This window comes from Abrus precatorius, unplaced genomic scaffold, assembly GCF_003935025.1.
Source record: "Abrus precatorius isolate BTA unplaced genomic scaffold, Abrus_2018 Scaffold3, whole genome shotgun sequence".
NCBI classification, from domain to species: Eukaryota; Viridiplantae; Streptophyta; class Magnoliopsida; order Fabales; family Fabaceae; genus Abrus; species Abrus precatorius.
In genome coordinates, this window is record NW_020874373.1 from 9,289,530 (window position 1) to 9,359,542 (window position 70,013).

General features: G+C 31.2%; 11 protein-coding genes and 1 non-coding gene across 17 annotated transcripts in view; 7 read left to right on the plus strand and 5 right to left on the minus strand.

Annotated features, from left to right (window-relative positions):
• LOC113862657 (elongation factor Tu, mitochondrial) overlaps window positions 1-852 on the minus strand; it is a 4,081-nt gene extending 3,229 nt beyond the window's left edge. The window contains exons 1-4 of the mRNA XM_027495762.1: window positions 594-852; window positions 421-496; window positions 230-322; window positions 70-144 (exon numbers count right to left, since the gene is read on the minus strand). Of these exons, the coding sequence (XP_027351563.1) occupies window positions 70-144; window positions 230-322; window positions 421-496; window positions 594-772 (423 nt within the window). The 5' untranslated portion in view covers window positions 773-852. The remainder of the gene's footprint in view (window positions 1-69; window positions 145-229; window positions 323-420; window positions 497-593) is intronic.
• Window positions 853-7,980: 7,128 nt separating this feature from the next.
• LOC113863658 lies at window positions 7,981-8,896 on the plus strand. Its single transcript, XM_027497306.1, has one exon. The coding sequence runs from the start codon at window positions 8,037-8,039 to the stop codon at window positions 8,739-8,741; it is 705 nt and encodes a 234-aa protein (XP_027353107.1). The 5' UTR covers window positions 7,981-8,036; the 3' UTR covers window positions 8,742-8,896.
• Window positions 8,897-22,734: 13,838 nt separating this feature from the next.
• On the plus strand, window positions 22,735-28,847 carry LOC113862968 (RNA demethylase ALKBH10B-like). Of its 3 annotated transcripts, XM_027496303.1 has the most exons (9): window positions 22,835-23,290; window positions 23,369-23,450; window positions 25,692-25,822; window positions 25,974-26,091; window positions 26,529-26,630; window positions 26,757-26,872; window positions 27,007-27,161; window positions 27,874-28,055; window positions 28,134-28,647. In XM_027496303.1, exons 1-9 carry the CDS (start codon window positions 23,000-23,002, stop codon window positions 28,349-28,351), a joined length of 1,395 nt encoding a protein of 464 aa, XP_027352104.1. In that variant the 5' UTR covers window positions 22,835-22,999; the 3' UTR covers window positions 28,352-28,647. The 3 variants fall into 3 exon arrangements, with proteins under 3 accessions (XP_027352103.1, XP_027352104.1, XP_027352105.1); XM_027496302.1 differs by having other exon boundaries at window positions 22,735-23,450; window positions 27,874-28,847; XM_027496304.1 differs by having other exon boundaries at window positions 22,836-23,450; window positions 24,779-25,822; window positions 25,971-26,091; window positions 27,874-28,730.
• Window positions 28,848-29,459: 612 nt separating this feature from the next.
• LOC113863311 (BSD domain-containing protein C22A12.14c-like) lies at window positions 29,460-30,863 on the minus strand. The gene has a single exon (XM_027496847.1). It carries the CDS (start codon window positions 30,861-30,863, stop codon window positions 29,460-29,462), a length of 1,404 nt encoding a protein of 467 aa, XP_027352648.1.
• Window positions 30,864-31,986: 1,123 nt separating this feature from the next.
• Window positions 31,987-35,144, plus strand: LOC113863265 (exosome complex component RRP4 homolog). The gene is made up of 6 exons (XM_027496789.1): window positions 31,987-32,275; window positions 32,353-32,398; window positions 32,492-32,581; window positions 33,687-33,752; window positions 33,837-33,902; window positions 34,236-35,144. The coding sequence occupies exons 1-6, from the start codon at window positions 32,019-32,021 to the stop codon at window positions 34,692-34,694; spliced, it is 984 nt and encodes a 327-aa protein (XP_027352590.1). The 5' UTR covers window positions 31,987-32,018; the 3' UTR covers window positions 34,695-35,144.
• Window positions 35,145-35,257: 113 nt separating this feature from the next.
• Window positions 35,258-37,294, minus strand: LOC113862802 (protein RESISTANCE TO PHYTOPHTHORA 1, chloroplastic). 2 transcript variants are annotated; one of them, XM_027496010.1, is made up of 4 exons: window positions 36,854-37,294; window positions 36,493-36,703; window positions 35,871-36,040; window positions 35,258-35,796 (listed from the first exon to the last, which is right to left on the minus strand). In XM_027496010.1, the coding sequence occupies exons 1-4, from the start codon at window positions 37,130-37,132 to the stop codon at window positions 35,770-35,772; spliced, it is 687 nt and encodes a 228-aa protein (XP_027351811.1). In that variant the 5' UTR covers window positions 37,133-37,294; the 3' UTR covers window positions 35,258-35,769. The 2 variants fall into 2 exon arrangements, with proteins under 2 accessions (XP_027351811.1, XP_027351810.1); XM_027496009.1 differs by having other exon boundaries at window positions 35,286-35,796; window positions 35,884-36,040; window positions 36,854-37,269.
• Window positions 37,295-38,199: 905 nt separating this feature from the next.
• TRNAS-UGA lies at window positions 38,200-38,281 on the plus strand. Its single transcript has one exon. It is a non-coding gene; the product is annotated as a tRNA-Ser (tRNA).
• A 2,799-nt stretch (window positions 38,282-41,080) lies between these two features.
• On the plus strand, window positions 41,081-43,727 carry LOC113863258. Of its 2 annotated transcripts, XM_027496777.1 has the most exons (5): window positions 41,081-41,907; window positions 42,740-42,777; window positions 42,883-42,947; window positions 43,179-43,308; window positions 43,425-43,727. In XM_027496777.1, exons 1-5 carry the CDS (start codon window positions 41,174-41,176, stop codon window positions 43,697-43,699), a joined length of 1,242 nt encoding a protein of 413 aa, XP_027352578.1. In that variant the 5' UTR covers window positions 41,081-41,173; the 3' UTR covers window positions 43,700-43,727. The 2 variants fall into 2 exon arrangements, with proteins under 2 accessions (XP_027352578.1, XP_027352577.1); XM_027496776.1 differs by having other exon boundaries at window positions 42,740-42,947.
• A 2,225-nt stretch (window positions 43,728-45,952) lies between these two features.
• On the plus strand, window positions 45,953-48,005 carry LOC113862131 (probable indole-3-acetic acid-amido synthetase GH3.6). Its single transcript, XM_027495265.1, has 3 exons — window positions 45,953-46,307; window positions 46,455-46,568; window positions 46,670-48,005. Exons 1-3 carry the CDS (start codon window positions 46,030-46,032, stop codon window positions 48,003-48,005), a joined length of 1,728 nt encoding a protein of 575 aa, XP_027351066.1. The 5' UTR covers window positions 45,953-46,029.
• A 523-nt stretch (window positions 48,006-48,528) lies between these two features.
• On the minus strand, window positions 48,529-53,006 carry LOC113863913 (sugar transporter ERD6-like 7). Of its 2 annotated transcripts, none has more exons than XM_027497696.1 (18): window positions 52,671-53,005; window positions 52,408-52,470; window positions 52,123-52,212; window positions 51,954-52,013; window positions 51,796-51,861; window positions 51,619-51,684; window positions 51,388-51,463; window positions 51,198-51,262; window positions 51,008-51,100; window positions 50,813-50,893; window positions 50,391-50,475; window positions 50,140-50,183; window positions 49,989-50,051; window positions 49,824-49,883; window positions 49,689-49,742; window positions 49,517-49,576; window positions 49,050-49,164; window positions 48,529-48,896 (listed from the first exon to the last, which is right to left on the minus strand). In XM_027497696.1, exons 1-18 carry the CDS (start codon window positions 52,812-52,814, stop codon window positions 48,781-48,783), a joined length of 1,401 nt encoding a protein of 466 aa, XP_027353497.1. In that variant the 5' UTR covers window positions 52,815-53,005; the 3' UTR covers window positions 48,529-48,780. The 2 variants fall into 2 exon arrangements, with proteins under 2 accessions (XP_027353497.1, XP_027353496.1); XM_027497695.1 differs by having other exon boundaries at window positions 48,547-48,896; window positions 49,968-50,051; window positions 52,671-53,006.
• A 5,089-nt stretch (window positions 53,007-58,095) lies between these two features.
• Window positions 58,096-58,524, plus strand: LOC113862132. The gene has a single exon (XM_027495266.1). It carries the CDS (start codon window positions 58,096-58,098, stop codon window positions 58,522-58,524), a length of 429 nt encoding a protein of 142 aa, XP_027351067.1.
• Window positions 58,525-67,716: 9,192 nt separating this feature from the next.
• On the minus strand, window positions 67,717-69,387 carry LOC113862133 (probable LRR receptor-like serine/threonine-protein kinase RKF3). The gene has a single exon (XM_027495267.1). The coding sequence runs from the start codon at window positions 69,385-69,387 to the stop codon at window positions 67,717-67,719; it is 1,671 nt and encodes a 556-aa protein (XP_027351068.1).
• Between the last annotated feature and the right edge of the window lie 626 nt (window positions 69,388-70,013).

Below are 70,013 nucleotides of genomic sequence, written 5' to 3' on the forward strand. Positions count from 1 at the left end.
AAAATAGTAACCAGTAATTCTGATCGACAACGCTTTTCTTGGAGAGATTTGACCAAAATTGAAACTCACCTTAACATAATCCGCATGTCCAGGGCAGTCAACATGCGCATAATGTCGTTTTGCGGTCTCATACTCAACATGTGCCTGAAAATAGAAGCATTGATCAAGCATATATCACAACAAAAAACAGCTTAATCAATTCCAAAATATAATCAACACAAGTCCGAACCGTTGCAATCGTGATTCCTCTCTTCTTCTCTTCAGGAGCCTTATCAATTTCATCAAACGCCACCGCCTTCGCTTTCCCTTCATCGGCAAGCACCTGATCAAAGCCAATTGAGTAAAAACAAACAAAGCCTCTTCGTGCCTCAACACACATTCCAACAAACATTGAAAAACGAAGAATAAGTAAGATAAAACCTTAGTTATTGCCGCAGTGAGAGTGGTCTTCCCGTGATCAACGTGTCCAATAGTTCCGACATTAACGTGAGGTTTTCTGCCAGCCAATAAATAAATAATCAAACAAGTGTAAAATGTAAATACATATAATTTTTTTGTGCGTGAGAGAGAAATAGAGAGCGAGAGAGAGTTACGTTCTGGTGAAAGTGGCCATGGATCTCCACCAGGGATTGGAATTGGAAGAAGAAGAGGTGTCATTGGGAAAAGCAGGGGCAGAGAGAGGGGAACGAGAGAAGGAAGAGTGGATTTGAGAGGTGAAGGGAAAGAGGCGTTTGCAAGTGGAAGAGGAATTTCTGAGAGCGAGAGTGGCCATTGAAGTGAAGAGTGAAAAGCCCTAAGCTAAGAGGAAGAGAAGAAGATGAAGATGAAGAGGCGAGGGTTTTAGCTGAGAACCAGAAACAAGGCAAGTCAGTGAGCGAGGGTTTTAGAATGGGCACCCGACACCGACCCGTAAGATTCGTTGCGGCCCAATTCTTGCAACCCTCACTTCATTTCTGACCACACCACCACAAAAACAAAACCATAGTCAACTATATTTCTTTTTTCTGTTAAAATTTTAGTTCTTCACCACCAAAAAAACAAATTATCTAAATTCAAAATTTTATTTATTTTTAATTTTTTTGAGAAAATTTAATGTAATTTGAAAAATGGGAATTATTATATTTTGAGTTTAGTTGTGGCTGTTCTAAGTACGTGCGTCTTAGAAATTTTTGGGGTGATAGATTTATCTTTGTTGTCTTGGATCCTCGAGAGAATAGGCTACTTTATATTCACAAAGATAATATTTTTCAAATTTCCTGCTTAATGATATCACTTTTTATTTTTCACTGTGACATGATATTATATAAGGCTTTTTTTTAATTGGTACGACGGTTCTTTTATTCTCTCCCTGTAATTTATTATTAAGAGTCTGTAAAAACACTTGTCTTTACTTAGATAAAATATTGAGGTAAGAAATTCTTATTATTTTCATTATGAGGAATATATTTTTAAATATGATCATTTGTGTAAAAGATATATACAAGCTTAATTGCCTTAATTATTTTGGACAATTTTAAAATTTTAAGCTTATTTTTACATTAAAAGGATCAGTCATTTTCTTTATGATGTAAGACTTGGGTTGGATCCATTCAAAATGTTCTACACGATATCAGGGCCCAAATAGTCTAATTACTCGTTAATGATCTGGTGAAAGACTTGAGACCTAACTTGAAGTCCAATAAAAATGGGGAAGAAATTTGACTTTTTTTTTTTCCTAAAGAGGATAACGGGATCAAGGAATAATTAATTGATTATTTATTTATTTATTTTTATCATTTCTTCATGTTAGATTAATTTCGTTTCAGCTTAATATTTAATCTTAAATTTGAATTTCAGTAAATTCAGCCGATTTAAATATTTGGAGAAATTTTTTTATCGCCTATAATAATTTTATTCGACTAAAACATGATTATTCTAGTAGTAGGTATCTCTAATAAAAAAGATTAATTTTTTTATTGATATTTTTACTTTTTATTAATATTATAGCTTCATGTTAGATTTATTTATTTATTTTTAATATAATGATAGTAATGAGATTTAAATATATGAATTTATATATACAACCTATTATCTTCACGATATTGTAGTTATTATTGACCAAAATAGAATTAATTTAATTTAGGATTACCTTTTGTTTTATTTTGCTATGGTATGTTTTATCATTTAAGACTATAATGCCATGCTAAATCATAGTGATTTTTTTTATCCTAGCCAAATGAACAAATACTGATAATTGCATATCACCTTTATTGTGTAAAATTAAACAAATGGTAATAAAGAGCATTTCAAGTCAAAATTTGATTGTTTGGTCTAAAGTTTCAAAGCTGTCTAGTAGGACCAGGGCGAGCAGAAAACTTTGCATAGTCAAAATTCTTTCTTAAGATATAAAACCTCTCCCCCAAAGATGGTTTTCAGCGCAATAATCAAGTCTAGAACTCTAGTCGTTTGAATTTGACTCAAATTAACTGGTTATAGAATTGCATACAGGGTTGGAATATAAATATTTTCTTTTCTAAAAGATGCTACTAAATATGGTTGTTCAGCCGTGGAAGAGTATATAGTTAGTAAAACAAGGAATCTTTACAATGGGAGAAAACTAAGACATTTGATCACATTCATAGCACTGCTTTGGCCAACGCAATTGTAGATTTGTCATATCATATTAGAGCAACCCCAAATTCTAGATGAGAATCCTTCCTTTTAAAATAGGTTCATTTGATGAAGGTAAACCAAGCTTTTAAAGTTGTCAAAAAGTTCAAGTAAACTCAATTAGATTATTAGATTTTTTATAGAATTCATTTAGATTATTAAATTAAGGATGGTAGTTATGAGAAATAATTAACAAACACTTGAGACAAAAAAAAAAAAAAAAACCAGAATTTTCAGAGACTCTCCACTTCCTTTTTTATATATATGCAAACAAGAATTAGGAATCGGGTTGGTATTTTCGCACTGCATTCTACAAGCAAAAGTAAAATTCTTCCAATATGTTACAACGTTGATTCTTTTTCTTTTTGGATATATAGTACAAGCCACTTACTTTCTGGGTGTAATTTTCAAGTTCAATAATTGCGAGTTGTTTTCCACCGAAAAGACATGAACATTACCTTCCCATACGGGTAGTGGAACCACGTATGCTTCCAACATGGATGCTCGCATGAAGTGATTCTTGCAAGCTGCAACTAAGCTTTGTTTATTTCTCCAATTTTGACAAAGACCTTTTGGAATCCGATACTATCTAGCTGCTCCTTAGAAAACTCTCATGTCCGTTTGTTTTTTCCTTAATGACTAAGCCGTTAAATTTGGCTATATGACATACAAGCCTTGATGTAAAAGCACTTCTAGAAATGAATTGGTTCCTACAGGGATCACAATTCAAAACGTGTTTTTATTTTAACTATTTTTTTAAAATTCTAATATGTTCATCTTTCCAAATAGACCCCGGATAAACACTATAAAACAAGCTTATGCACCCCTTTCAAGTTGCACTCAACCCATAACCTTCTTACCTTAACCAAGTTTGAGAACCATATACTTTACTCAAATTCTCCATCTTGCAAAAGAACATTTCTATCAAAACCAAACTCCTGCCTGCATCCATGGGAAATAGAAACTCATCATCAAATTCAAAGGTTCGCGGCCAAGCAAAGGTTGCTTCAGCTGAATCTGGGTATGGGAAGCCCGTGGGTCCATTCAGAAATGAACACATAATCAAACCCAAGGTGGAGCTCCCGAACACTTCGAAGGGACAGCATGGAACTGTGTATTCAGAGGAACAACGTAAGACCCCACTTGATAATGATGAAACTTTCAGCGATTTCATCAAACGTTCTAAGTATAAAATCAGAACCGTGTCCCACATTGAGGAGGAGCAGAGGAACGTTGCACCTGTGGCACCACCACCAGATGAAGCAAACGGTAGCAACAGTAAGGAAAACCAAAATGACCAGTTTTCAAGTTTTATTCAGCGTGCTAAGAAGAAGTTGAGGACTACATCAAGCATTAGAAAGAATGATTCCTTCAAGAGTGGCTAAAGGCAATGACCATTATGAACCAGGCAGACTCAAAGAACGTGGATTAGTATTATGTTGAACTTATTTGTTGAGTATAGACAGTGCATGGAAACAAAGCCCTACTAGGCTAGGGTGCAAATGTCCCTTATTTTTCTTTTTTTCTTTTTCTATTTGAAGCATAATATGAAATGTTTAGTTTATGGGAATAATTTGGATCGGTGATGCATATTTGTATAATATGTATCGATTGAGGTCTTAACATGGATTTATATTTCCGCTTATATCACCCTATTTCGATCTTTCTTTCATTTACATTTGTCGAAATCGGCCTTTGTTTTCAGTAGAAGGTGTAAATGAATCAATTAAGTTTGTAACATTTGACATGAAAACTTAAAATTGAATTTTATTTTTATTTTACAAAATTAAATTTATTTTCAGTCAAATCCCTTCCACCCCTCGAAAATTTTTTTTGAGCAAAACCAAAACAAAACATGTCAATCCGTAAACTATTTTGGAATATTTGTTCCCTTCATGACTTACGTTCCTATATGCACAATGTTTTTCTTTAAACAATTTCATTTTGTACGATCACCTAAACTTAGTTGTTTCGAGCCTAGAGTAGATCGTTATCTATTTAGTTTCACATAATCACATCACAATCCAAACTCACTGAGGTTTAAGCTCTAATGTCGTTGTCGGGTGTGGAATATGGGATCTTGCATAACTCTTTCTTCACATTTACCCAATACATTGTCCTCTTTGCGGGCGACAGATCGAGTAGGTAGTACTTTCCGTCATTGAGCATTAAGCATACGTGGAATCTCGAATCGTACCATAATCCAACATTTTTAATGATGATCCTATGATTATAATGATTATTGATTTCTTCGCTACCTTACTGGCTTGCCAACAAGCATTTTTAAAAGAAAGACCCATAACATGATTCATGTGTGTGTTACTACTAATATATATATATATGGATGCTTTTGGCATCTCAAGTAGTGAATAGTTATTATTACAAAGGTTTCATGATATACCGTAATATGTCTATTTTAAATTGATGCTTTATACTTTTTATTGGGTGTCGCTGTACAGATTATAACTTAGTAACCCTTGAAGTTTTTTCTTTATCGCTGTACAGATTATCACTGTAATCTGATTAGTGTTTTAAAGGCATTATTTAAAATAGTAATATATTATAGATTTAAAAAAACACATTGAAATGCATTAGAAATTACATGAATAAGTATCTTTTTAACTTTTTTTTAATAAGAAATACTTTAAATTCCTTAACTAATACCCTTTAATATTTACTTTATAAAACAATAAAAAGATTATATTATAAATATGTAGAAAAACACAATAAAAATCTTTTTAAATGTGAGCTTTGTTAATGTAAATTGAGTTTAAACATTCAAAAGTATAAAAATTTTATAAAAAAATAATTATTATATTAAAATTATAAATATATAATAAATGCTTTTTTTTAATAAAATATCATTATATACTATTAAAAAGAGAATATTTTTAAAGAATATAAGTAAGTTTACAGTGATGTCATAATTAAATCTCATATTAGAGAGATTATAGTAGGAAATGTAATACCTAATATACTCAGTCGTCATTACGGAGATAATAATTAAGTGCAATATATAGAAGTTTAGACGAGCTTTACAATTAACAATCGTTTTAAACCAACATGTTGTTAATTTGTAGGCGAAATTATTTATAGAAAATAAAAAGAAATAGTTTTAATGGCAGTTTAATTGTTAGAATTTAAAATAAACTGATCTTAGGACTTAATAGAGATAAAAGGTTGAAAGATATATAGGAGGCATTTTAAGTAAAAAGAATTTATATTATTAAAGGTGAGAGACATTAATAATGATTATTAGATCAAATAATTAACAAAAAAATAATCATTATTAATATCTTTCACTTCTCCTAACAATAAATTTTTTTCATTATATATATAAACGAAAGCAAGCATCATATGAAAAGGGAAACGGAATTTTCAATCATATTGATTGGAAGTGCTATGTTTTCTAGAGCTACACGGAATGACATGCTCTTTTTCTGAGGTGATATGATAAATTGATATTATTTTCTTTTTAGCTTCCTTGAACCATACTAGAGCTAAAGCATATTCCCTTTGCTGGCAGTAATCCTAGCTTTTCAATATCGATAAGTAACTTAAAAATCTCGTAACTTAAACTTTTGGACAATTTGATTAACAGATTTAATTATGAGAAATGCGGATTGCTCACAAATTAATATTCAGTAATGAAATATTGGCCATTGATCGGCCACAAATATACCATTATTCATTTTGAGAAATTCAATTTAGATTAAGTGTGTGCTATGGTATCCATAAATTTTATTTATGGATACTGTACCTAAAAAATTTACACCAATAAAAAAAAATACATGACAAGTTAAAAAATATTATTATATATAATTTATTTAAAATTATATTATTTATTACAGAATTCTGTTATTGTATATATATTATATATTAAATTTTTTATTTTATTTTTTATTATTTTTTATAAATTTTTAGTTTTAAATAAAATATAATTTAGATTTAAGCAATTTTTATTTATTATAACATAATATATTAATATAATAATTAAATAATTAAATATTAATAATAATAGAATTTAAATATAAAAAATATATTAATATAATATTATTATTTTATTTTTAAAATTTATTTTATTTAGTTTTAATTATATCATAATCATTCTTCAACTTATTTAAATATAATAATTTATTATTAAATAAATTTATTATTTAAATATGTATTTAAATATTATTTATTAGAAAATTTTATCTACGATACTCTGAAAATTTTTTAGGATACAAAAAAATTTTAGCTTTCAGATATTGTTAGGATTGCACCGTTAACTTTAGTAAAATTTATTTCGTGTTAAATAATATATAAGTAACTCTAAGAACTTTTGTTGTCGAATCGTCAAAAGATGTTGGCATTTCATATAGTTATTAATGTAATCAGTGGTTTTTTTTTAAAAAAAAAAATAATGTAACAACGATTGAGCATCGCTTAGAGCATCGCTTAGATCAATTTTACATGCACTTGATGAATTTTACACGTTTCGTGAAACTACTATAAAGTAATGATGGTATCCACTTTTACACGTTTACTATACCAAACTATAAACGTGACACTCATGAAAACTTTAGATTATAAACTAGCATATGAGTCGCTTTTTCAGGGCCTCGCCGCATTTTTTTATACAAACAGAAATTAAGATTTGGGTTGAGTTTTATTCACAACAATCCAAGAGCTTGCAAAACAAATCTAGCAATATTATATTAAGGATTCTGTCTTCTTTTTTTTTGTAAGGTGGGACACTCATTCTAGCCTTAATTTCAACAACTGTGAGTTGTTTTCCACCGGAAAGCCCATTTATTTCCATCGGATAACCAGTGGAATCACGTTAACTACGTATGAAACTCGCATAAATGTGATTCTGACATTGCAACTGAGCTTTGTTTATTTCTCCAATACTACAAGTCTTAGTTGAATCCGATACCGTCCAAGTACGTGCCACTTTGAAACCCCTGTGTGTGTTTGTTTTTCCTCTTTTCTTTTCCAGGGGTGATCAGCAAAATGTGGCAACAAGTGCTTCAGATACAAAAGCCATAACGTGACTTATTAGTTTCGAGTGTGTTAGGGGACAAGAAGGAATTGATCCCTTCCATCACATCCCATTGAAAATAAGGGGAAAAGAAAAGGCTCTATAATTATTCGCTGTAAAGTATCTTACCCATATGATTTCTTCAAATTCAATTGGTTCCACCTACAAATATCACAATTCAAAAAATGTTTTTGTTTCTTTTTAAGTTATCCTAGTTTTTTATACACCCCTCGATGTCACGCATGGATAAACTTTACTATAAAACAAGTTTCTAGCACCTCTGGCAAGTTGCACTTAACCAATAACAATTTCCAAGTTCAGAGTTTTAGCCAGTTTGAGTGTACCATATCCTTCACTTTCCATGGAAAAAAACACCACCTCAAGATCCTCTATATGCTGGAAAATCCGTCAAGCATTTGCAACCAGTCCTGTTTTCAGAGCCATTCATCGCATCAAACACTATTACCAAGAACCTAAACATGTTATCACTCATTCAAATTCTCCATCATTACCACCCTCCATACATCTCCCTCAAAACATGAAGGCTAATAACCAAGGAGGAGCAATCCCAATCATGTTTGATTACTCAATCCCTACATCCACTTCAATGGTCCATGGTCAGGTATCAAAAGTTGCTTCTCCTCAGGCTGGAATATCAGAAAAAACAGGCAAAGTTGGTGCCAAGGTTGAAGCTGAACTATGGAATGTTCAAGGATATAGAGCTGGTGTATTCAAAGGTGAGCATATTGTCAAAGATACTATATGCCCTTTGAAGGAACAACAAACTCTTAGGAAGCTGCACTCACAACAAGAAGGTAAGAAAACACTAGATATTAATGATACTTTTACTGAGTACATTCAACGTGCCAAGTACAGAATCAGGACCGTGTCAAACGTTGGTCATGGGAAAAACAACTCTGTGCCAGATGAGACTAATGGTAGTAATGGGAATAACAACAGGATGGAAAACCAAAAGGACCAGTTTTCAGATTTTATTCAGCGTGCTAAGAAGAAGATCAGAACTACATCCAATATTGGAAGGACTAGTTCATTGAAAAGAGGTTAAGAGTTAACACCGTGGACATCGAACCAGGGAGCACGGTAAAGAATGTTGATCGTTAATAATGTTGGTGAGTTGAAGTTGTTCGATGTGTTGGACATCTAATATTCGTTATTGGGTAGAGTGGATTGAAAAATAAGGCCCTGTTGGGGTTTGCAAGTAATCAGATTTTTTCTTTCAATAATCTTCTTCTATCTTGCCTATCTTTTGAAATGGGAGAGCATGATAGTGACTATAGTAAGGAGAATAATTAGGATTTAATGTTTTTAAAATATTGTATTGATTTATTTGCACGAAATATATGTTGAGGTCTTAACATTTATCTGTACTTCTGTTTTAATCCATCACCTCCTCCATTTTTACTAAAGTTTATTTTGCTACAATTTCATTCTGGGGTATGTTAGAATCTTTTTATGCTTTATTTTGGATGCGAGATGAAATAATATATGCATACATATATATATATATATATATATACACACACAAGAGGATGAGAAATAAAGTAGAAATAAGGTGGAAAAAAAATTGCTCTCTCTCCCTCCCTCCCTGCTCCCATCCAAACAGTAGAATTTTTTTATCTTCCTTTCTATTTCTCTCTCTCCCTCCTGTTTTCATAGCTTCCAATCATGCTGGTAGTGTTTCTTGTATTCCACAATTTAATAAAGGTGGCAAATAATTTAATTTAAGCAGAAGCAATTTTCTATTTCATTTGTTGGAATAGATTGGCCCAACCTAATTGTTAAAAGTAGGATTCTCCACCTGTAAGGCCATTTTAGTTGCGATAATCATTACCCATGTACCGAAGGTTGAAGACTTTCATGTCTCTCCGAAGTGTCTACGTTTTAAAAATATGAATTATTAGAGTGAAAGTAATATTGTGGCATTCAACCATGATAAGAATACTTTTTCAAGGTTACTTCAGGTAACATGTGTGTTCATTCTGTGCCTCGGGTCTTTATTTTGCTTTGATAATAACTTAAACATCCTAGTTTTTTTGCAAGTATTTCATCCTAACTCACTTCATCATCAAGCAGTCCTAAAACGATTCCTCTTAATAGAATATCAGAAATCTTCGTATAATATCACTCATATAGAAAGTCATGGTTCATTTTCTCTGTAAAGCTGGAATCTGTCATTTTATTACCTTTGCCTTTAAAATCAGATTTCCCACAGGGTTATGTGGATAGGACATAGCAATCTCGTAGAGAACTTTAATTACTTAGGCATTCAAAGAATTGGTTCAATTAATATGATATAATCTTAAAATATGATGAAGTTAAGTAAAAAATAATTATATTTTATTCTCTGTTCCTTTTAAAAGATTAAATGTAAATAATTAAAATTCGAAAGGCTAAAATCACACAAAGTTAAAGTATAAATACTAAAAATGCTATTAAGTCAAATAAAAACCATCTACTAATTTTTTTACCATTGTACCCAGGGTAAAGTTGATTGCTTAAAATGTGAAGGGCTATGGAATAAGATTTTCCAGTACTAAAGAGTAAGACATTTGCTATTGATCATAAGGATGACATTTCTCATACAATGCTATTTGCATTTCTCAAACAATAATACCATGAAAGTGTCAGCTAAATCATTACCCCTTTCCTTATCTGCAGGTCCATTCTGCATATGGTAAAGGCATTGTTGATCTTAACAAGTAACAACAATATTTACATTAAAGCGTCAGTGTTCATATTGGCACCTTTCAGACCCCCTCAACTAAATCTCAAGTGACTTGTTTTGATAATTCAGTTATAAACATGTAATCAACAAAAGTCCTTTGCATGGCACATCACACATATTCGCATCTTGGTCACAAGACAATGTATCGGATATATCCTTAGATGTTCCTTCAATGTTCTGACCTAATTATAGATACCAACCTACAACGTCAACACCAATCTTCCCAAACGAAAAGCAAAATAAAAATAAAAATGAGTAACTCCATATTGATTAAAATCAGTCGTCTTTTTATAAAAAAAATAAGTGATCCCATTATTCGTCTATCTTTTATAATTTATCAATGTCACAATTTCATGAGTGACCCTATTCACGTGAATTTCCTACAATCAAATCGAAGTTCATATAATTGTGTGTGTGTGAACGATCTCCATCTAATAATTGGATGATAACAATAATATTCACACACATGTATGGTATTGTTATCAGAATTTAATTGGAATTCCTTGATAATGTAAAAAAAAAAAAACTACCCTCTTGTCAAATCATAAATTCTCATATAAATGAAAATTATTAACTTTTATAATAATTAAATTAAAAATTATATCTATTATCTATAAATATTTCAATTATTGACTTTTAAACTTGTAGTTACCTCTCTTTTATCTTGCTGTTCTCTCAGATTATCTCGTTATTATATCATATTACTTATTACATCTTTCCTTTATCTTTTTTTTTTTCACTAGTTGTATACATAGAATGAGTGTATGAGGAGCATTTTCCATTGAATAATTAACTTTCTTTGAGGGCGAGATATCTTGATTTTTCAAACAAAGGACAAGAATTTTTAAAATAAACTTGTCTTTAAATAAAATAACTACAAATTTAAACAAAATAATTTTAAGTAAATTACAATTCCAATCGTGCATGCAGTATGCAAGATGATTAGAGTTTGAATCTAAAGTCTTGAAAAATATCTGTTTATTTTAGCAGTAAGTTAAAATTGAAAGCTTTTTATATAGGAAAATATTTTTTGATCCACAAGAAAATCTTATTTTGGGTCCAGAACTATGAGAAGCACAAGCAATCTGAAGATATACAGGGTCCATGGATTAATTGGAAACTTCAAGCCCAAGGAACAGGGTTTGGACAATTAGTCAAGGGGGAGCATGGGGGGGAGGTGCATTTTTCATTTCAATTTTAATTTCTTCTATTAGTATCTCCAAAAATTAATATTCCTAAAGTCGATCACAAGAGTGTGGGATGCGTCCTTAAGATCATGAATCTAGTTTGGAATAAAATTTTTGAGTAAATTATGTTGACTTTATGAAGGTTTTATAAAATGGCACTTCCCCTCCTTTTACACAGTAAAGTATGCTGCATCTCATTTTGAAGCAGAATTACGAAGCAATCTATTTATCTACTGCAATTGACCAAACATGTAGTGTGATGAAGTGTTCTGTTTCATCCTAACTAGAAACCGTGGTTCTTTTTTGATAGTTTTAAAGTTTTAATTTAAAACCAGTCTAAGCCTAATAATGAGATCGAACTCATTCATCAATCATCGTTGTCTTGTCCATGACTGTCTGCGAACATTCGCGTTTTTAAAATTAATTTTAAAAAATGTTCTTATTTAAGTTAATTTTTAAAAATATTATTATTTAAGAATAATGATTCATATTTTATATATAAAGATAAATTGATGTCATATTGATAAATTTTAAAATAAACGTAAAAAGAAATATATTTATTTTTTAATTAAACGTAGATATAGGTTAAAATTTACTCCACTAAAATTTAAAGATATATGTTTTTCTAATAAATGTATTGGAGCTTGTATAACATGATAGAATTGACATGCGCGAATGCGGGGAGGGGCAGGTGGTCATTGAGGCTAACTACTAATAGAGGACAAACGACCAGCCCAACAAAGACGTGAGATGTCGTTTTTGAGGGATGACAAGTCAAATCCAAATTTTCTATGTATACTATAGACGACACTTGTTGCAATCATTTTTAGCCAAGGAAGAAGAGGGGGGAATACTAGCATTAACATGTTTATCAACAATACGTTGTGAAATTCGGTTCAAACCAAAACTAATAATCGCTTTCAGATTATAAATGTATTTTGTCATACGTTTCATGAGGTTTTTATAATAATATTTTATTAATTTTTAAATTTTTGTACCACTTTTTACTTAATTTACTCTTCAGTGCAACATATTCCGTTAGTATTGAATTTTTGAAAAACTTTCAAATAAATCCAATGGGATCATTTTTAAATTATGAAACTCATAACACCATCTAAATTATTTTCAGCTCATTTGTGATGTGATTTTCGTATGTATATGCGATAAATTTTTATTGTTCCATATAAAAAAAGTATAGACACCGTTTAAATTAAATGGTATTAAAGCAAACACTTTTGTATTAAAAAAATTTTAAAACTTTTATGATGAATATGTAAGTGTTTTATTTCTTTAGAAAACTAGCAAAACTTTTAAAATGTTTTATTTTTTTTTTCATTAGTTAGAAAAATAAGTTCAACTAATAATAAACACGTATATATAAAGTAATGTTATTAATACACTCTTTAATATATATTTTGTTGATTAAAATTTATTTAAAATTATAAAAATAATAAATTTAAGAATAAAAAAGAGTATGAACTATATAATTTTAATTAATAGTAAAATATATATTAAAGATTATGTTACTAGTATTAATGATTTGTATAGTACTTCATAAAATAGGAGTATTAAATTAAGAAAGTTAGTTCGAATAGCGAGTAATTCGGTAACCTTTAAATAAAAATTTTAGTGAGAGTTTTTATGTATTAAGTATTGTAATAATTATAGTTTTTCAATTTACTTTTTAATTTCTTTTGACTTTTTGAGAACAGAAGAATTAGATATAAGTTGATAATGTATGATAATTGTTTTAATTTTAATTTTTAGTTTCAAAATTCTGAATACCCAAAAGTCATTTTAAACTTAAATATGGTTATTTTACTTAATCAAGGAACAAAATTCTTACAACGTCGAGTTTTTTTTTTTTTTTTTTTCATTTATAATATTCAACCAGAAACTTTGCTTAAAAAAGTGGAGTTTTTATTTTTTATTTATTGTATAAACTCATTATAATACTTTTCAAAACATGTAAAAAAAAAATTTATATAGATCACGATTTGAAATATCAATGACTAATTTGGAATTGGACTTAATTGAGACACAATATTTGATTTTGTTTTGAATATTTAAGAGGAGCAGAAGGGATTGAATTAAAGTCTGTGGATGGAGATGTTTCTTTCACAAGAAAGGTCAATGGCTGCTGATTGCCACCGTGAATGACTTGGACGAACCGCTTCCAGCTTCAAAATGTAGAAACTTTCTAGAAATGAGAACAAACTCAACTACATTGGATCCTTTTTTATTCTTTTTTTTTTTGGCTTTTTCTTTTTCAATAATTTATAATTTTGGTTGTTAAATTGTTTCTTTATTTGTAATTAAACTATTAATCATATAGAAGTTATTTTTTAATTCGTAAAAATCATATTTCCTTTGTCCTTTCACGTATGAGTCTCTAAAATTAACAAAATTACTAAGAATTTTGTAAATTTTAATTTTGTCTTATTCTTACAAATAATTTCAACATGAAAGGATAATTTAAATATTAATCTGCCTTTTTAAAAAACAAATATAGATAGCCAAGCAACACATGATTAGCACCTATAGGGGATGATGGAAATAAATTACATTAAAAGTATATGACGTAATTAACTCATATAAAAAAAATTATCTTGGATCAAAAGGTCATATTTTAAGTCATTTTAAAAAATTAAGCTTAACAAGTTGATTTAATTTAAGTAAATATAATTATATTATTAATAATGATACAATAATAATATCATTATGTAAGCTTATATTATTGTTGTTGTTATATTGAATTTTGATATAATATTTTTATAATATGTATTTTTTTTACCATTAAGTCTATTTTTAAATTTAATAAAAAATTTTAAAGTAAATATTATAATCACTTATAACAATATTATATTATATTAAATAAAATTTTAAAAATATATAAAAAGTTAAAATAATATTAATTAACAAAATAAATACACAATGTAATATTAATTCTTAAAATACTTTTCTTTTATATAGACAATAACTCTTCATTTAAGTATTTAACAGAAAATTATTATTAAGATTCAAATTAAAATTACGTATTACACTGAAAAAATTTAATCATTTATCTTACATATTCAATAATAAATACTTTCGTTTAATAACACTCACTAAAAATACTTTTATTTAAAAACATTTCTATAAATTCACTCGTTCAATAATTAGTATTTATAAATTATATATGTCAAAGTTGTTCAATCTATCTAGAGACAAATTTCTTAACTAATTTTAACAGCCTAATTATAAAATAGTTATAGGTTTGGAAAAAAAATTAAAATATATTAAGCTTTAAAAAATATATAATATTAATTAAATAAGTAAATTTAAGGTATAGATTTAAAGTTGTGTTTAAATGAGACATTTTGAAATTTTTGTAATTTATGTAGTTTGATAGGAAAAAAAATAATTTTAAAATACTACAAAATTTTATATAAAATAAACAAATAAATGACTTGTTTTAGAGAGAATTTAAATTTATCTCTATTATTTTTAATTTTTTATATTTATCATTCATAATATTTTTTACACTTAACTTCCACTCTAATATCTCTTATTATTGTTTTCATAATTTCTAAAATTTTAAAATTCCTCTTCTAAACGTAACCTAAAAGTTACATCAGGTTAAAAACTTGCAACTTGCATAGATGAATTTAACTTAAAACATATTTTTGCGACACTTGTCCACCGAACATATGAATAATTTATCTGTCACAAGTTATCGTATTACAAACTTAAATTATTATATATGTTTTTTTAAAAAATATATGCTTAGGATAAGTTCTAAAGTGTTTCACATTGATCAAAACATTTCATTCGAAAAAGATAAGATCATTTTCTAAATTTGTATATGGCAATTATCAACTTTATTCCGTTAAGTTGTTTTACAGATTTATTTCTTGGAGAAAAGAAATTAAATTAATTATTGAATATTTTTAGGTGAAAACTCATAACTGATTAGCAAAAAAGAGATACTATAATAGAGAGTACAATGAAAAGAAAGAAATAATGGTTGTATTCTGAATTTAGTTCTTACCTTTTGATGAACATTACCTTTATCTCTTATTTCTTCCTTCCTTTTTCTATTGGCAATGGCTACCATGTTGTTTAGGGGCAAATCTTTTAGAGGCACATTAAAGTATGCCACTTTATGCATGAATGGTTGTGACTAACTAACAAGGCATCTTTTCCGGGCACTTGCAATGCTCATGCCAAAAAGGGTGATCAATGGCCGCTTCTACCTATTTTGATGGTCCATATGGGATTTCGAACCAAATAGTGCTCCCATCTCAGAACAGTATCTTATCTATTGTCACTGTCACATTATTTAAATCATTTTTAAATATCTATATTATTAGTATGAATATATAAAAAATAATATTAAACTTGGTGCATGCTTGGTAAATGCTTTCTCGTTTACGTTCTTTGGTTTTGATATAAAGAAGATACCTCGAAATGTTTTGCTATGGTCAGGTGGGAGGTTTCTAATTTTATATTTCAACAATACCCAATTGACATGCACATTACTAGTAAGTCATTTTTCTTTTGAAGCCTGTGTACTGTGCACCTACTCCATTTGACTAGTCTCTATTTCATCATCGATTAATTTTTATCCCCCACATGCACGCGTACATTAAATATATTTTGACTCTTAATTTTCATCGTTGACTTTCTATTTGACTAATCTATTGCATCATCACTGCTAAGGAGGTCCAAACTATAGATATAATCAGTTAACTTTGGATTGAGTTGTTTTGCCCAGAAATTGAACATAATCCACAGTGAACACCCTACTGAAACTCACCTTCAAAATAGTAGTGAATTGCAAAGAACGTGTGAATATTTCTTAATATGTTAATTAACTGAAAAAGACACATGATTATTTTAATGTTATTTATTATAATTTTTAAAGATTATAAAAAATAGTGTTTAACTTATAGAAGTTAGAGTATTTTCAAAAAAAAATTTTAAAAAAAATACCTTTTAAAAATATTATGCAAAATTAAGGTAAAAAAATGATCAGATATCTACCCCACAGGTCCCGCTGTTAATTTTGTTTCCTTCAGGTGCACACATGAAGCTTAGGATCCGTTTGCTATTTGAAAATGTTTTCTATTTTTATGTTTAAATTTATTTTATTTTATATTTTCTAAGATTTATACACAAAACAATAAAAACATTATTTTTCAGTATTTTCTGTACACAATCCTAAAAATAACAAAAAATATTTCAGAAACTAAACAATTTATTACGCTCTAAAGTCTAATCTAGGAATGAAATATTTTCCCTATTGGTAGATCTGCAAATATATTTGCAAAAGATATTTGTATATTTATAAAATAACTGAAGATAAATATTATATTGTTTGTCTCGTGGTAAATGTATGCATATAAAATATATTGGGTATTAAATTTATTTAAATATTGTAATATTTTATACAAAATGGACTGTGTTTTATTTTATAGTATTATTTACAGTATATTAACTTATAACAATGTTATATAATGAATTTATATTATATAATATTAATATAATAAGATATCATAGAATATTATATGACATTTTTATTTTTTAAATGTGTTTAATATAAATATCTACAAATATCCGTCACAAACATATGGATATGAATACGGATAATTGCCCATTCTGCTCCATTTCTTTAACATCTCTTTCATTTTTATTTATATGAATATTTTTTTATTTTGGTTAGTATAATTAATAAATTTAAGTATATATTTTGTAAAAAAAATATCTAAACCATCAATATAATACATTATAACATGCGTTTGTTTGAGAAAGCGATATGTTTGACTTATTTAGTTATCGGTATTAAATTATGTAGTAGTTAATCTATCTTCAACTATTAATTAATTTACCTTCATTTATAAAGCAAAATATTTAGGATATTTTTATGAAATATATTAACTAATTTATAAAATTTAACTATAATGAAAACGGATAATGTATGTTTTTTGTCACATAATAAAATTCACATTTGAGTAAGAGTAAAAATAATTGAACAAGGTGTGATCCTTTCTGAGAGTCTGAGACTCAATTTAACCATTTTATTATTATATGATAATTTGAATAAATTTCTCAAAAAATATTTATAGGAATTAAACATTAAATAGTAAAAGAAATTAAACTTATTTTATAAATTAAAATTAAAATTTATTTATTTTCTTTAAATTTTAGGACTTTCTTTATAAATAAAAAACAATTTTGGTTTATCTTCTCCAAATTTTTAAGAAAATAAGTTATTTTTAATTTATGAGAAATTTTTTATTTTTTATATTAGTTTCTCTATCTTATAAAGATTTATGTAAAAAATTATCCAAATTAAACATTTATATCATACCTTTTATTATAAAATTTATTTAAATAAATCAAGATAAACTAATAAAAAATATGCTATTTTCATCAGTTTAAAATAAATTATAAAATTATTATAAACGCGTAGTAAACATTTCTAGATGGGTAAAAATATAATGTTAAATTAATGATCCCTGGCTAGTATGTTTGAGATTTAAAATGGATCAACAAGTATACAATTTGAAAATATTATAATAAATATTTAATGCATCATCGTTATTATGTTAACTATATTATTTAAATAAATCCAGCTATTAAGTTGATGAGACTTTTTAAGCAGTCTAAAGCTTGACTTTTTAACAAAAATTAATTTTAAAAGTAAAAATGTAAATAAAGTAAAATATTTATAAATTAATTAAATTTAACTTATTAAATACAATACTAAGGTTATTTATTTGGCTAATCAAATAAATATAAACTTAAAGTTATATTTTATTTTTAGAGAGTCAAACTTATGTGTCATAGATTTAACAATAATAACTCTTGTTCTTTCGCCCACACATATACATGTATGTTTCATTCAAATAATTATATTTTTATTTGGTATATTTACTTGAAAGATTAAATTTATTTTATTATCATCATATACTTACTACTTTTTTTTTTCCAGAAACCATCTTTTAAGTAAGTTACAACTTTTTAAAAAAAAAGTAATCCATCGTTATAATTTTTTAAGTTTTTGTCTCCAATCTCATTTTAAAAAATACAAAATTATATTTTATTATCAGTTTACTTTTTTTTAACATAAAAGTACATATTAAACACTAAAGTAATAAATAAAAATAGTTAAAAAAATGTCAATTAATGAAAGAAAAATAATTATCATAATTAAGTTAATAAATTGAGTTTAATTTTTTAAATCATGTTAAATTTAAAGTATTTAAATAAATTATTCAAATTAATGATATGTATATACAAGTTAAATTTAAACTTTAAGTATTGAACTTGGCTTGGCTTGTTTAATCACTCTTATAATCTAAATGAATATTTTGCATATGGAGAAGGAAAATAAACTATAAATACACTACTTGCTACCAGTGACACCATTGGTAATATTTACAATTAGATCATTATTGATCTTTTTATATTTCGTTTCACTAATTAATGGTTAAATCACACGTAGACAAAAATTGAAACAAGAAATGTTAAATTAGAGAATAAAATGCTTAATTTACATAAATTTGTTATCCAAATTTATGATAAACTTATTTTTACTTTTTTATAAATAAACTCTCATTTGTAGAAAATTTCAAATTATATATATTTTAAATCAATCTGAAAATTAACAAGTAGTAATTTTTAAAAATATAAAGAGTGAATCATAAATTTAGAAATTTAAGAAATATATGAAAAGCGAAATAAATTTACGATAACCTAAGATTCGATGAAATTATAAAGACGCAGAAAATAATTTGGACAACTTTATGTCCTTATCCATGAGCAATACAAAGGGAATAACGGGCAGCAAACCTTTTCCCACGAAAGAATAGAATCCCTTGAACGGGGAAAAGAAATGAAGAAATGAAAAATCACTTTTAGAATCTGAGCCAAGCCGAGCCGGTGGACTAAGCGTGGCTAATTGGGGCATTACGACGTCGCGGCCACCCACAAGGTCCACGGCACAGTGGCAACACAAACGTTAAGGAGTGGCTGACGGAGTGAGTCATAGTAACAATAATGCAAAGGGTTCCTTGTGAGTTACGACCATGCGCGAGGGGGACCCACCTCAGCCTACCTCGTCGTGGGAGTGCCACAACCAACGATAGAGGCTCTCAGTGGCCCCCAACAACAGCACCTCACAATACCCCTTCAACTTCAATGCTCTCAATTTATTATTCTACTTCCAATTGCCAAGGGGATGGGTCCCACACTGCTACCTTTTCATTTCTTTTGGGGCCTCCACAACTCGCTAATTACTATATTAACTGTTAATTTCCTATCAAATTACACCTTTGCCCTTCTCCACCCTCCTCTAATTCTCTGTCCTCGTCTTCGGAACTAAAGCTTATAACCAAGTACCAATTATTCAGCTGTGAGTATATCATTTTTTCGTAACATGCGTAATGCTGCATGTTATAATCATTTATATATAGAATTTTTTTATACAAATATTATATTTTAACTTTTAAATTAATTTAAATGATTATTAATAATAAAATTTTATTACAAGAAATAAACATGAATTATATTTTTATAACTTTAATATAAATAATACTTTCTAATAACTTTTTTTTTACTTTCAAATGATTAAACTTAATCTTACGAAATAAATTTAATATTTTTTTCACCTGTTTTAATTTAAATTTAACTTAAGTTATGCCCATGAATATAGTGAGTAAGTCTCTTACTTAAAATTTTTTTTAATCGTTTTACTCGAACTAACCTCTTTTAATAAATAAATTTAATGTTAAACTCTATTATTATTATCAATAACAATTCAAGATAATAATATTTTTAAATACTATTATTTTCAATAAAAAATACTACATATTAAAAACATTGTTGTATAAATAAAAAAATATTTCATATAAATTATTAATGAATTAGAAAAATTATTTATATAAAAATTAATTTTTATAGCATAAGTTATATTTAATTTTATTTTATTTAATAATTTTTATTAAATAATTTAATTATAAAATTAACGTATAGATTCAAAGTTTTAATAATATAAATTATATATATACTGTCAAATCAATCCAAAATCATTTAATATTTTATTCACATACATTAAAATTAATCTTATCTATTTATCTACCTATCTATAAAAAAAAATGATACTTGAATTATATTTTTATAATTGTTTAATTTTAACAAAATTTAACAATATAATCAATCTTATATTTAGTTATAATTTAAAAATTAGATTGACAAAAAAAATGTTTTATATAAATTATTAATAATGTAATATTAAGTACAATTTTTACTAATGTAATTTAATTATTTCTTATATATATATATATATATATATATATATATATAAACTTTTTATATATAACATTTTTTATTAAAAATTACAGTATGTAATACATTAATAATATTAGGTGTCGTAATTTTTCATAAAAAAATATTAATTCAAGATTGTTTTTAAATAATAAAAGTGAAATAAATAATATTTTTAATAAATAATAATTATTGTTAGATGCTACTCTTAAAAGTTAATGTGAATATATTTTTATTAATTTATTACTGTATATCTTTAAACATATATTAAAAAAATCAATCCTCTTATAGAAAATGTCTCTTACCACTATCGTGTATTTATTGCTATTCTTTATTTAGTTTTTTAATTTAAATATTATCATCATTAATTTTAATTAAAAAATATAATTTTAAAAAAATACGTTAAAAAGGACAATCAACATTTTAGATTAAAGGTATACTTGTTCCTTTTCATAATATTTATATAAAATATTTGTTATTAGAAGTTACAATATTTAATACATTGATAATGTTAAATTTTATATAAGAAAATTTATTATTTTTTTATCATGTGTCTTTGAATATATGTTCATATATTATTTTTTAATAAGTTTATTTTTATTCTGAATAAAATTTATATTTTATTACTTATGAATGAAAAATTATAAATATTAAGAGAAAGATAATTTAAAATTATTGTCAATTATCGGTCGTTGTAAAAATCTAAAACTAAAATGGTCTCAATTGCTTGTGATTTGTGAATAATGTTGAGACCTGAACGACGAGGGAGAAAAAGGTAGTAATAGTATACCGTTATTCCAGAAGAAAAACATTAACGCACACCAAATTAAGGAGTATAATTACTTTAATTTTTTAAAATACGTGTTGAAGTATTTATTAATAGAAGGTCTTTTTTATGACATTTAATACTAGTAATTTAACATCAAAATACATAACTAATAAATATTTATCATCAGAACTCGCAAGCAATGAATATTTATAACCAAACAGGAAAAGTAATTTGTGAATCAACGTAACAGTGGTTATTGCTTTCTGAAACTTTTGTACCAAAATAGAAAATAAAATTGGAATTAATATAATTTACATAAATAAAAACCTTTTTAAATATTGATATTTTTTGATATTTTTTTTTCGATACCAACTTTTTTTTTATAAGAAGTAATATTTATTTGAAGTTAAATAAAAAATAAATATACATTCTTATGTAGTTACTCTTGTAACAAAATATTTCACATGACTTTTATATATGGTTCCTACCTCTCATGTAAAGTCAGTATAATGAGTTTCGAAGTTCGATAAAATTAAAGTTTGAAATTTAAATTAAATTGATTTTTTTTTTTCGATATGATAAGTCCAGTACAAACTAGGCACATAAAAACTAAAAAAATTGAACTTTATTCATTTTAATCCCCATTTTTATAAAATAAAATAAAATAATTATTATGTTAGTTTAACTTGCTAAAATTTATTACTCGATGGGTTAATCTGAATGGGTTAAATAACCCGCTTTGCAAACTTTATTCTTATTATCTTGGAGGGTTGATAATTGAGCATAATTAGCTACAGTCTATTATCTGGGGAACTCTATCAATTGGATATCGCTCATTTATGTAATTCAACTTGAATTTAATTAAATTATTATGAATAATATTGGATATTAAAAATATTTTAAATAATGATTAAAATAAAATAACCTGGTATAAAGTAAGTTAATTTAAGTAATAACTAATTAGTTACTAATATTAGAGGTAAGAAAACATTGTAATTCCAATTTTGGGCGGGCACATGAAGAGGGGTGCCTCTTTAGAAAAATGGTTAGGAAAGGGGGAGAGAACTGAAAAGTGTACGAAAGGTTCTTCCACTGCATAATAAATCCCTCTCCTCTTTCTTCCCCTGCCCTTCCTTGCATGTGACTCATTTCTCATTTCTCAAACTAAAATTAAAGTTTTAAAATCAAAAAAATAAAAGAAAGAACCCATTGTTGCAACAATAACATCACAACCCCCCCCTCTCTCTCTCTCCTTTTCTCTTTGTTCTGTGTCTTCTCTCAGAATTTTCACACTGAACCATCTTCCCCTGTTCATGGCGGCTGTCCCAGCATCGCGGACCGATCCACCAGCAATGGTGCCGCCGCCGCTCCTCGTCTCCGACTCCTTCGCCAAGGACGCCATTATCGCCTGGTTCCGCGGCGAGTTCGCCGCCGCCAACGCCATCATCGACGCACTCTGTGCTCACCTCTCACACCTCGCTGCCTCCTCCTCCGACTACGACGCCGCCTTCGCCGCTATCCACCACCGCCGACTCAATTGGATCCCTGTTATCCAGATGCAGAAGCATCACTCCATTGCTGACGTCACTCTCGAGCTTCGCAGAGTCGCTGAGAAGAAAATCGAGCCCGCAGGTGGCACCAAAAGTGAGAGTAGCTTCGACGAGAAAGGGAAAATGGAGAAGGATGTTGCCGAGAGTGTTGAAAACGGCGGCGACGAAGCTACGGTGGAGTGTGATTCGCCGGACAGTGAGATTACTGATTCAGGTAATAATCAATTACACAGTGATCTTCGTGTTTTTCTCTCTTTTCAATATCATTGAAGATTCACTTTTAATCTATATTTTCCGATACTGTTTCACTTGAAAGTTGGGAATCGATTCGGTCTTTTTTCTCTTCCTCCTTTTCCCGGGCAATTGAAAGGCTCTGTTAACGGCTTAGTTGTTTTATTTTTCTTTTTTAATTTTCAGATTAGTTATTTGTGTTTCGCTTGAGATCACTTTTTTTTGTTCTTTTGTTTTTGTTTATTGGGGATTTCTTTTTTGGCGAATGATTCAATCATGAAGGACGATAGCTTTTCTGCGTGTCTCTTCGTAGGAGCAAACTGTTTGCTTTTCTTTTTTTAACAATATTCGAGTTTTATAAAATAATTATTATTAGGAACAGTTATATTCTTTCCTCGCTGTATCGCAAAGAAATCGAACAAACCGATATCTGGCATGAAAATTAGTTTTCCAATTTGTTTATGCATTGAAGTCAATTTTCGGTTGCGCAATGGTAGACCGCAGACGTCGTTCAACGTTTTGATTTTTTAAATTTCCATGACTATAGTTTCCACTCATTTTATTGGCGAAGCAAAACCATCACAAATATTGTTGTTTCTTTTTTCCCCACCCTTTCCTTTTAATATGTGTTTGTAACTTTTGATTTTATATAAATGCCGATGTTATTAAAATAATTGCACGCAACGAATATGTTTGATAATTTATTTTCATTACTTGATTTTGAGTGAAGATTTTTTTTATGTCAGTTTTTATCATATTATATATATATATATATATATATATATATATATATATTATAAAACAGTTTTGTTCTCTATTATCCTGAAGAATATAGATAAAAATTGATGAATAATTTTTTTATTAAAATTACACTAAAAGCATACTTATTTAGTAAACATTATAATTTTTATTTTTATCTTTATTTTAATTACTTAGCAAAATTAATTATAAAATACTTTTTTTCAATCTTTTTCCCCCAGTCAAATAATTTAAGAGTTTTTTTAATTATAATTTTTGAGATTGAATTTAAATATCTAAAAATAAATTTTTTTATTTAAAAAATATATTTATTTTAGTAAAATATAAGTATAATAAATATTTTCAAATAAAATTTTCTTATATAGTTTTCATAATGTAACACTACTATATTACAGAAGCTGCAAGAGAATGTGAAAATTAATGTGAATCAAATAGGTGCTTTGATTTTTAAAGAAGTTTTGGGTGGCTTTGGTGTTACGGCATACGGTTAGTTGGGTTGTAGAATACAATTATAGTAACATCTAGAGATGTGTGCAATGATTCTTGTTACAGTCAGCAGAACGATCAGAGCCGGTTGCACGATGCTGTTGTTGACGTGTCACGTGAGTGGTTCCATCTACTGATATGGTGCCACGTGCGGGTACGGGATTGAATGGTGGGTTTTGACATTTTGGGTGCTATTCCCTATGAAACACCCTGTTCAGTGTTGAGTTTCCTTATGTCTAAGTTGGCGAGTCAACACTGTCGTCCTCCTGCTAATGGGTGAAGGATCCAATGAATGGACTAATGGGTAGTACTTGAAAAAAAGAAAGTGAATAAATTATGAGAAAAAAGAAAAGCAAAACATTTTTTTGATAAAAAGCAAAACATGTTTGAGCAGCCGGTTGCATTTATACCCTTATGGGGAACAAACGAATCAACTTTTGTTTGTTACATTGGCCTGCCCATTTTGTCACTATTAACTGGACTGAGCTTGGGACAATGTTATTGGCAATACAGGGGGAGGACTAACCATAGCTACTTTGTTGGAAGGTGGCAAATGTTTCTCAATCATACAGAAAAAGCAGTTGTTAAATGGTGAAATATCAGTTTAACAATCTAACTCATAATAGTGATTATGATATGACAATGCTTAGGGTAAGGTTGCTTTATTGCTACCCTTGCTGAAATCTCTCAACTCTCCGCTAACCATCAAATTACAAAATAACCATAAAAGGCTTGGGGTCAAACTAACAATGGAAGTCCCATGTTGTCCGAGTACAAATTTATACAATCAAATTTCTCTGGACTCGATTGAGAGGAGGCAACCCAAGATGTGTGTAATAAATTGTTTTCTACTATACTAGTAAATGTGATGGTTAGGATAAAAATGAGTTGCATTTTAATGCAAAGATAAGTAAATCCATTCCCCCTGTTTTGTTGAGTGTTAAAAATTGCATGGATTTTCTTTGGTTTGGTAATGCAGGATCTCAAGAAATGCAACCATGTTTGGTGAATAGTAATATATGTTCCAATCATGAAGAATGTGAAGCACGTTCTTCACAGATAAAGCTGACAAAAGGTTTCACAGCAAAGGAATCCGTGAAGGGGCATATGGCAAGTTCTTTCATTCACATCCTCAATAGTCAATACATTTGTTTTTAATAGAGAAGCCTGGATTCATAGAGCTGATATCACTAGTTTTTGTAATAAGAAGCAGCTGGATATTGCTGATTGACAGATGATTGCAATTGACTGCAATTAGCAGGTGAATGTTGTGAAAGGATTAAAGTTGTATGAGGACGTTTTTTCTGAATCAGAAATCTGCAAGCTGACTGATTTTGTAAATGAGATTCATGCTGCTGGCCAGAACGGGGAACTCTCAGGTAAGTCACCATTAACTTGTTATATCTGGTGTGGGTATTCACATTTAATTTCCTTTCTTCAAGCTAATTTCTAGATTTTTAATCGTCTTGGTCATCTGCAGTTACAAATGAAATATGAAGACATATGGCAGCTGCAATTTATTTTTATGGTCTAATAATGACTTTTGTGGGTTTAATTTTGAGACTAGGAACTTGTACAACAGAAAACAAATTTCTTTCAATTTATTTAATAAATCAATGTAGTACATGCAATCAATATCAGGATCTTTGCCATCCCTAATGATAAATCGGGTGTTTTAGGGCTTACTTTATCTTTCTTGACAGTGTTGTGCATCACAAGACAGGTTTAGAGTTAGACACAGATAATGATTATCGCAAGTTGTCCGATTGTCTATAGTATTTTACGTTATAAACCACGTCTTCTTGAATAAATGTAGGTGAAACTTTTATATTATTCAACAAACAAATGAAGGGGAACAAGAGAGAGCTGATTCAGTTGGGTGTTCCGATTTTTGGCCAGATAAAGGACGATGCCAAAAGTAAGGATAAATTATTAAAAGGATCTGATAATTTGACAGTCTTTATCCACCTTAATAAAACTGTAATTTGGTATATATATGTAAGGATGGTATGAAATTCAGCCTTTTCCTTCCTTCTGTTCACAGGCAATATAGAGCCAATTCCAGCACTTCTCCATGGTGTCGTTGATCATCTTATTCAATGGCAATTAATTCCAGAATATAAAAGGCCAAACGGTTGTATCATCAACTTTTTTGAAGAGGTATATATATTTCGTGTTTTCCTGATTACTTTCCATATCCTAGTCCTGTATTAGATCTTAGAAAGTTACTATGAGCATTTGTTTATCCGATGGACTAACATTTAACGATGTCTATACAATTTTATAAATTGTAGGGGGAATTTTCTCAGCCATTCCTGAAACCACCGCATTTGGACCAACCTGTATCCACCCTTCTTCTCTCTGAATCAACTATGGCTTTTGGACGTATTCTTATGAGTGAAAATGATGGGAACTACAAGGGGCCACTCATGCTCTCATTGAAGAGAGGGTATATATTAAACAACTTATACTCTGTGGTCTTAATCTTCCATTTATTTTTAAGATTCTAATCATATTGCTGGATGCAAAGGCAGAATACCTTTAACATCCACTGGACAGCTTGTAAATTAATAATGTGCAATGCAACTGCACAACCTTTCTAGAGGATTAAACTACGAGTTTATATAATTCCCCTATTATTTGGTTAGATTGCTTCCGTTTTCCGTATATTTTTGTAATACATATACTTGCAGACACTTTGGGGGAGAATTTATCTTATGTCCTGAAAATATCAATTGGTAGATTACAGAAGTGACACCTAGTTTCAAAATGTCAGCCTTTGCAGAAGGTCCTTCGGAAGTCTACACCCTGATCCCGGAAAGCTCATTTTTCCACTTATTTTTTTTCTCCTCATTCATATAATATGATTTTAAAGTGGTTAAGTTCTCCTTGTTGAGTAAGTATTAGGTTCTTTTACATTAACGGTCTGAAAGCTTTTGAGAGGGCGTATGGCCATCACATATTGACAGGATTGGCACCTTAACGTTGATATGTCTTAGAAAAGAGATGATAGTTTCCCATTTTAAGCATTAATTCAAACCATTATTTTTAGTTATTTATTATTATTATTATTATGTTTTGCATTCCTTCAATTGTGTTCTTTTGATCCATAACATCGTAGTATTTTACAATACGTGATTAGATGGTGATACACCTTGCAGATCTCTTTTAGTAATGAGAGGAAACAGTGCTGACATGGCAAGGCACGTGATGTGTCCGTCTCCTAACAGAAGGGTGAGCATCACCTTTTTTAGAGTGAGGCCAGACTCTAATCAATGTCAATCACCAACTCCAACCATGACAACTGCGATGACTCTTTGGCAACCTGGCATTGCTAGTCCATTTACTTTGCCAAATGGAGCTCTAAGTGGCTATGAGGCTATGGATATGATGCCCAAATGGGGAATACTTAGTGCTCCAATGGTTATGCTAACCCCTATGCGCCCTATGGCAGTGAACCCCCGCAAACTACCTCGGGGTGGGACGGGGGTTTTCTTGCCTTGGAAAGGGGCATCCAGAAAACACGCGAGGCATCTTCCACCGCGTGCCCAAAAAGGACGCCTTATGGCGTTACCTTCTCCAGTCGAATCACACATGGGAGAGTCCACTTCTGAACCCAGCATTACTGTTGAAGGATAGGTATGATTCTAGTCTCGAAGCAGCCTTGGGTTTAAAGAAATGTGAATCAAGAAAGGTGGTTTTCCCGCCTCCAGCTATTTGGCCTGGACTCTTGGGAGTATTTTATTTTGTTGTACAAACGTGCCCAGGTGCTGCTAGAAGAGTTTGTTTCATTCATTTTTTCCCACTTTTCTCTCTTTCTTTTTAGATAGATAGCATAGAATCTAGTATTTACAATACAGTAGTTTATTATGAGTTCCAATCAGCTTAAGGGCTTTGGAGAAGTCTAGCTTCCAAATATAAAGAATGTGAATTATATCAGCGTTAGAATTTTGTAAAAGAATGATAATTTATATTTTCATTTTAGATAATCAAATCATCATGAGGATGCATGGTTATGATCATCTACTTAATTTTCCATTTTGATGTGTTGTGAGGATCAGTCCTTGTGAAATAATTTGATTTTTATAAATTATCTGTAATCTTGGTAATAACCTCACCTAATGGAATAAGGTTTGGAAGTTGTTGTATCTGTAATGGTAATTACCTGTTGATACAGTTTCAACTGAAAGAAAGGGATTGCTCAATGCTTCCAGTGAAGGTTTTCTTCTGTAGTACTCACTTATCCTGGATCTTTCTACAAGCTCTTATTCAGGATCAATATATCAAATATACGAGTTGTTTAGTTAATTTTTCTATTTTTTTATGCAATAAGCATAGTATAGCTTCATCTCATTGTTTAAATAAAACACTACTAAAACAAATTTGGCACTGAATGGAACAATTAGTTAAAACACAAATTTCCACATGTAGGAGCCATATCCAATTGATTCCAAATGGGCGAATTTACGGGGCCAGTGGCCACCCATAATTATAATCCGATTCGTGAGCTATCAAACAAAAAAAAACAGCAAGGGAGACAACAGCACCCAAGAAGTGTATCTAAAACAATTGATAAAAATTAAAGAGACGTGGCAATAAAAACTGTAGCTCTTCATTCATACATTTAAAATGTGGAACGGTGACACTTCTAAGAAATTTATACAAATATAAAATCAAAGAGAGAATGTTAATTTTCGTATCAAAATCACACTTGCGTCTATATATCACAGAAAGTGCATGACATGTCTCACGCCTTAACAGGCTCATCATCATCTTCAATTTCCCAACTCAAGTCGTCTTCTTCTTCTTCTTCTTCTTCTTCTTGTGCAGCATTCAGGCGCTTCCGCAAATCAACTTTGCTTGGGCTGCCCGTTCTAGTTGCCTTCTTTTCATCAATTATACTAAGATCCTCAATCTCATCCCACTCAAGGTCTTCCTCCTCCTCATGCACCGAGTGCTGACTTGCAACCGCTGCAGATTTTCCTGCGTCATCCGTCCTCTCCATTATCACTTTCTTATCAGAATCTGCAGCAGAGTTATTCTTATTCCTAGTGTTATCCACTTCGTTGCTAGTTTCCTTGCTTCCATAACCCATCTTCTGAACAACCCCTGAACTCTTATCAACCTTCGATTCTTCAGCAAACTCAGCCATCTTGTCACCAAGTTCCTTACTTTGCAATAAACCATCTCTCTTTTCTACCTTAGACCCCTCCTCACCAGAGTTATGTACCTCTTCCACATTCATCGCCTTTTTTCCCACCACACTATCATCAAAGCCACCACGTTGCAACTCAGAATTCTCACCACCAACCCCCTTCTTTATCACATGCTCCGGTTTACCATGACCCACATGCTCATGCTCATCCTCATCCTCATCAACATCATCATCATCATCATCATCAACATCCCAACTCAAATCCTCCTCTTCCTTGGACATTCTTTTCACAAGCCTAGCCCTCACATCCTCAGCTTTCTTAAGCTTATAAACTTTATAATAATACCTAAACCAAAACGTTTCTCGATCAACAGTGTTGGGAACAACCTTTTTGTAAACGCTCTCCATAGTCTCATTCTCTCTAAGAATCCCCTCTATTTCGTCACTCTTCCCTTCCAACGAAACCTCCGATTTCCACCTGTTATAATCATCCAAATCCTCAGGCACTTCCGTGTAAGTACTAACGTCACCCTGGATGCCACGAACCTGCGAATCAAATCTACAATAGCGTTTCGAACTCAAACCCTTTTCGCCGCCTTGCCTTTTCTTGTGGTTTCCGTTATCCGAATCGAGGATGGCATCCTTGCTCTGAGATATGATCTGAGCAGTTCCTTTGACCACGGTGTTTCCTAAATGATCAATGGCGTGGCCCACCGATTCCAAAGACCCCTGAGCAACCTCAATTTCCTTCTTCAAACCGGTGCCGAATTCCTGAAGATCACGACGGTAGGTTTCGATAATTGATTCCGATTTCAAACTCAGGGTTTTCAATAGGCCGCCGAAGTCCCACGCACCGGTGCCGGAAGGATCGGATCGGTGCTCGGTCGGCAAGGAATCATTACTCGGTGCGTCTGGCAAATCATTTCGGTGCGCATTGTCGGATTGGGATTCGGGAGGATCCGGGTCGTCAGAGAAAACGGATTTAAAGAAATCCATGAGGAACGGTGGAGAGTGCAATGCAGAGACAGATATTAGAATTGAATTCTTCTTCTTCTTCTTATCATTATTAATTGTTTAAATTTAATTTTTAGACTGAGGTTAAGATGGAGAATGTTTGGGGAAGAAGCTATAGTGCACGTGGGATATACAGCAACTAATAGCCCGTAATCTAAGTTGAGGATGAGGCTTTATCACAATGCTCTCCACACACTTCTGTCAAGAAACCAGAGTCAAAGGAGCATTTGTTTATTGTTTACTTATACAAACAAATTATAAGAGATACTTTCGGTCCATTAAATTTTTTAAAAGTAAGATATTATTATTCAAAGGAATAAAATACGTTTTTATCAGTTATATGAAATATTATTCTTTTTTATAAAATTTTATAAGTTATACTTTTATAACACTCATTATTTCATATAATTTTATTTTTGAAACTTCATATTTTCTAATACATTTATGAAAAAAACTAATAAGAGTAATATTTTATAAAACATCTTGATATCGTACACCTAGAAATCAAATGATGATGCAGATCATATCATCATCACAACCAATGCCAATGGAAAAGCTATTGCTCCAAGAATTATCCTTGTCTTCTCCAGGTCCCTGAAGAACGAAGGCCTTATAAATAATCAAAGCTTGATCTTTCAATTCCTTTCGCACTACACTGCTAAATGCTAATGCTTAAATTTAATACACTGTAACTCTTTCCTATGTAACACTTTCAACCAAGTTATATATCACCTACTACAGTACTCTTTTCTGTCTGGCAAACCTTAGTTATTTGTTTAAGGACCAATTCAATTTTAAAAGTATTAGTACTCACAATGTATAAAAAATTGAGAATTATCTGTTTATTAATGTACATTCCGTAGTTAGAGTTTAAATCACTATGGAATAAAAGCATCTTGTTATATGTTCCTTTGATCAGTAGATATAACAAGTACCATCACAACACAGTAAAAATTAATGTGGGTTAGGGAAGTATTCTTTTTTATAATGTAATACCGATATGGAAAAGTAAAATTAAAAGCCTGTTATAGGAAGGCCCATTTAGAGGTGAACTACGAGGCCCAAACTGCGAAGTTAGATTAGAGACAGAGGTTCTGAAAATGGTGGTGGTAGCACGGTCAGAATAGTGAAGGAGCAATGAGAGGGATACAGTTACCGTTGAGTCAAACTCAGAAGGTTCGTCTTCAGAAGGCTCTAGAACTGCTTGAGTCTCTCTCATCCAAGGTGAACTCCGATGCTTCTGTAACTGTTGCCGATTCCATCTCCGTCAACCACGAAGACGGCGTCTTAAAGGGTCATGGAACCGCTGACCTTAACGGCGAAGTCGTTGCCACTGTTTGCGGCGTCGTCGAGCGCGTCAACAAACTCGTCTATGTCCGCGCGTTACGCTCCAGGTAGTCTTCCTTCTTAACTTCTCGACTTATTTGAATTTTTGTTATTATAATTGTTAATGGAATGTGGTGAATCGCAGGTACAAGCCTGAGGTTGGTGACATCGTTATAGGGCGTGTTGTTGAGGTAAATTAACAGTTTCAATCGTTTGTTTGAAAATTTTACTGATATGCTTATTGCTCTTCTCTTGCTCCTGTCATCTTACTGATTATTGTGTAGGTTGCTCAGAAGCGTTGGAGATTGGAGATAAATTACAGTCAAAATGCAGTGTTGATGCTTTCTTCTATGAATATGCCTGATGGTGTTCAGGTATTTCGTAACTCCTTTGGGGATGTCTTGTGATTCTTTAAGATTAGAAAGAAGAGTATCGGTAATCAATATAGCTTGTGCACCTTTCTTTTAGAAAATGTAGGCCCATTTGCTTGTGTTTTATTTTTTCTACGATCTTTCTTTTGAATGAAAACATGTTTAACAAATTTATGTTAATTAATCTGGTTTTATTTTATTTCAAAAAGTTTCACTGCATTTGTCTAGGAACAGTATCTTTTGAAAAAAAAAAAAAAACTCTATTGTAATTATAAAAGTACTAGTTTTCAAAGATCATCCAAACATAGCCCCTAAGTAAATGATAATCTTGCTTAATTTTGATAGAATTGAAAGTATTGATGGGGTTTTTAGCTGTGTCAAATTGCTGACATAGCTTTTTGTAGCCAAGGCATCATGTTAATGTTGGGTGGAATTATGGATGAACCGGAAGCAGATGTGTATTTAGAAGTTTCTGCTGTAAAACTTCTACTTCCTATCATTGTACAATGTAATATTTGCTATCGAAGGTTAAAAGCAGTTTGTAGTTAGTATGGTTATTTAATGTATTTAATATTGGTGGGGCATTGATACTGAGATATCTTGCAGTTGTCTTGGGATAGGGTTAGGGCTGGAGCTTTTGGGCAGCTTTTAGGTGCAGAGCCAGTGTTAATTTTGATCATTTGGATTTTGGTGCAATACTGATAATATTGTGACTGCAAGAAATATTTATGACCCGAGTTGTATATTCTGTGTGATTCTATATTTGCGGGTGGTACATGTAAGTCTTTCCTCATGCAGTGAATAAATTGATAACCTTTTTAAGTTTGGGTACAGAAACCCTAATCTTGGAAGAAATGGTGCTCAAGAAATCAGTAAATCAAGGTCTGGGACGTAATTGCCTATTAGGCTATTAGCAAAACAATTAAACAGTTAAGTCCTTCAAAGTTTTGATATATACAGAAAGAAGTATCATACACAATTACATTTGGTTCTGAAAGCACACCGTCGGATTTCTTGCCATTTTGTTTTCATCTTTATCGTACGTTGACTTTTCTGTCCTTATTAATCTTGGAATCCCCTTATTGAAAAATATTCTCTTCACTGCTAGAGGCGGAGGACAGCTGTAGATGAACTGAATATGCGCTGTATTTTTGAGGAGAAGGATGTAGTTTGTGTAAGTAATTGAATTATGTAATAAATTACTGACATTAGATGAAGGAAACAACAGTTTAGTTTCCTGAATTATTTACGTCCACAGGCTGAAGTTCGTGGTTTCCAGCATGATGGCTTACACCTTCAGGCAAGAAGTCAGAAATATGGAAAGGTTTGTAGTCTTGAAAATCCTTGTAACTCGGTTACAATTTTTTTTACTTGCTTCTGCTTTTCCCCCAAAAAGTGTCAGCCAGTTACATAAAGTACGGACAGTAGGAGAAAAGGAAAATTCTATATGAGATGGGTATTGTTGCTTACAAATATGTTTATGCTTTAGATGTTAGGCAAAAATCCTAGAATGAAGTAAAATAAAATTTTGGTTGTCAACTTACGGGGACAATATAAGATGGCATGTAATATGTTCGGACTTCTGATTGCTTAAAATGTTTTCGGATAATATTCTTAAGTCTTTTACTATTACTAATGGCTCTCAGTTGTATGACAGCTTAATAGAGGTCAACTGCTTACTGTACCTCCTTATTTAGTGAAGAGACAAAAACAACATTTCCATCATCTAGAGCAGTATGGTATTGATTTGATACTCGGGTGTAATGGATTCATATGGGTTGGGGAACATATTGAAGCCAAAGATGACTTGGTAGAAGATCAAGTGAACCAATCTGATCATCAAGTTTTATTGCCAAATAAAAATTCCTCGAGTCTTGAAGAACAAGAGAAAAATTACACAACATTGGAGACGAGAAAGTACATATGCAGGGCTGCTAATGCAGTTAGAGTATTATCAACGTTGGGCTTTAACATTACACTGGAAATAATCAAGGGAATTATTGATCTAAGCCTTTCTCTGAATCTTGATATACACGAGATGCTTGGTTCTGAGTTCTGTGTTCTGGTTGCCGAAAAGGAGACAGAAAGGAGAAGCTCAAATAAAAAGAAGCGGTAGATTGTGAACTTGTGATTATAAAGCCAGTTTATAAGCTTTATTATTCCTTTGCTCTTTTGCCAAGGGATAAAGCAGTGGAAAGAAACCGTTGCAACTGTAGCAAGTCTTACTTCAATATTGTTCCAAGATCCACTCTCCTTTCTCTACTTTTGGTAGACATAGTTAGCTTTGAAATGGTTGTTAGTAGATTACCTTATAGTAACAGAATCTGATTTTTGAAAATGTAGGATTTCCTCCATAGTTTGAAGGAGCTTGAAGCTTCTTTTTTAGTTCAAGGTGTTGCAACTTAAGGTGATTTGATGAATAGTTTGTTTGAAAGGCCGGTAGTCACATTATTTTCAGTGTAGCCACTTACCAACCCGTGTCTCTATTCTTTTGTAGTCTTTTGTTTGTTTCTGGATCATCCTTTTGCACAGTCGTCTTAACCAAATTATAGCAAAAATTAATGGCTCAAATATTCAAGTGTCTTGTGGAACAAGTAATATTACTAGTTTAGCTTCATTAAAGTGAGATAGTAATATAAAATGATAAAAAAGGGTGAATTTATCCATAATTGAAATTAAAGTAATTTGCAAACTTTGAATTAATAGTCCTAATTCGAGACTGAATGTATTATATATAACTTTCTTCAATTTACACGCTCTCTCGCACTTACTCTCTGTTGAACAGGAACAAATAGAAAAAACTATCTTCTCAATTTTCTTAAATTTTCATCCAGTTAAGAAAATATGTTACAGATATCATGGCTACATCACATTTCATCTTTGGGAGGTTCTTGATAACATTAGGAAATTTAAAATTACGAAGTGCAAAACTGTTTTAAGAACCTATAGCATTTTCCTGAACCTATAGCACTTTCCATTTGATTATAGGGAAAATGTAATGATGGTATCTTGCTCCCTTAGTGGATGCAAAAGCTACTAGAACTTCAACACGATATAACCTAAAGTTCGGAAGCATGGAGTGCTCCAAGGAATGTTACATCTACTTTGCTGTGTGTAATATAATTGGGATCCATGATAAAGTGAAGAGCCAACATGCTTTGAATAGCAGTTAATTACCAAGTTTTGGTTCCCTAATCCGTTCTCTGAAGCCATCCAAACTGCATGAGACATGATGCTTCAGACAACAAGTTACAATAAAACAAAGCTAACAACAAATTTGGATAATAAGTACCTTCCACGCATACATTCCAAAGAAGGCTATTACATCTGCCGACCAAACAACGGCAAAGGACTTCCAAAAGAATGGAATTGCAACATTGAGCAAAGGGACGAGTAGAAAAAGATAGTTAAGAGCTTCTTTCTCATTCTTCGAGCAATCTCGAGCTCGTAATGAAGGAATTGCTGCACACATACAATGAATTTATATTCATCATTATCAAAGAATGCTGATAATAGGCTTTTTCTGATAATCATAAATTCTTTTCCATCAACTAAAGAATCATAGCAATTAGGACATGAACAAATTACGGATCCTAACTGCATTTGGTTTCACAGGAAAGTATTATTACTCTTTCTCAGAAAAATGATTCTAAATCCTCCTAATTGCTAAATAAAGAAAGAATTGAATATATTTTATGTTTTTAAGACATTATATGCATTCATATTTCCATATAACACTTATTTCATAAAGAAATTATAAGGAATAGTGGAAACATACGGTAGGAGGATATAGTATTACTCTTCTCAGAAATGCAAAATTTCCTACAGAATGGTAACTAGCAAAGCATAAAGTAGCAAGCACTTGTTCTTTCGCAACATTCAATTCAGAACGAAGTTGGCAAGTAAACACTTACTGAACATCCAAATGGACCACATTCCCATTAATCTCCAAATGTCGGGTTCGTTCGAAGGGAATATGAGATTAAAGGACAAAGCTCCACCTAACAACATTGATGCATACCCTTGAACCTCAAAAACACTGTACAAGGCTGTTCCTGGTACTGCAGGATTTTTTGTAGCCGTAGAAGCCCTTGGTGCAAAGGTGGCAGCAGTCTTCTGAGCAACCTGTCACATAAAAAAAGAAAATTCAGAACATGCCACAACAGAAACTTTTTTTAAGCGAATTTCTAAGAAAGCAAGGTTTTTAACGAAATGGACATCCTTTAAATCTGAATTGAATTGGAATTGAAGGATGATCCAGTACTGGGAAGTAACCTTTTTAAGTTCCTTGTCTATTGGAGCAGAAAAAGTGGATGTTCTATCGTTGTTCTGTTCCACTTTCATCTCCTCTGCAAGTTCCTCATCTACTGTTTGCGTGTCTAGTTCATCGGAAGTGGCACGTGCAGAGAGTGTGCCGCGAACCAGAGAGTGTGATAAGAAGTTGGTAGTAATCGACTTTGGAAGCTTTGTGGTGTTTAGGACCGAAGAGACAAAAGGGTAAGGGACCCCAGAAAGGTAACAATTTGTGGAAACAGGTGAGATCAATGTGTTCATCTTTTGGGGGTTTTGAAATCACGTTCTCATCGGAAACTGAAACTCGACGACGATGAGAATTGAGAAGATGGAAGATAAGGAACGTGAGGTGGAATTGGAACGCAGCAAAGCAAATAACGTCTAAACGACAACGTCCACGAACCCGGTTGAACTCCACGGTCTCAATTTACTTATTTCGCCATTTTGTTTTAATTTACAAAATAATTTTCGTATTCTTTTTAATAAAAATAGATGATTTAAATTAATTTAATCACATATTTCAATAATATTTAACGATTGAAATCAGATTTATTAAAATTGGTTTTATTTAATTTTACACCAAACAGTACTTCACTTTTTACTCGTTGCATGGGCTTGTAAATTTTAAATTAATGATCAAATATGTTTGTGGAAATATGTTTCCTTCTCTTTGAAAAAATTAAGTTTTTATTAATTTTATTTAAGTATTTAAAAAAGTATCAGAAAACTAATTGTTTGACAATTATTTATAAAAATAATAAATAATAATAAAATACGTTTGCTTAAGTTAAAAAGGTTTAATGATATATACATATAATTTTTAATATATTTTTGTATAATTACTCATTAGATAATTATGGTGTGTGCGTCATGTTTCTTAGACAGATTGTACTCCTCAAATGACTTCTCTTAAAAAGTTTCTTCTGATTAGTATGATGTAATCGAATTTACTGTTTATGCACAATATAAAGAAAATTAAGTGATTTTGTCCAACAACATATATTAACATTGTCGTCGACACTCAGTAATTACAAGTGGAAAAAAGAGACAGCAGCACATATTACTATTAATTATCTTGCAGCGAGAATATTATAATCGATGATGCCACTCAATCCAAAGCTTAATACACCAGTTTCTCGATTTACAGTAAGAATATTATAAAAGTTAGGCTTAGAAAAATTATTAACTATTAAAAAGTCATATTTATATTTAATAAAAAGTTAAAACTATGTAATCTTTATATTTTTATAAATTAAAATTAAATAAAAATTTTATAAGGATTAAGAAAATATTTTCAGAGATAATAACAAGCATTGAATATCAACAAAGTCGATATGTCCGAGTGGTTAAGGAGACAGACTTGAAATCTGTTGGGCTTCGCCCGCGCAGGTTCGAACCCTGCTGTCGACGAGTTCTTTTGTTTTTCATTTTAAATCAGTTTTGGTGGAAAAGCAAAGGTGGATTCATTATTCATGATAACTGTAGTAAAATTCAACGATGAAATGCTCTCCAGACCTTTGGACCCATCCAGTTCAAGGTGTTTACTAAGAAGGGTTACATACACATACCACGTTCAGTTTGGGTATCATTGTATAATGGACCTATATTAGACATTTAGACAATAATGGGAAACTCGTACTAAATTGAAGGGTGCAGGGGTGTAAATTTGAGACTCTTGAACACACAAGTAGTAATATAGTTTTAGTGTTGTGGCCCTGGTGGGCTTCAATTAGGTTTATGCATTAATTAATGGCCCTCTTTAACGACTATGCATTATTATTGATGTTTTGAGAGCACTAAGCAATTTACGTAGTCAGATGTTAATATCGAACCATCTTCCAACAACAAAAGCTCTGGCTTTGATTCGGATAGGGTTATTAGCTAACCCTACGAATGATGTGTCAACTTGGGGTGCTCAACTACCTGTCTTTAGTTTCAGCTCAAGAAAAAAGATAAAATTTCAGCAAATAATTTAGCATTCCCTTTCAGAACGAACAATCATTGAGACAATGAATGAATTGTATCTGTTCAGTTCACTAAATCTAGAAGAATATTTCATCTCTTATTCTTGTAACATTAAATTTTGAATTATAATTATGGCTATCTTTCATTGAGGAGCTCTGATAAAAGGAGTGTCCGTTTTAAAAACGCTAAATTGCAACTGTATAAGCCAAACATTGGGCTATATTATTTATGTAGGGCACACCTACTGAACCATGCACGTTCTCTAATAATGCATGTTTAGCCCAGCTCATTCACAGCCTACTGTTGTATGTCTAAATACCCTTTACACAGAGATTCTCTTCCCAGAGAATATCTTATTTTGGCATTGAAACTACTAGCTTTGGATAAAAAGCAAGGGTCCTTGTGTAAAACGCCCTAACTTTCTTTAATTTATTTATTTCGCACTAAAATTATGTATAAGAAAGGACGTGTAAGAGAATGGGAAAAGGATACCAAAAGCGTAAGTATCGAAGTTCAATAACGTTAAATTGGACAACACGTACTTCTTTAAAATAGTTAATATTATTAGTTTACAAGATTACTCACGCATCTTAAATATTCTAGCATTGTCAGATGAATATGAAATGGTCTCCTATATATAGTTATAGTGAAAGGAACTTCCAACGGCCAGAACCATAACTTGGTTTTAAGAATAAAAAATTTGTCAATGTGCAATGATTTCCTGAGTTTCAAAGACCCAATTTATGCATTTGGCATCTTATTTGACACATCAAATCCACCTAGACCCACATATTAGTTCATAGCAATAAATATATATTACTTTACCTAATCTTTATTTTTAAAAGGTTGATTTTAAATGGGCACTATTTGTCGACATTTCGATTTTGGTTTCCCGTCTCATAAAAAATATTTCTACTATGTTATTCCCACTGACATATACTATGGGCTTGTTTAGCCACTCATTTTCATTGCCAAAAGACCCCGGTTCCTGTCTTTCCTTTTCACTTAAAACAATTATCATCAGCGGTATCAAATCCCAATTAGTAAAACCACAAGCGTCCTCTATTCACATGGAATCCAATTCGAAATTGTAAGTTAAATTATTGAAGTTGTAGTAAAATTGAAACTAAACAACTTCACGTCATTTGATTCATGTTGGTAATTCATATTTTATCTTTTCTCCGATATATATCTTGTACCAGGTGTGGAGCATTTACCCTGTAAGGCTGTAACAATTGGAGAATTGGTATTGTATGGGCAAAGTCAATAGCATCATAAATAATAAAAATAGAGATTAATATCTGATGTCATGAATGAAAAACGTAAGAAGCATAACTTACTAGAGCCTACATTATCTATTGTTTTTCTTATAGCTAGCACCTTCTTTTAGGAAAGGTTAATTATCTTTTTCTCAATAGAAGTACTGAATACCTGTATGTATTTATTTATAACTACTTATCTTCTGATGAAACCAAACAAGAAAAGACAAATTAAAGCCATGTTATATGAAAAATGCTGAAGACCGCAAACAGGAAGGTGATTAGTTGAGGGTGAGGTCCCCATTCCAACAAACGTTGATGGTGTTTTATCATAGAAAATCTCACTTGTCAGCACTCCTAATTCTTTGGTTTATAATGGTCATGGGAGAGGGGTACGCCGGGTTTCATGTGACGTGGCGTTCCAAATAAGAATTCACTTGCACGTTGATAAATGAGCCGATTGAGTGAACCTCCCTAAAAATATCCCTTAAAACTCAGGATTTGGATAATTCAATTTAGCATCCGAATAAATTTTAATTTTTTAAATTTGATCAGAAAAAGTCTGCATAAAAAATGAGTGCAATGCGAAGTCTATGGGCATAACTTGCTACTTGTTATATATTATATGCTTTTCGTGAATTGGTTTGTTCCATTATCTTAATAAAACTAGATATTGATGATTTGCTTATAATCTATATACAATTATATACGTAAAAATAAGAGTGTGTTAAGTAACGTTGCTTCGATGGAAGGCTAAACGACAGTGTGATGGTGTTATCTTTTGATTTCTGGAGCAGTTGGGGCCTGACAATGGCAATATGGCATGTTCTAGTCCCACCTATCTTTATTTTGTTTTCAGCTTAATAATGTCGCCTTCATCCCAAAAATAAACTAAACTTCTCTTATCACTGATTTCATTAGGAAAGAATAAATAAATAAATAAAGCTATTGCCAAATGTCACCAACTCATTTCCACGAACCCACCAACAAAACTTGCAACTACTCTCTTCACACCTTAAAATTTAAAACCATGCTTTCAGGTAGCACAAGAAAGAGTTGAAAACTTCAAATTATTCTGATGGAGCAAGAACCTGTTCTTTCTCATTCCCACAACCACTTCCACTTCTCCATCTTCCTCAAACTCCTCAACAACAATCTCACTCATTTTTGTTCTCGTATTCGCTGGCCACGACGGCGTCGTTCCAAATCCAAGCTACTCATCAAGAGGTTCGGCAAGACCCTCCCCAAACCTCAATACGACCCAACTACCGAACCTGCATCTCCCAAACCAATACGAATCGCAACGTTCAACGCAGCACTCTTCTTCATGGCACCGGCGCTTCCTGAAGCAGAGAAAAGCGTCACGTGGGAAGAGAGCCTGGGAAGGCCAAAGTCAACACAGGAAGGACCGAGAAGCATTCTGAAGCAAACGCAATCTCCGGTGAACGGTAGGTCGAAATTGAGAGTGTCGATAAATTTACCGGAGAACGAGATATCGGTGCGGCAATCGTGGAGTTTCTCGGAACACGAGAGAAAAGGGTGGAGAATGGTGGAGGGAGGAGCAGAGAGAGAGAGACAGAGAAGAACGGTGGTTGAAGTTCTGAGAGAGTTAAACGCCGACGTTTTGGGTCTGCAAGATGTGAAAGCCGATGAAGAGAATGAGATGAAGCCTTTGTCGGATTTGGCTCGTGCTCTTGGCATGAACTACGTCTTCGCTGAAAGCTGGGCACCTCAATACGGCAACGCCGTTTTGTCTAAGTGGCCCATTAAACGCTGGAAACTACACAAACTCTTCGATCACACCGATTTCAGGTAATTCATTACCACTTTACAAGTTTTCATCAACATTCTTCTCCAGAAATTTAAGATGATTTGATCATTACTTATTCACTCAAGACCAATTCATTAAATATTTTAGGGTCCTGCACTGCTATCAGAATACTGTTTAAGAAATTAAAACTTTTTTTTATAAAAATTTATGTTAAGATGCATTGTAGATTATAAAAAAAAAAAATTTTTAACTTTTAATTAATTTCTACAGCTTTTTCTCTACTGAAGATTTTTTTCCTCAACTTTATTTTTATTAGATTTTGTGGGTTTTGTAAAATATGCATAAATAATTGTTTTCATCTATATATTCTTGAAAATTATATCCATTTTTAAAATATATTTTTATTTTTAATAAAAATTTGTCAAATTTAACCTTTTGAAATTAATTATAAAAAATAATGTTAATAAAATCATAAACTAATTTTAGGTTGGATATCAAGTAAATTTGTATGATGCCATGAAGGAACAGTTTGTCATGACCTTGGAATATTTATTGCAAAAACTAAATAATGCTGAGGTTTCAAGAAACAGTTAGACGTCCATTTTGTCTGATTTTGAAGGAGACTCTAGGAGAGTACGAATGTTATATCACTGTTCTTGCTCAACTTGATAATAATTAAATGTAAGAAGTTTGTCTTACTTTACTACCAAGGTATTTCTTGCAAATGATTATGGAAATAGTATTAGTGGAAATCCAGCCTGTGAAAATAATATACAATAAAAGGAAATGTCTTAGGAAACAGCGGGTGTTAGAGAATGACTGAGCAACAATGGTGAATGTGACAAGCAACAAATTGTAATTACATGACAACAGGAATGTTCTCAAGGCCACTATCGATGTGCCCCAAGCAGGTGAATTCAACTTTTACAGTACCCACCTTGATCATCTTGATGAGAATTGGCGGATGAAGCAGATAAATGCAATAATTCAATCTAATGATGAACCGCACATTTTAGCTGGAGGCCTTAATTCATTAGATGAATCAGATTATTCCCAAGAAAGATGGACAGATATTGTTAAGGTATATCCAACGTAACCTCAATATATTTGTTTTTCTCTATTTAATTTTTTAAGTAAGTGTAAAGTTTTTTTATATTGTGACTCAACTCTCGATTGCCATATCAATAAAAATCATTCATTTTTGTAGTTATCGATATACAAATTTGTACATAGACAATAAACTAAAATTAAACTCTTAGTTTTTTAATGTAAAGAATAATTAATTTCTATCAGTTGGTGCATTTGTGTCCAGTACTATGAAGAGATGGGAAAGCCAACACCAAAGGTTGAAGTGATGAAATATCTAAAAAGCAGAGACTACACAGATGCTAAGGACTTTGCAGGGGAATGTGAGTCTGTTGTCATGGTTGCCAAAGGCCAAAGTATCGCACCAATCTCTCAATCTTTTATTTTATGAAAGTACATTTTAATTCTTTGGTTATTGAAATTTCAACTTTTTCTTATACAAATTTTCTTAAAAGTTATAAATATTATGCAGGTGTCCAAGGGACATGTAAGTATGGAACTCGGGTAGATTACATATTATCATCTTCAGATTCTCCATATAAATTCGTTCCTGGGTCCTATTTAGTCCTTTCTTCCAAAGGGACTTCAGATCATCACATAGTGAAAGTTGATGTGGTAAAAGTAAGTAACAGTCCTCAAGAAAATATGATAAAGAAGCAGCGACAACCAAGACAAAAATTTGTAAGAATAAAGCAATCAACTCCATCAAATTGTATATGGAAAACTGACACTGGAGATATAGATTGAATTATTTTCTTTCCACCTCCTTTTAGATTAACACGATCATAGTTTTGGAGATGGGGCAGTTGGTTTTGTTCCAGCTTCCAGCTTCCTCATTGTGTTTTGTATAGTGTTCTTCAAAAGATTGCGAAGAATATGAAAGTTAACAGTGAGATTAATGTGTTAAAACATTTTTACTAATTTATTGGATTTGTATAGCTTTTGATTTGATTACTAAGTCATAAATCTATGGGAGTGATTTCTTGCTACTCTCAGTTGTCGAAGTCCATAAATGCACGACAATTCTACAAAAAAGTGATTGCTTGCTACCAAAAGATGCATTCCGTATTTCACATGACAAATTTAGAAGGAGAAATCTTATTTATACAAATCTTTGGCAAGTTTATTATAATATTGTAAATTAAAAAATAATTTATTATTTTATAGCAAATTTGAAACAATTTCTTAATTTAGGGTTTTTTGCCATGTGGCCAAATTTTCACTAAACGGCTGGGGAAAGTAATTAATTTTTAAATTTTTTAATATTTATTTCACCACAAAAAGTATAAAATATGACTTCTTAAAGCGGTTAATTTAAAACCGCTCTCATAGGTCTTTTGAACCGCTCTCAGTATTCTATTGTAGAGAGCGGTTCCTTTTGAACTGCTCTTAGAAGTACATATTAGAGAGCGGTCCTGCGAGAACCGCTCTCTTAGGTATATACAACCAATTGCATGTTGACACGTGTCTTCAGACGGTAAAGGAATTTCGCCAACCGAATTGCAAAATATATAAATACAAAACTCTAATTACTAGCATAAAATTAAATTAAATTTTTATTTTTTCATTTTTCTAATTTAAATTTACATATATTACATTTAGTTTATAATCATATAAATTATATAATAATTCCTGTAAACAAATTTTATAAATCTTAATTTCTGTAAACATATTTTTATTTTTTCATTTTTCTAATTTAAATATTTATAATAATTCCTGTAAACAAATTTTATAAATCTTAATTTAACATATCTTCTTAACAATTAATTATAATTTTATATTTTTATTAACTATATCACATTTCATTTTTTCTAAAAACACATTAATCTATATATAAATAAATAAAAAACTATTTAATTTTTAAATTCTTTTTTACTAACCTTTAATAAACTTTCAGCAAATTCTTCACTCACCCCCACTTAATTATCAAATCACTTACATACGTAGAGTTTAAAAAAATTACAATATTATTATCAGATTTTCTAATTAACAAAATCAAACTAAAAATAATATATAAATGCATATTATAGTTCCATACCTCTTAAATTCGTAACAGTATTTGATTCTTCACAGCAAATCAAAACAAATTTTGAAACTTCTGCCTGGAGGACGATGATAGAGGAGCAGAGACGGAGAAAAGGGAAGAAGGACGTCGGTTTCGCTAACTGCAGGGCGAAATAAACTTTCGCCAGTAGCAGCGCGAATCATCTCAGATGTTGCCACGTGTATCAAAATCTCCCCAGCTGTTCATTTTAAATTTAAGAGAGCGGTTCAAATGAAACCGCTCTCTAATATGTACTTCTAAGAGCGGTTCAAATGGAACCGCTCTCTAATAATGAAATTTCAGAGCAGTTCATATATGAACCGCTCTCTAAAATTACTACTGAGAGCGGTTTTAAATTAACTGCTCTAAGAAGTCATATTTCGTACTTTTTGTGACGAAATAGATATTAAAAAATTCAAAAATTAATTACTTTCGCCAGCCGTTTGGCGAAAATTTGGCCACGTGGCAAAAAAACCCCAGATTGAGAAATTGTTTCAGATTTGCTATAAAATAATAAATTATTTTTTAATTTACAATATTATAATAAATTTGCCCAAATCTTTTCTACAATTAAAAGAGATAAAAAAAATAGAATAAATAAAATATAAAAAATATTATAAAAATATGGATAAGGGAAATAAAAAAAGAATAAACTTTTTTATAAATATATAAAATATGTAAAAAATTATTTATTAATATTAATTTTAAATAATAAAATATTATAAAATTAAATAATAAATAGTGTTACGTGGTAAAGCGGTAGAGCCGGCAAGACTAAATAATAACTTTTTAATATTTTAAAGATTAAATATTAAAAATAATTATAAAAATATATTATAAAATATGCTGTATTTATAAAAAATAATAACATATTAAAGTCTGTTACTTAAATATAAAAATTATTATTATAGTAGTTTATTTGTACTGAAAACAACGCCAATTGAACCCAATTTTTCATTTTTGATTTTTGAGTCACCAACAATACAATGGAGGAAAAGGGTTGTGTGAAAAACACAAGACAAGACTGAAAAACATGATGACAGACGAGGAACTGATACAGAAGCTTCAAGACTTAACCAACAACGCCCAACATCACCAGTTGGACACTCTCCGTTCAATCCTTCTTCACAATGGCACTGTACACTATCTACAATCCAAAGGGAACCATCTTCTTCCTCTCGATCCTGCCACTTACACACGTGTCATTCCATTGTCTTCCTACCAAGACTATGTTGAGTGTATCAACCAGATGGCCGATGGCAAAGACGACCCTTTTCTCTCTGTTGATCCTCTCCTCTGCTTCTTCTACAGGTCCCCTTCTTCTTTTTCCATGAAAATTACTTTACACTTCTGAGTTTTCTTTTTGTTTCTGTATGTTTTAATGTTTTTTGGGCACTTAAAGTTGATAGATAATTGAGGGTCTTAATTTTGTAGTATGTGACTTTGTTTTTGCCTCAGCTCTGGAACAAGCTCGAGCTCCATGAAACCTAAATTGATCCCTTACTTTGATTCAACCCTTTCCAAAGCTGCCTCCTTTATTGCTCACCGAGGCAGTGTTGCTGTTCTTCAAAGGTTAATTAATCAAGTAAATCTTAATTTCTGGATAAATTTGAAGGATTTTATTCTTATGTTTGTTCAACAAGATGAGTTTTAACTTTTGAACCTCAATGCAGGCTATTTCCTCCAAGGCCTGAAGTCAACAAGATCCTATATTTTCTTTATGCTGACAATATTACTACTACTAAATGTGGCTTGAAGGTCATGGCTGCTTCTACATACCCTTTACAAAGTGGTAAGGCGACCCCTCAACAACTTGCTGCGCTTTCCAGTCCCCCAGAAGTGATTCTTGGATCTCATGTTGAGCATCAAATGTACTGTCACCTTCTCTGTGGCCTTAGGAATCGTGACTATATAGATGGAATTACAACCCCTTATTCCATAGGTTTGATCAAAGCATTTGGTCTTCTGAAGTCCAAGTGGGAGCAGCTGTGTGATGATCTTGAACGTGGGTTTCCGAGTGACGAAATCTCAGAGGTGCCAATGAGGGAAGCTGTAACTAAGTTACTTGGTGGACCTCATCCAGAATTGGCAGATCATATAAGATTAATCTGCGAAGGTGAGAACTGGGGTGGAATTGTGTATAGATTGTGGCCAAATATCCGTTATATAAAGTGTGTTACCACTGGAAGCATGAAGCAGTACTACCAAAAGCTCAAGCATTATGCAGGAGAGGTACCTATTTTAGGAGGAGATTACTTTGCTTCAGAGTGCTGTGTGGGTATAAATTTAGACATAATGCAACCCCCCGAGACAACACAATTTGTGATACTTCCAAATGCTGCTTATTTTGAGTTTCTTCCATTTAGCATGGATGAGGACAATGATGTTAGCAAAGAAACAGTGGACCTCAGCGCTGTAGAGGTTGGGAAGATGTATGAAGTGGTTGTTACAACTTATAGAGGATTTTATCGCTACCGTTTGGGTGATATAGTGAGAGTTGTTGGTTTCTATAATTCATCTCCACTTGTGGAATATGTGATGAGAGCACCTAAAACTCCGGCTGAGATTCTGACAGAGAGAGACTTAATTTCAGCAGTTGAAAATTTTCAACGTGCACTTAGTGGTGCTATGAGAATTGAGATTGTTGAGTTTGCAAGTTTCTTGGACCAGGAGTCAAGGCCAAAGCAGTTGAAGGTATTTATAGAAGTCCAAGAGGAATCTAGTTTTCTGGAGGATAAACTGGAGGAATCAGTTATAACTTTTAGAAATTGTATTTCATCTCTCGAGACTGGTTTGGGAGCTTTGTACAAGGTGCAGAGGGGTAAAGGTGAGCTGGGGAAGTTACTAATATTCATCCTAAGGCATGGAGCTTTTGATCAGTTATTAGCTTTAGCCATCAAGAATGGAGCATCAGCTAGTCAATATAAACCCCCCAAGATTATTCGGAATCAGGAAGTTGTCAAACTCCTGGAAAAATTAGCTTTTGTAACAGTATCATTGGATAGTTAATAATGTGCTGTGAATTGGACTTTCAAGCAATACCTTTGTATCTACACCATCTGAAATTGAAAGAAATTCAAAGACGAAACTTAGGTGTAAGATTATAAATGCTTTGGATGTTGTTTTTCACTTTAAATTAGAATTTTACCTTGATAATTCATGCAGTAAAGGTCAATGTTAAAGTTTAGTATACATTCCTACGGTGAAACTTCAATCTTTATTGCACAACAATAACAAAATCACTTGCGCCTAAGTTCTGTTTGAAATTCAACTCTGCTGAGGATTGTTGATCTCAAACTTATTACATATAGATATTTGTAATTGAAATATTAGTCGTTTGGGTTATACTAGTTAATACATGTTTTCAGGAGGTTATTAAACGTTATGTTTAGCGAGCTTTTGAAATTCTTTGTCAACTGCAGTAAGGTGAAAAAAACATTCTACATTTATTCTTTTGGTGGTTATGTTTACCTTGTAAATCTATTACTTGTAAACCATATATCATTTCAATATATTTGAGTTCTCAGAATGCAATAAAATGAGTCTTTTTTCCTCTCTCTTTTATTGGAGATAAAGTGCAACTGCAGATTCTACATTGCTGCCTTGGAGTTTATTTCACGAATCATTGACATTAAGACAACCAGTGTGAACTGTAAAACTTGAGAACGAATTTAATCATTAATACAGAAGCAAAGCAACAATAAATAATATGGCTAGTGATTAAATCATCAAACTGCATTTTTTTTTCCCCACCAGACACTGCAAATTACAAAACTCCAGCTTCCTACGAGTTAATGGCTGCTTGTAATTGTTCCAGGCTTTTACCCTTGGTTTCTGGCACCACTACAACTATAAATAATATAGCTAGTGCATTGATTGCAGCATAAAGAATGAAGGTACCTGAAAATCATATGCACAGGTGAATTTACTAGGTTTCCTGCACTTCAATCTTCTAGGATTATTCCCAAGTGCTAAACTAACGGAGTATCATATAATAATGTTGATAATTACACCTTACAAAAAAATTGAAAATTAGAACTTGTAGTTATTTACCGGAAGGGTTCCAGCTCATGAGAAAGTTGAAAGTATAAGAACATAGCCATGCTCCAAACCAGTTCACTAATGTGGCCATGCTTCCTGCCAGCCCTTTAATATTGACAGGAAATATCTGCAACCAAAGGTAACATCTGAGCAAGATTTGTGCTATCTCTGGGCTAAAAATAAATATTGCTGATTGACTGATTCTGATAACAGAGAAGATGTAATTTGCAAGTTGATTTTGGCATATTAAAAAGCACAAATAGCTGCTCCCCAAATCAAGAAAAATTAATGTAATTACTCCAGGGGATCAACATTTTTCTACTTCTAAAGTGCTACTCTTATTCTGGATATTCTATGTTGTATATGTTCAATTAATTTGCTTTTCTTGTGCTTATTGGCATTACAACTTGAAAGCCGAGAATTTGTGCTTATAGGCATTACAACTTGAAAGCCGAGAAAGAAGGGTGGGAGCCAAGTACCTCAGACATTACAACCCATGGAATTGCTCCCATTCCTATTGAAAATGATCCAATGTAGACCTAATATCACCAACAGAAAGAGTAATGTCACATGTCACATGAAGGATGAGTTCATATTTCCGAGACGTGTCCAAGGAAACAGCATTTAAGAAAGAAAGAGTAATGATCATACCAGTATGCCTGTTAAAACGAGCCCTGGGACAGCCGCCAAACCCACCTCGTGAACCTTTTACAAACAAGGCTATCACTTTCACTCAATTATCAGGACTAAAAACCAGAAGCCATAGGGTTCTCAGTTGGGATGTACCTTGAGATAGAATGCAACTGCTGCAAATATACATCCGGCGACCAATCCTGATCCAGATAACTAAATGAAGCCAAGAAGGAAAAATAAGGATATTGTATGTGAAGGGGATCTCTAGAATAAGCCAATGAAAGTTTGAAGATAAACTGTTTTGTGATTTGAATCTACCAATAGTAGGGGCTTCCTGCCTGCTTTATCTATGAAGGCTGCTCCAATACCTGTGATCACAATCTGCAAAAGAAAAAAATCACGATTTTTGGTTGGGCGGAAACAAATATCAGATTTTCCAAGAACAATGGTTAAGTTAAAAATTAAAAACCTGAAGGCAAGCATATATTATAGTCCCGATGGTGGGAGAAAATCCTGACATAAAATCCACAAATATTCATTGCCAAAATAAAAGGAAAATTTAAATGCTTCATGAAGTTTATTCAAGTTTTGAACACACTTCAAATGGGAAGTCTGGCTGTAGGTGTTACAGGCTGTGTGCAAATGGTGGTATGCAAGAAAGCATGATGGTATCAGAAACTCAGAATGCAGACTTATGATTACAGTAATTCTCAAAAGTACCTGCTAGCTCAAAAATACTGCTGGTATAAAAGCAAATTCCATTGATACCCCCAAATTGCTGGCAGACCATAAGTCCTATTCCAATCTGGTCATTGATATTTAAAAGTTAGTTATTTGTTGGCCTTTAATGGTGTACTTGCTTGGGTTGGTGAAAAATGGGAAGATGAAAATTTTGAATGAAAATGACTTCAGATTTGCATGATACAACAAAAACATGAAAAGGTGGAAAATAAACTGTAGATTATCTCCACTCATGGTTGAAAATCACTTTCAACCTGTCCTTTATTTTCCACCTCTTCAACTAGTCCACTAAGCACATCCCTAAAGAAAGTGAAGGATATTATATTTATTATAATGACATTATCTGAAAGGAATAGAAAACAGCTTTCAATAATAAGTTGAGTGGAGAGAGGCATAGTTACAGTGACTGAGCGCAAATATCTTCTTTGAAACAATTCCAGCAGCTTGGATTTTGGGAGCCGTTCTAAAGAAGTTATATAATCCTGTGTGGCAGAGACAGATACACCCTCATGCATTATCATTGAAATGCTTTGTCTTTAATATTGTTCATGGAAGCAAAGTCACAGAATTATATCTTAAACCAACAGTGTATGAACCTGAATTTCCTCTGCCTCTTCAGATATATCAGCATCTTTGCCACGAAGTACCTGAAGTGCTGCCTCAAAATCTTTATGACGCCCTCTCTTTGCCTGCAACCATTGTTTGGTTGGTACTCTTGATGTTATGAAAACCACTGAATGTTTCCCTCTTACAAAAACATGAATATGCGAATTAATAGTTTCTTACCAGCCATCTAGGAGACTCTGGAATAAAAAACAGACCCAAAAGCAATACAGAAGTGGGAATGAGGCCTGCAATTGCAAACACTTAGACAGTGATTCAACAAAGTATCATTTAATTTATCTTTTTATAAATTTGTCTGCTCTGCCTATTCCCATATTATTGGAATTACATTCAAATAGGGAATAAAATTCACCAGTTAAAGCTAAAGCCCTCCATGAAAGTACATTTCCAATTACGAATGACACCGACACTGCAGCAACAATCATAAACTGCAAGGGGTAATGAAATGAAAAAGTAAACTTAGATGTCATTATTACCTTTATTGATTACTGTTTACTACAGAATCAACAAGTCCACTGGGAAAACTAATATGCATCTGGATTCCAATGATTCCCAAGTTACAATAGTTATTACAAAAATTTACCTGATTTAAGGTAGTCAGTGCCCCCCGGAGTTCTTTAGGTGCAATTTCTGCTACAAAGACAGGAACCTTGTACAATTCATCAAACATATGATCAAACATTAATAAATTGAACTTGCAAGTGTCTATACGAAAATTTTCGAATTAAATGGTTTTTGGGAGAGTAGAAGTACAACCAACCACATATGAAAAAACTCCCATTCCATATCCTGTTGCTAGTCTCCCAATGTCCAAAGGCACTGGACCCTGTATGAATGGAAAAGAAGTTCTGTTAGGTTATAATCCTTGTTCCTTGGGGAACGGTTTTGACAAAAACATGATACAAGTTTTGTAGTAACCTCAGAAAAGTATATAACAAGCCACCCTGCGACACAGAAAGCACTTGACACTCTCATTGCCTGCATATATTCCAAAATCAACCTTTTCACACCGTGGATACCCCAAACAAAAATAATTAACAAGTTAGTAGTCAATCCCAAACAACCATCATAATTTTTCTCAACTAACCCCTTTTCGTCCAATAAAATCAGCAATAGGCCCACTTGTTATTGCCCCAATCATTGCACCAAAAGTCAAGATGGAGCCAAACAAGGAGTACTGCATCCAATCAATACACGAGAAAGCAAAGAAAATTAGATCAAATCCAAGCTAGTTTGCTAGTGCTGGCCATCAAAATCCACAAAGTAAAGGGTATATATCATATATGAATACATAATAACCATAAGTTGCAAACAAATTCTAAGGGTGATGCACTTGCTTTATACTCCAAAGCTTCAATAACTATTAGCTTACCTCCGCCAAAGATAAATTGAGATCCTTCCTAATAGCATCTTGAGTGGGAGACGAATATCCAGCCTGGAAACAGAACAACAATCATTCCACAGAGAAACATACATCTATCAAACTCAGTCAATTAAACGAGCATACTTAATCTCTTCTCAGATATTATTATTATTATTATTTGTTAGTTTCACAAGGTCACAAATAGTGCTTCTTTTTGGGATTTCAAGGAAAAGTAATGTTACAAAGAGTTCAACTATAAACAAAACACTTACACAAGTTCCAAACTCATAAGAACCACAGACTGCGACAAATGTAGTGAAGTAAACCATCCATGGATGCCCTTTGCTTGCATGGACAAGCTGGTTCTCCAGTCCCTCCACCAGTGGCTCTCTGATTCCATCCTCTTTCTTTGCCATGTCCTCACTTCTTTACGTAATCACTAGTTCCTTGGTGTGTATTACTATTACTACGATGTTGTGTATATATAAGAAAGGCCTAGCAAAAGACTCACATGCTGCTATGTGAGCAAGAAATCTTTTTACTCTTCTAAATCACCAGGGAAGGGATAAAAGTTAGAGTTATACTATTTTTATAACATTTTTTAATATATTTATTTCTCAAGAGTTAAAAAACAGCAAGTAGTGTACCACATAACGCTGGCATTTTTGGAATTATCTTAAACTTGACCCAGGTAGATCTATGTTTGTGGGTGGAACCAGGAGTAGCACCCGGTCAAAGTTATGCGGTGTAAAATATAATTATGAACAAGAAAATGGAAAATGATAAAACTTATGTACAGTACTACAAAAATAGTTGGTATTATTCAATCATAATTAAAATTTTATTTATTTTAATAATTTGTATCTATCATGTATTATTAAAGTAAAGTCTAATTTTAATTCAAGATTAATATTACTTATAATATTGAAATTAATTTATATCTTGGGACAATAATTGCCTGAGCGTCTTGAAAGTATTGATTGTAGGGGGAACTTGTGGTTCATTCATGACAGAGGCAAAAGCGAGCTATCTCCATCTAAATTCACTTCGGGTGATGACAACGTTGATTTCACGTACTGAATTACGGTTCCCTGACAATAATATAAGATTTTCGTGCGCGTGGATTCTCAGTTATTTATTTATTTATTTTAAAAAAATAATTATTAAAATATAAATATTTTAAAATAACTTTTATGTTTAAAGTTTTTTCTTTTCACTTGTCACAAATTCTGTTATTATTAATAGTAAAATTTATTTATTAAACAAAACAAATATTGTCACAAAATTAAGTTTTAATTTTTTTATGATATTTACTTTTTTATAAAACAAATTAAAATTTGAATAGATCATATGTTATAATTTTAACTAATTTTGCAACTACAGTGGCAGAGTTAATAGTCACTTTGCCGCGCCTTTTTCCTTTTTTTTTCCTCATTCCTCATTCCTCATTCCTCACTTCTTTTTCCTTTTTTAGAAATATTTCTTCCTCTCCCTGATCTTATAATTTTTGGGTTGTGTTGTTAATTTATTTAAGATATTAATTAAATTTTGTAATTTTAATTTATTTATTTTAAAAAATTTATACAAATTGATTTATTTTATTTTATAGGTGATCAAAATTTGAATTTGTGGGGTTGCAAAGGTTAAATTTCTATTGTTCTTCATTAGGAGGATTATTTTTAATTAATTATTTAATTTGTTTGTAAATGTTATAATATAATTTATGTTTTCAAATATAAAAAAATTGTGAAACTAATTTCTTATTGTAATAATAAATTGTTAGTAATAAATTTAATGATTAAATAAAATAGGTGGTTAGTTTAGAATTAGTAAAATTTGAGATAGTTTAAAATAAAATTAATCAATATTAGATAGTTTTCTTTCTTTTTTACTTAGAAATAGTAAATTTATAAAATTAGTTATTATTTTTAATTCCTTCTTTGCATTATTATTGTAATTGATTTGATATTTTATTAGATATTGTAATTATTAATTATTTGTATTTAGAATATGTATATTTAATTATTTGTTAATTATTAATTATTTGTATTTAAAGTATTATATTTAATTATTTGTTAATTATTAATTATTTGTATTTAAAAGTATGTATATTTAATTATTTGTTAAATTTTAATTTGGTTTTATATATAAATATGTACATTTATTTTATTAATTAATTATAGAAGAATATTTGTTAATTATTAATTATTAGTTTATTTGTAATTACAATTTAAGAATTTATTATGTACTTTATAATTCTTATAATACAAATAAAAAAGATGTTGATATTTTCAAAAAAAAAATTATTTATAAGATTCTATACATTATTAGTACTGTTATTATTATAAGTACAATTATTAAATATACAATATAATTTAAATTAAGGATTCAATGTATTATTAATATTTTTATTATTATTATTGATGTCATTAAAATTTGTATAATTGTTATTAATATAAATATTGGTTAATTATGATTTGTAATATTTAAATAATTTTTTTATTATCAATGATATAGATTGATATATTAGTTAATTGTTGTTATTAAATATTTTTATTGAGTAATTATTAATTGTTATAAATTAAATTTTGATTTAAGTAGGATTATCTTTTAAGACAAAATAGGTTATTAAACTAGGTTAAAAATTTCTTCACTATAGTTTGAGAGTATTTATATTTCTAAAAATATAAGAGATAATTGATTTATTCTAAGTGAATGGATGGTGTTCTTTAATATTTCTCACTTAGAGGTAGTCAATTTCGCCAGTTATATATCTTTATCAATTTTCTAATAAATAATGATCACTCTGTTAGTAGAGAGGTGAAAGTTTGAGATACATACGTTTGACTTTGTCTCTAACGATTGTACAATAAAAGATAATCAATATTTTGTTGGGATTACACGTTTGATTAAAGACTAATATTTTCTATATAAAAAAAGGGACTAATATTTTCACTCATATTATAATTTTACAATTAATTAATTAATCAAATAAATGCCAAGTGCACGATACTAATATAAATAAATTTTAAGAAAAATAAAATTATATTTTAACTAAAAAACTAACAATTAATAACTTTGTTACATATTTAATTCAATTTAACTTACAAATACTGAGCAATTTAATACAAATTTACAATATAAAATTTAAATTAAACTAAAGAATACTAACATGATTTCAATAACTCTCACAATCCTTCTTCAATGTCTTTGAAAATGTGATCCTAGGTGTGTGTGTATAACAAAATTTATTTAGAAAAATATTACACTTATATAAAAAAATTAAAAATAATCTATTTGTAGATGACAATACTAAATTTTAATTTTCTCACAGGTCTCATAATGCAGGTGATGATGGGACTTATTAAATAGTGACAGATAAAAAGTGATTGCAAGTTGCAGATGTTTTTTAACTGCAATTCGGATCTGGATTTTTCTCCCCTGCAGTCCAATTTTGAACCGCATGTCGCACGTTCTTAATACCAACAAATCAGACACATGGACACTCTGTTTGGTTGGGTGTATCCTACGAAATAAATTAAGAGATAAATAAATAAATTTATGTGTACAGATGAAGAATTGTTTTAGTTTAACTTTGATGTTAAATTTCAGTAAAGAATATATGTAATCCAAATTAAAATAGATATTTTTCAATGAGAAAAAAAAATATTACGTCTTGAATTGTATATTTATGTAAGATTTACTTGATTTGTGTTTAATTTGGTCTACCAAAACAATATAAATTAGTGTTGATACGTAAAATTCGATTTAGTCTCTTCCATTGCGTATAGAAATCAAAATTGAAAACGTATATATATATAAAATCAGTCCCTATACTTGACAAGGACAGAATTTGGAACAATTTTATGTATAAGAAACGGTTTGGAAAAAAATTCATTTGGAAATTATGTGTCATGTAATGTAAGAAGCAAAAGATTTAATTGAAAGGGAACGGATTGATGTTGATATTAGCTGATGACCATCTTGCTAAGGAGTTTAGGGCTACACAGTACACTCCAAAACTTGAAAGCTTGCTGAAATTAAAAGTCAAACATGGACCTCAAATTTTCTGTCCATCTCTTGAAAAAAATAAAATTACTTGGACATCTTTAAGAAAAAAAAAGAACATGACCCAAAAAAGAAAAGGAAAAAGAGAGTAACACTAAATACACTTATTAACTGAGAGGAACAGTAAAGAAAAAAGACACATTCACATTCCAGGAGATAAAGCTGTTACGAACCGCTATTGGCTGTGACGATGTAGCAACGGAAAGAAGTTCATATGACACTGCAGAAATAATGTGGATAGTATGAGAAAACTATTCAAGTTCAGGCTAGTTTGTTATGCACCAGAATGCTTCATCATCCTATAAATTATGGATGATTCTAATATCCTTTCTTCTTTTGTAAAAAATATTTTATTTTTTAAAAACATTGCTTTTACATAAGTGATTAATAATTGAAATTGAATTGTTGATCGTCATAGTTTAAAATTAGATAGCTAAGATTAAATATTAAAAAGGTAAACAAATGCGAATAAGAGTTATTAATGAGTAGGATGAAGAGGGTTAATAACGTAAATCTAACAAGTTGTGTACATGAAATTGTATTAACATCATACGCTCCATACATTTGATGTAGATATGGCTAACATAAGACAATAACAAGACAATTGTAAAGGAGAGACATTATTTTAGAATCTAATCAATGTAAATCCAGTTTATGCGCAATATGAAAAAGGTAGTCGTGAAATGACATCAATTTTAATACACAACCGATGCAAATAGAGTACATGCGCAATATGTAAAAGGTTACCACATAATGACATCATTTTTACTACACAACCGATGCAAATGCAGAAAATGTAGAAGGTGGTTGCCTAATGATAATAGTTTTGCCACACAATTGATCCAAATTGAGTCTATGCGCAAATGTAATAGGTGGTCGCCTAATGACATTGGTTTTACCACACAACCGATGCAAATGTCTGCCAATTGTAGTAACTATTTATATTTCATTGTTTTTACGTTAGTGACCTACACAAAAGCCAATGTGTTTGTAGACTAATTGGGCATAATGGTGAATTCTAGTATTGAATTATAGGGTATGAGATGTGTGAGAATAGGAAGAAATTGTATTAGCGAAGCCTTGGTGAGAGAGGTGGCAGAGGGGTAAGGTTTTTGGTATGAAGAGGTGGAATACTTAGTTAGAGAAAAAAGGCAAAATGAATTTGCAATGCAAAGTACAAGGAGAATAGGACGACGGAAGGATTGCGGAAGGCAAAAAATACCCATTATATAAATCAGTTGAACATGGATTTGCCTTGAAATGATGAAAGAAACGAAGAGGTTTGTGTAAGCTTTGTGTATTTCAGTGAATAACCATAGTTGTTATAATCTAAGTAACTTGTGTATTATTTATTTATGTTACATGTTGTTGTTGAGGAATGCAATGTGGACGAGGAAATGGCAAGATGAAGTTGATATGCACAATGATGGGTACGTCAATTTTATTGATTTATGTAGCACTGAGATTAAGAGAATGAAATTTTTGAGTGTTCAGGAAGGTTATCAATTTTATAATGAATATGGAAAAATGAATAGGTTTAGTCTGAAGAAAAATAAACGGGGCAAAAATAAGAATGGAGATGTTGTCTAGCAGCAATTTGTTAGTTCAAGTCAAGGTTTTTGATGAGAAATGTACATATGTAACCCTAATCGAGTTCAGGAGCATGGAGCAATTACTAGGTTTAGCTGTGAGGCAGAGATGAAGATACGTTTAGATGTAGATAAAGGGTGCTGGGTAGTTTGTCGATTCTTTGATGATCATAATCATAATTTAGTTGATGAGAATTATTTTGGAATGTTAATGTCACATCGCAAAATGGATGATGGTGATGTTGAACAGATGCGTCGAATGAGGAAAAGTGGTATTCCAACCTGCAAAATATATGACTCATTTGTTAGCCAAAGAGGAAGTTATGACATGGTTGGCTTTTGCAAAAAAGATATTTATAATCAGATTGAGAGAGATAGAAGAGGACAGGATGGGGATGTTAAGGAGGCAGAAAAATTCTTAATAAGTTTGCGCTTTAAGGATCTCAAGTTATTGGGGTCACAAGGTTGATTCTAATGGGAGGTTGTTGCATATATTTTGGTGTAATGGTATGAGTCAAATTGGTTATGACATCTTTGGAGATGTTGTTGCCTTTGATGCTACTTATGGGAGGAATAAATACAAATGTCCTGTTGTAGTTTTTTTTTCTGTCAATCATCATAAACAGACGTGCGTATTTGGGCGTGCAGTTGTGTCTGATGAAAAGGAAGATACTTATGTATGGGTCCTTCAACAGTTTATAACAGCAATGAAGGGTAAGTGTCCTAATTGTGTGATTACTTATGGTGATATATCAATGAGGAATGCCATCATGAAAGTGTTCCCAACTGCTCATCATCGATTGTGTGGGTGACAGTTAATGAGGAATGTGACATGCAATGTTTGCAATGAAAGGTTTAGTAAATTGTTTAAAGAATGCATGATTGGTGACCTAAACACTGCACAAATTGAACAGAAATGGGCGTCTGCCGTTAAGGAGTGTCATTTGGGAGGTAATGTATGGGTTGAGGAATTATATAATAAGAAAGAAATATGATGTACAACTTACATTAAGGGTAAGTTCTTAGCTGGGTTAAGGACAACCTCAAGATGTGAGGGTTTACATTCTCAAATTAGTAAGTATATTAAGTCAACAAATAACTTGAGAGAATTTATGGAGAATTTTAAGCAATGTATTGATAACATTTGTAACAATGAAAGTGAAATGAATTTTAAGTCAAGTTATGGTCATGTAGTGCCTGTAAGTCATGCAGTTGAGTTGGAGAAATTTGCAACAATGGTATATACAAGGAATGTTTTAAAAGTTTTTTAGGAAATATTATTGAAGTCGGTATTTTTAACAGTGGTTGATGTTACTCAATGTCTTTCATCAATGTAAAGTTTGTTTGGAAGCAACAAAAATGGAGATATGTTGTTCCTGTCTTGCAATGGAGTCTTTTTTTACCATGTCCTCACATTGTTGCAGTGCTGGTGTCCCTGCAGGTTGACTATCTTCTAAGTTGTCTTGTGTTAAGTAGAATGACAAAATTGGCAAAGGGAGGTTATAAAGAATATGACAATGAAATGACCAAAAATGCTTATGAAAGGTCAATGTGGAGGAGTTGGTTTGGACTATTATGTGAGAGTGGAAGATTGGTGTTCCAATTGGCTTGTCAAAGTTACGATGAGGTTTGTAATGTTAGAGAAATTCTAACAAAAGAAATGCAGCGGCTGAAAAGAAAGTATGGAATAAAGAAACTAATTTTAGTAATTATATCATCAGTGATATTAATGGAATTGATGCAGACTATCCCATTGCAAAAACAAGTAATACGGTGGGTATGTGCAGTGGTGTTGTTGGTAGGAAACGCAAGCGTGTGACACAGTGTGGTTTCTATAAATGTGTTGGTCATACTCGACGTACCTGTCAACATGCCATTAATATAAGTTAATCATTGAGGATGACAAATGATTGTAATTCTTTATCAAGAAGTGTGTGTTTTGAAGAAATTTGTAGAGATTAAAACATGGTAATAATATTTTATGAAATATGGTTATTGTTTTCATTTATACATTATTTCACGTGAATACAATGAAGAAGAATAGTAATGATAATATATGTGTTTTGTTATAAATGTTTTGCAAGAGGCTTTTCATTGTCCAAACACGATACAAGAACGACAGTCTTGTTGAAGGATTTTATATGTAATAATATATGTGTAATATTTCTTTTGTTAATGAAATATTTTCTCTTTTAAAAATTTAATAAATGCAACTTATTTTGCATAGGTGGCCCATCTTCCATATATAATTGTTTAATAATAGTAATAATAATGCATAGGTGGCCCAAAAAACGACCTAGTGTCCCATGTACGCTATGAAGCAATCCTTTTATGAACATTAACATCAAACCTATCCTTTACCTGATATTAATACGCAGACGATGTTAAAATTTACTTATGCTTCATCTGCATCGGGTGGTTACATGTCCACTGATGTTGCAATTGATGCCATAAGTAAAGTCATAATAGATTGAAATAAATGACATTGGATCTTTTGGTGCACTAATGTGGAATAGAATTGTCAAATTCATGCATATATCTTAATGAAGATGATGTGTCAAACACATGCCCTGTTGACTGCTAATGTCTGGGAGCTCACAAAGAAAAAGTCGGCCTCTGACCAAACTTTCACATATTGCAGTTCGAGGTAATGCTGAAGAGAGGATTCTAATACAATTTGACGTCTCAACAGACAATCCATTGAGAGTGAATGTAACGCAGTTCAAGAGTTATGTTGCACTTCTTGCTCGTACTAAGGTCAGTATACTAATTAATCATATAATTATATAAATAAAATATATAAAGATATAATTTAATATTATTTATATCTTAATGATTTTATAAAAATAATAAATCAATAATAGTATAATAAAGTACAGATTGATTTTAATACATTCTATAAAAAATAAAGTTTATATATATATATATATATATATATATATATATATATTATCAATAATAGTATAATGCAAGATTTTGTCATTGTCATACGAAAACAAAATTCCTTTTTATATATTAAACGTTGGTGTTTGAAAATCATGTATAAAATTGTACGTGAATATGTTTACTTTCATCTCCAAATACTCATGCGTGGACAAATATAAGTTAATTATATAAAGCGATGTAAAAATGATCAGGTGTAATTGTTTAAGTTCATAAAAATAAACAAAAATGATTTATAATCAGAAAGAACCAAAACATAAAATATATGTTCAGTAGCAGCTGCAGATATGTCAGGCACGATCTTTGTCTGATATAAGGGAGTTTACTTACAAAAGGTACTTCAACGATAAAGTCAGGTATCGATTTAGGTAATAAATGCTATTAAATATTCAAAACTTAACCATTTACATGTACCTTTTACCTCCCTTTTATAGGTAGTATTATGGGCTAATAGGCTTTTTGTGGGTCAGCCCTGTCTTTGGCCCTTCAATTAAGTAAATAATGATATGATTATTTATCCTAATTGTTTTAATTATTCTTTAATCTGACCGAGAGGGTACTCGTCCTATTGATGCCGAAGGAGTATTCGAATTCCTTCTTTTATCATGGAGACCACATAGTGTTCTATCTAGTACACATCTAATTTAATACAACAGTGATGCAATTTTAATACAATAAAAACTATTTTTATAAAAGAATTGAAAATAATTTGTTTATTAGAATTATTTTAAAAGTATATTTAAGATAAATTTAAGTTAAAGGTACATTTAAAACTAACTTAACATAAAATATTGGATTTAAAACTGATTTCAACTACAACTAGGGTTTAAAGCATTATTAAACCAAATATAAAATTTCAAACCACTTATATTAAAGCATCATATTTGCAAGATTATTTTATATTAATAAACAAAACAAAACCCTTAGATTGCAATGTTATAAGTGATCATAAATTGCAAAAAAAATAATTGTTTAATCACACACACATAGTTCAATATTCAATATGTCCAAAGAAAATCATAAAGCAAGTCACAAAAAAAAAAAATGAAAAGTCAAGCGTTACTGTAATTGTTCATAATGCATGAGTTATATGAACTTCAAGTTCATTTTGCACTTCAAAGTACCAAAATAATATTTCATCTCCCGGTATCAATTTTAGTGCTCTGCAAAAGTTGTACCACCCTGCACCCAAATACCTCTGGGTCGTCTTCTTCCCATATAATATTTGACAAGATGAAATGATAAGTTCATCCTTCTCTTTCAAAATCACGTGTGTCTGTCCTGCTAACATCACCTCACGGACATAGTTAAGAGTAAGAGGTTGTACTTACAAATATACCAATAAATTTGTTAAAATAGATAAATTCAACCATTCATTTAAATGACCAGTGGATTTTTATTTTATATTTATACATATTAGTACATTATTCCTAGATGCGAACAATTTTGACACTTGTCGTTGCCACATCTTCACATATTGTAGTTTAATCTTAACGAAGGTTTTGGTTGTAGCATATGGGTCAGTGTGACCATATTCAATGTCTACATCTTTAGCGTTGGTGATTCTTATTTCAAAAACTTATTACCATCGTACTTAGAGGTGACAAAATATACACCATCAAGTTGATAAAATTATCTTATCAGTCTTGATGCATTTCTAAAATAGCCGACTATTGCATTTCCATTTTCATATACTGTGTCATTAATAACATCACTCAAAGAATCTTTTAGGTGAAAATGTTTTTCCATAATATTAAAATGCTATTTTCTATAAAAGCCACCATTGATAGTTATATCATTTTGAATCAACACAAAACAACAGAACATATATTTATATATTTCTTTACAAATTGAAGAACATAATAAACAAATAATGACAATTTCATAGACCAATAATTAAAAAAATACAATACTTCAATATCCAATAAAATGATGAAAAGGTTACGTACCTGATCACACTTCAGTTGACATCGAAATTCATTGCTATGAAGATTATTACCTTACTGTTTATAATTAAGGGATGACTACCTCTAATATGATACTACTTCACACGAACCATAAAATTTGTACGGGCCATAAAGAGAAGAGCTGAAGAGGTTTAGTCACAACTATAAGTTGTTGTACTTGTAAATTTTAATGCATTAAATTTTATTTGACATGTGGATATTCGAAGAGATAGCTCCTTTTTAATTACTAATGTGGACTGACATTGTTAGTGTCTATCAGGCGTGTGTAGGACCCGAACAAACTAGTCCGTTCATTAATGATGATGGTTGTCCCATAGTTCCACTATTTTGCACAATATCGACGAGGAGTTGGTATGTATTTCACTTATTTGTGTATGAGGTATAGAGTTTTTTGTCTGCAATCATCATGACTCGTCAAATCAAGCGCACACGTGAATGACTTTACAAATTCCAAACAATGTCATGTCAGACCACTAAGGCCATCCGCCGCCATATTAAAGGTAATAAGGTAAACCACTTACTTAAGTATTAATGGTATCCTAGTAAATTATTAAATTAAATAATTCATTTGGTGACCCACATGACATGTCACGTTGTTCATAACTTCCTTTTATGGAACATTATTGTAACGCAATAGAAGATACTTCTACTTCTCGATCAGGCCCACTCTCCCTTACCTTGCAATTTTTTTATAAAAATTCATGGGTATATATATTAACGCTTAAAGGCCCATTAAGCCCATGCTTCCGTTCATAACAACATGTCAGTTCACTTCATGGTTTTATGTATATATTACACAAATGCTTAACATTTCCTTGTTAAGGAAAATATTTAAACATGGGTTCTTTTATAATTGGATTATGGTACAAACAAATGTACAAGTTTAACTTACTATAATATTGCCTACAAATACAAATTATATTATTTAATGAGTTCCATCATTTCATGTGTGCAATTTGTCTCTTAAAAATTGATACAACACAAAATGTGTCTGCATTGCACCACAAACTGCTGTACACCATCAAATATTATGTTTTTTATTTTTGGTTTTAAAAATTTCAAATGGTATAACATTATATTTTGATCATGCTCAAAATATTATTATTTCTTTTTATAGATTTTATATTAAACTTTTATCATACATTCTGTTTATTGATACTAAGTGAAAAAAATTATTTTTTAAAGGCTTCTATAAAGTATAAAATAATTAATTAAAATTACTATAATATTCATAAAAATACACAAATTTAATACAACAGTGATGCAGTCAAATAAATTAACTTCACAATAAAAATTAATTTTATGAATGTATTAAAAATAATTTATTTTTTACAATTACTTTAAATTTAGATTTAAAATTAATTTTACTTAACACTAAATTTAAAACTAAGTTAACATAAAACATTGAATCTAAAACCCATTATGCTAAAATTAGGGTTTAAAGCATTATTATACCAAAATATAAAGTTACAAAGCTGTTATAAACTAGTTTAAATAAAAATAAATTTATCAATTCTAATATTTAATAAGTATAATTACTTTGTGTAGTGAATTAAAAATACAAAGTAAAAAAAATCAATTTTATTTTAATACAATATGAATGTAAAATAATTACATAATTTAATTTTTTAAATAAAATATATACAGATATATTTTTATGTTAATTATATCAAATTCAAATTTATAAATATATAATATATCAATAATAGTATAATGGACAACAATTTTATTTTCGATATATTAAATAAAAATTGAGGATAATAAATTATAGCTGATATGATTTGAAGTGAATACAAGATTTATGCAGATAATAAATCGGTTCTATCACACAAAACAATATAATATAATATATGATACTGAGACAATTAAATCCATGGACTAGTTAAATAGATGTATAATACACACTTGGTGACAACATTGCAGGTTAAGGCCAATATTTCAAAATCGACTTTGTAGTCCAACTGTTGTAAAAGAGCCCATCCATAAGTAACTTGTACATCAGTTGAATTGGATGATCAAACCAATAAACCTTTACAAAGTATATTAAAAAAAAAAACGTAAATTCTACATGAGTTCTCTCAAATAACTAATGTAAAAAGTAGCGACATAAACCAAATACAACCAATGCAAAGAGAGTCTATGCGAAAAATGTATAAAGTGGTTGCCTAATAACATCAGTCTTGTCACACAACCGATTCAAATTGAGTCCATGCACAAATATAAAAAGTGGTCACCTAATGATATTGGTTTTATCACACACCGATGCAAATGTAAAAGCTCATTAAGCCACTGCTTCCATTCATAACAACATGCCATTTCACATAATGGTTTCACGTATATATTGTTCATTTTCACAACACAAATGGTCAACAGATGCTTGTTAAGGAAAATTATACATGGGTTCTTTTATATGTGGGTTATGGTACAAACCGATGTTCAAGTTTAACTTATTGTAATATTGCCCACAAATAAAAATTATATTATTTAATCAGTTCCATCATTCCATCTGCAATTTGTCTCTTAAAGGTTGATATAACACAAAATGTGTCTGCGTTACACCATAAATAGCTATACACCATCAAAATGTGTCTTCCCATATGAAAGATAAAAGTGCAACTAAAATAAAATATATCACTGTTAAATATAAGCCTGAAGAGAGGATTCTGATACAATTCCACATTTTCCTAAACAGGAAACCAATTGGGACCTAATGCTGAAAAGTTATGTTGCAATGCGGAAGATTAAAAGAACAAGATGACCGACAAAAAGAAGAGGTAGAAAACACGAAGGACGAATGGAAACATGAAATTATCAATATATCCTTTCATAAATCTAACTTGAATAGTCGATATCCTATAATTCATTCTTAACCATTCGATTAAAATCAACAGTCCATACTATATGATTTGGTCATTAGTGTGCTATTAATATGGAATAAGCAACATGATTGCATCCATTGAAGGGCTATAATCCATTGGATTTGACTAGTAAATCTCAACCTTTCTGGGAGTAGTTTCACTATCTTATTAAATATGAGAAAGCTAGCAGCTGTAGGTAGGCCAATCTAAGAACTTAACAATAAACTCTTAAGTGGAATAACAAAAACTGTTTATAAAATACCATTATGCAACAATTTCCTTGCTTAATTGCCAGATTAACTTAAAACACTGTAAGCAGCAAAAACAAGAAGAAAGAAGTATCGAGATGATTGAGTTCAAAATAATTAATTTCCCCTGTGCTGATCTACATGTGCACTCAGACGTCAATTTATGAAGCAGGTAGAAACCTTTTGAATTCAGTTTTTCAAATGAATACAATCTAATGACAATTTTTTGTGTGATCATTTTCCATACTTACCCTGAAATTGTGTGGGAGAACCTGTGTGGGTAGTATGTAATAATATGGCAGCTCTCAGAATGTCTCTAAGCATGTAAATGTCTTGCAAGAAAAGCTGCACAACGAATCACACATTGAGAGTTTTAATACAGAAAGGACTTCTTATATTCAAACACTTTCTGAACAAAATAACCACGAACTTACTTACTAGTTGAACAGGATCTGTTCTATAGGCTCGTACGTCTGAGTCCTTGAGATTTTAGGAGACAGGAATGTGTTAAGTAATTTTACAAATTTCTAGGACATTTTTATCTTATTTTACGAAACTTAGTGCACGAATGACGTGATTGTTCTTTTCTTTTATTCCTTAATTTTGTAGTTATTTAATTTATGACTAAACTAGTAGAAGATCATTCGCATGAAATTGAATGCAGTCGGCCTAACTATTGGTATTAAATAGAATAACTCATATATATAATGTGAAATACTATCAAGTGAGCAGATTTAGAACCTAAAAAAGTGAGAGTTTATCTACTATTAAATTAAGTATTTTGTTAACTTCAGCCTTTAAAGTTGAGTTTAAGTAACTATAAATAAAAAAATTTTATAAAAAAATACATAATTATTATATTAAAATTATAAAAATACAATAAATACTTCTCTTTCTAATAAAATTTTAGTATTATTAACTGTTTAAACTCAACTTAAGAGCTAAAGTTAAAAAAACCCTTAAATTAAATTTAAGTATTTTATAAGTTTAACCTTCTTTAGATTAATCGTGGATAGATTCCTTCAAACTTGCCTTGCCTATTTAAGTAAATATAAATAGTAATATAACAATATTTATATGTAAGTTTATAATGATATTATTGTTGTATTAAATACCTGATATAATGCTTTTATATACACTTTTTTTTAAAAGCCTTGATACCGTCAATTTACCAGCAAGGTTAGACTAATTAGAATGTTTAGAGGTAGGTACATTTCCACAGAGATATTGCTTCTAACTTCAGTGAGTTTAAGCTAAGTGCTTGCTTAAGTTGGAACATAAACGTCTTAAATTTTAACTCTGGGTATGAAATGAAAGATCAGTTCTAATAGTGAAATCTGTTCCCGGCATCAGCAAAACGTGATCATATTATACACTCTACTGCCACTAAATAAAAAGATACTCTAAAAGGAACCAATTTTTGTTTACCCTTTTTGGCATTTCAATACAAAACATTTCAGGAATCATTCAATCGAAAATCTAAATGTACAAACAAATCATACCTACACTAGCCAGTGGAAGACTGTCAATATCCCCAATATCTGCATATAGTCCTGGACCCCAAGCTTCCTTTTTCTTGCACATAATAGGAATACGTGTGTGCTAATAACTGGTTGGATTGCAGAGCTAATATACTATACAGTCCCTAGTTATTACTTTCAGATTCAAAAGGGATTGGCCTTTCCACTATTGAAGATACTGATTCATCATCTGTCTCCAGTATTTTAACTACCTGATCCATTGTTGGCCTAGCATATAACTGTGGATGACAACAAATTACAGCTACCAACACATACTTCTCAAGAACTTGTGGCGGACCAAGTTCTTGCATACCATCTTCAATAACATCCAAAGCCCTATCATTTCTAACCAATGACCAAGCCAAGTCGGTGAGTGCCGAAGGTTGGCCATCGTTGTCCACATGAAGAGCCTTTTTCCCACTCAAAAGCTCAAGAAGCACAACACCAAAACTGAACACGTCACTTCTCTCAGTCAACTGTCCATACAAAGCATACTCAGGAGCAACGTACCCCATAGTTCCAGCTACCCTCGTGCTCATATGTGTCATTCCCTCAGGATTAAACTTTGCCAATCCAAAATCCGCTACCTTGGCTTCAAACATGTCGTCAAGAAGTATGTTACTAGCTTTAATATCTCTATGAATGATGGAAGGTTGAGCCCCATAATGCAAATAAGCCAAGCCCCTAGCAGTGCCTAGAGCAATCTTTTGACGTATGGGCCAACTCAATTTCTTCCTAGCAGAACCAAACAAATGATCATAAAGACTCCCATTTTGCATCAAATCAGTGACAATAATCCTCTGGTGACCCTCTAAATTAGTAGTAGCAGTACAATAACCTCTCAAGGCTACAAGGTTCACATGCCTAACACTCGCAATAACCTCTACTTCATGAGCAAAACTATCATCCCCAGAAACCGAACAATTCTTAAACCTCTTCAAAGCAACTTGAGTCCCATCATATAACACACCTTTATAAACATTCCCAAAACCCCCCCTCCCAATTATATTGTCACTAGAGAAATTCCTAGTAGCCTTCTTAATGGCATCGAAAGTGAACCTAATCAAAGTGGTACTTTGGTTCACCGAACCCAAACCCATCTCCCCTCTACCAACATCCTTCTTGTTCTTGGGCCCCAATCTAAGATAAGCCCAAAACGAACCAAGAACCAGCAACAACAAGGCCAACGTAGAAAAAACGACAATAACAACAAGTCGGTGACTGTTACCACTGGATCCATACAGATCCATCAAGAACAAGCACTTAACGATTGCAGGATTATCCAAATTGGAGAGAGAACCGGCGTAAATAGAAGCAATAGCTTTGCAATCATCGACTGATGATGGAGTGATGTACGACTCCACCTTGGACAACGTAGCGGTGCAGAGAGCACAGGATGCATCATTAACAAGAGATTGGTTACAATTAGCGGACACGGATTGAAGTTCTGAGGCAGGAACATAGGCTTGGAACTGTGACCGGGTAGTGATGTTCATGCAAGCTTGGGAAATAGAAGAGGAAGGAAGGTTACAAGAGGAGCGAATGTCGTATTGGTTGATGAAGGATTGAAGAGTGTTCCAGCAAGAGAATGTGGAGTTGGGTGGAGGGAAGAAGGATCCAGTGCGTCGGAGGTAATCGGATTGAAGAATACGGAGGGCTTGGATCACGTAAAGGCAGCGCGTGACGGGGTCCCCAAAAGAGGGTGATGAACGGAGGAGGGTGATGTTGAGGGGACATTGAACGGAGAGGGAAAGGGTTGGAAGAGTGAGGACTATGGTGAGGAAGATCAGCCACATTTGAGGGAATGGCTTTCGCAAGCTTTGCAATTTTACACCATTTTAATTTTATGCCTTCAAACTCTTTTCAACACCAGTAACAACCATTAAAAACCTTTGAAAGGTCACATGTCAAAAACAAAGGATATACTAAATTTTTATTGTCTGTTATCAAATATAAATTAAAAAATTATATTACAAATAAAATTAGTGTATTTTTTCTTTAATAAGTATTATTATTAACGTATTAAATTTAATAATGTTATATAGTTTTTTATAAATATTTATTATATATAAATCCTTATTATAATCACTGTAGAAACACGTTAGAAAAATTCTCCGTTTTAGCGCTGATGTTAATGTTGGCCACATGTTCCGGACATTTTCTAGGAACTCCCAGGCTCAGTTACCAACCTTTTTTCAAAAATGGCGTGCCTCTTGTCTTAAAATGGACTCTCTCTCTCTTTTCTTTTCTTTTTTTAATCAATACAGTCCTCATCATTAAAAAGTTTTAAAATATTAATTATTGGATAAAATAAAATAAAATGAAAAAAAATATATATATATATATAACAGAACTCCTTTTGTTTATGTTCCTATGTGTTGCTTGTACACGTACGATTCATCTCGTTGAATTTATAAGCTTA

Bases quoted from the DNA above. Each gene is read 5' to 3' on its own strand.
- LOC113862802 (XM_027496009.1), bottom strand. From the start codon at position 37,132: ATGAACACATTGATCTCACCTGTTTCCACAAATTGTTACCTTTCTGGG. The intron at 36,704-36,853 runs GTTACTTCCCAG...TTTATGTGACAG, and splicing joins TAGACAAGGAACTTAAAAAG to GTTGCTCAGAAGACTGCTGC. The intron at 36,041-36,492 runs GTAAGTGTTTAC...GTATGTGTGCAG, and splicing joins GTGGTCCATTTGGATGTTCA to CAATTCCTTCATTACGAGCT.
- LOC113862968 (XM_027496302.1), top strand. From the start codon at position 23,000: ATGGCGGCTGTCCCAGCATCGCGGACCGATCCACCAGCAATGGTGCCG. The intron at 25,823-25,973 runs GCAAGTTCTTTC...TGCAATTAGCAG, and splicing joins AATCCGTGAAGGGGCATATG to GTGAATGTTGTGAAAGGATT. The intron at 26,873-27,006 runs GTATATATATTT...TATAAATTGTAG, and splicing joins TCATCAACTTTTTTGAAGAG to GGGGAATTTTCTCAGCCATT.
- LOC113862131 (XM_027495265.1), top strand. From the start codon at position 46,030: ATGATGACAGACGAGGAACTGATACAGAAGCTTCAAGACTTAACCAAC. The intron at 46,308-46,454 runs GTCCCCTTCTTC...TTTTTGCCTCAG, and splicing joins CTCCTCTGCTTCTTCTACAG to CTCTGGAACAAGCTCGAGCT. The intron at 46,569-46,669 runs GTTAATTAATCA...ACCTCAATGCAG, and splicing joins AGTGTTGCTGTTCTTCAAAG to GCTATTTCCTCCAAGGCCTG.
- LOC113863913 (XM_027497695.1), bottom strand. From the start codon at position 52,814: ATGGCAAAGAAAGAGGATGGAATCAGAGAGCCACTGGTGGAGGGACTG. The intron at 49,743-49,823 runs GTACATCCCAAC...TGTTTGTAAAAG, and splicing joins CAGTTGCATTCTATCTCAAG to GTTCACGAGGTGGGTTTGGC. The intron at 48,897-49,049 runs GTAAATAACTAC...TATGATTTTCAG, and splicing joins CATGAGCTGGAACCCTTCCG to GTACCTTCATTCTTTATGCT.
- LOC113863265 (XM_027496789.1), top strand. From the start codon at position 32,019: ATGAGAGGGATACAGTTACCGTTGAGTCAAACTCAGAAGGTTCGTCTT. The intron at 32,276-32,352 runs GTAGTCTTCCTT...GGTGAATCGCAG, and splicing joins GTCCGCGCGTTACGCTCCAG to GTACAAGCCTGAGGTTGGTG. The intron at 32,399-32,491 runs GTAAATTAACAG...ATTATTGTGTAG, and splicing joins TTATAGGGCGTGTTGTTGAG to GTTGCTCAGAAGCGTTGGAG.
- LOC113863311 (XM_027496847.1), bottom strand. From the start codon at position 30,863: ATGGATTTCTTTAAATCCGTTTTCTCTGACGACCCGGATCCTCCCGAA.
- LOC113863658 (XM_027497306.1), top strand. From the start codon at position 8,037: ATGGAAAAAAACACCACCTCAAGATCCTCTATATGCTGGAAAATCCGT.
- LOC113862133 (XM_027495267.1), bottom strand. From the start codon at position 69,387: ATGTGGCTGATCTTCCTCACCATAGTCCTCACTCTTCCAACCCTTTCC.
- LOC113862132 (XM_027495266.1), top strand. From the start codon at position 58,096: ATGTACATATGTAACCCTAATCGAGTTCAGGAGCATGGAGCAATTACT.
- LOC113863258 (XM_027496776.1), top strand. From the start codon at position 41,174: ATGGAGCAAGAACCTGTTCTTTCTCATTCCCACAACCACTTCCACTTC. The intron at 42,948-43,178 runs GTATATCCAACG...ATTTGTGTCCAG, and splicing joins GATGGACAGATATTGTTAAG to TACTATGAAGAGATGGGAAA. The intron at 43,309-43,424 runs GTATCGCACCAA...AATATTATGCAG, and splicing joins CATGGTTGCCAAAGGCCAAA to GTGTCCAAGGGACATGTAAG.